The following is a 72089-nucleotide window of genomic DNA, read 5'->3' as shown; positions in this document are numbered from 1 at the left end:
TAAATTCTCAGTGTTGTCTTAGATTCTTGCTGTGCTACCAGGCTCCATCCAGCTCACATCTCCCCTGTGGAAATAGCTCGTTTCTGATGTGTTGCACTGTATGGCCCCATAGTTTTAATTACTTTGCTATGAGTTTTGTTTCCTTCACCGTTTCTTTTTTATCCCTTGGGAAATCTACGTTCATGTCCAACATCTGTCACTTACCTAATTCTCAGAAAAAAAGGCTGATGCCATTACAGTTCCCAGACATGTGTCAAGCTGTCAGTCAGAGTGTCCATGTCTCTTTGCCACACTTTATTTTTCTTTCAATGGGAGTGGTCTGTTCTACATCCCGCCACAGGTAGTGGGGTCAATCCCTTGCCTACACCTAGCACGGCTGCAGCTCATCCACTTCTTTCCCAGGAGTGTGCTGTCAGGGCAATTCCAGAGAGAAGGCCTTGGCCCCGACAAGTATGAAGCAGTCTGTGCCTGCAGGCAAGGTGAATGTGAAGCATCCTACCTTGGCTGGTTTGTGTTTATTGCTGATAACAGACCTGGATGAAACTAGGTGGGTGGTAAAGCTTGAATAAAATAAAGGTAGCAAAGTCCATCAGCCACTTCAGTTTTACTTGCAACGGGAAAGAAGCACTTCAAACCCTCATTAAGAAACAGTTTTAAGTGTCTGTGCTTGCTACAGAAGCAGCTCTGTGCGCTGCAAGGTACGCCCATTCAGTTGAGCCAGCTCACTTCCACAAGCTCTTGGAATTCCTTCATGCTTTCTTATTCCTCTTGAGGGAAATACAACTACCTCTTAGATGTCAGCATTTAGACATAATGATGATGTGGATGCCCCCTCCCTGGAAGTGTTCAAGGCCAGGCTGGATGGGGCTTTGATGAGGCAACCTGGTCTAATGGGAGTTGTCCCTGCCCATGGCAGGGAGTTGGAACTAGATGATCTTTAAGGTCCCTTCCAACCTGAACCATTCCATGATCCTATGATTCTGTGATAAATGCTATATAAAAGATGAAGGCATCCCAAGTATATATGATGGGGAAAAGTTAGTCTCTTGCCACCTATGGTGATTAAAAGTTTCACAGTACTTTTTGAAATCATAGGTGTGTTCACTCTCCTTTCCTATCCAAATTTCAAGTTGGACAGCATGCTGACAGCTTTACTTTATATAAAGCTTTCCACAGACTGGCAATTTTTCCCTTCACTTCCCCTTCTCCCAATCTGACCACTTCCAGTACTTGCTCAGTCCCATCCCAAAGGTGGCTGGATGATGGTAACTACTCACATAGAGGTGTAACTTGTTCCTGCAAATGGCAACATGACCTCAATACAAACCATACCTTCTGCCATACTAGCCTGTTGTTCTGTATGTAGCTTCATACATCTTGTCCACCTCTTACAAAACTTCCTATCCCAATGGTTATAAGAACATTTTATTCTGGTTGTTCTCACCGTGTCCCAGATTCAAAAGCAGGGTAGCATACTCACAAATAAAGGAAACGGTCACGTTGTACAGATCAGTGAAGGGTGAGATGAATAAGTGTGCGAGGCTGCAAGGCTGCTTGCCAGGGCTGAGCTGCAAATACCTATTGAGGCAGGGTGAGATGGTTTGGGAGAAAAGAAGTACGTTCTCTTTCACACTCCTGAGACTGATTTTCTTTCTGCCCTCTCCCATGTGGTTTCCTCAGTATGTAGACGTTTGGATGTGAAGTTTATAGTACCGAGTGCCCATCCTACCCCTTAATTATGCCAAGGCCCAAGATAGCTTCTCCTAGCACTTCATAAATGGGGCTCACTTTCTCTAGAACGTTCCAAGGTCTCACCAGCAAGACCTGAAGCTTTTAGACTTCATGACTATTTAAAATTATTCATTGAGGAGGGGATTGTGAAGTGGTTTTTTTTCTCAAATAATGTCACAGTCTGGGAGATGCTGACCCTGTCAAAAGCTAATAATAGTTCTCTAAAGTATGCAAAGGAAACAGAGTTAAAAGAAGAAAATGGCGGTATGTAGACGATACTGGTGCAACAGTATTCATTTCCCTCTATTGTGATAACATGGATACAAAAAAGTCCAGTTTGACAGACATCAGCCATACCATGCTTCCACCACTATCTCCAGTTTTCACGTTTGTGCTTTTGCTTACAGACACTCAGAAATTTCTCAACAGTGGCCTTTTTCCATTGCTTTTTGGCATTTACCATTTTTCCTGCCATTTTTCTGCTGGTACTTTTCCTGTTTTCTCTTGAGGCATTCTGTTATCTACTCACGGTTTCATATTTCCTCCCTGTTCACCCCATGCTTATTTTAGCTGCTTTTTCCTTCCTCTCACTTATTTTTCTATCAACTTCCTGTGTACTCCTATGTCTTCCTTGCTTTCCTCCACACTTTAGCCAGTTGCCTGCTCAGAAACCTCTAATATTTGGACACTGATGTGAATGTGATTCATCAAAAACATCTAGAAACCAAAACAGTATCAGCTTTGTAAACAATGCCCACACCTGATTATGACAACCGCAACATTTGCTACTACTTTCCACCATATTTTTTCCCTACAACAGAAAATCAGTTCCTTGACTCTGTGCAGCACATGGGAAATGAGCATAAGGAAAGAAAAGCCACCGGGAGGGGTGGCAGTGGGTGTATGGACAAATGATGCCAGTTTAAACTGATGATGAAACCAAGGCTCTGCTCAAGGTGACCTCTTTGTGCCTTATCATCATCGGCATATATGTGAGGAGACGGAGCTCAGGCCCAGGACTCCAGGCTCTCAGCTAAAAGCTATGAGTATTCAATACACTATTTCCACTTTTGTCCAGGATCCAGTCAAGGAATTTTTTTGCCTGGAGTTAGAGAAACAAGTTTCCTCTTCCCTAGCAACAGACCCCATCAAATTTAGTGACTTTGCTGTAGGTAGGCTAACAGCAGAATGCATGCATTACTGTCCCCACGGTTTCTGCTTTTCTTTCTCCTCTACCTCTCTGCATTATCTTCTGCCTATTTTTATATTCACTGATTTCATGGCTGTGAATATAAAAAATGTAGAAGGATCAGAATGAAATAGATAGAAGAATGTGGAGTGCAAATAAAGCAAAACAGAACATAAGTAGCTACTCTAACCCTTCATTCTCCCCATTTCATTGGGACTGCAAAAGAGAAACCTCCATTAAATCCCACAGATTTTGCAGATAAATCTATACAGGCTTACTGTTTACCTTTGAAATAGAGTGTACAAAACTTTCTTACGGTGTATGGCTAATAATATTATTCCTGGATACCCTAGTACGGTAACAGAGGAAATATATGTGGTTCATTTTGCACAGCAAGCAACAGTGTACTTTTTATCTTGGCTGTGTCAAATAGGATTTAGCAATTGTCAGCAGTCTGCAGAGCTTCCTGTAAAATTGTATGAAATTTTGTAGAAGGAACATGAAGATATATCAAGATTGTTAAAGTAGCCAAGGCAAAAGGATATTAATGTCTATAAAAAATTATGAGAAACTTCAAGTGTCCCTTCTATTGTGCTTTTTAACCTGTTGCAGCTCTGCACCTTGCAACCACAGAGAAGTAGCTGAAGCAGAGGAAAACAATGGGGAAGTAAGCACAAAATGTGTTCCTTTGGGTCAAAACCGTAGCATTGTCCGTCCATGGCAGATATTTATAATGTAAATATAGCAGATCTAGAATTTTGGATTTCATTTTTTATTTTCTTTTTTGACTGTTTATATTGAAAATCAAGGGTCCAATCCAATCCTGTTCTGCCATCAGCCAGATTCCCAGTGAGTTCAGTGGGGTTTAGGATCCTTATTAAGGTCCTTACAGATGCCCATACAATAACCAGCAACTAAGAATTCACTCAGTAGATCTACTGAAAGTGCCTATAAGATACAACCCATTTCAAAGTGTCAGTATCCTGAAGTTTGGACATGCTATATTCTTACATCCACAGCCTAATCTCTAAAATATCTTTGTAGCTACTATATCCTGTACAGTAGCCTGTATATAGATAATAATAAGATAATAAATAAAGAAAAATAAACAATAATGCTTAAACTGCAGCTGCATCTCAGGAGCTTATGGTATGACACCCAGAGGAGCTTTAGACCACCCAAGATGCCAGCAGTATTGTAGCTCCTTCCAGAAACGAAAGCAAACCAGAATTACGCTCACATATCCTCAGCATTCAGCAATCAACAATCCAAAGCAAGACAAGCCTGAAAAGACAGATCATCCTTAATCCACTGTTTTGTGAACATATATTGCTAGAGACACACAAGAGTTCTTTATCTTGCAGATGGCAGGGGGGTGGGGGTGGGGGAGGGCAGGGAGAAGGCCCATAATTTTCAATCAGTGATCTGTGGAATGTGCATGTATGTGTGGGAATGTACCTGTGTTTCTCAGCAGTCCTGAAATGATAGCACACCCATATACGTTACATATCTCTTTACGCATATATGAAATTTCAAAGGGATATGTACCCATTCAGAAAAAAAGAACGTAAAGGTCTGCACATTGAAGCAGGCTGAACTAAAGGTACTGGCTGACTCTCCGTTAGGGGAAGGGTCATAAGCTGAACAGGAGTTCAAGTGCCATCCAGGATTCACAGCTTTGCAGTGATGCAATTGGTCTGTAATTGGGATTGCAACTGGAAAACTTCAATTCCTGAAAGTTTAGCCCTCCCAGGAAAATTCTGAGTGCAGGGAAGTGCCATTGAGTGAAAGTACGTGTCTTTTTGCTTTCCTGTATCTTGTGGCTTGAACCTAATTCCCTATCAGGAAATAATTTATCCTGCTGTAACCACTAGAAGAGCCATTGCCTTTTGACTCAGCTCAATACTGAGCAAATATAAAGAACAGCCTGTGAAATGATTTCATCTGATTAGGGCTCAACTATGTTGTTACAAATATTCAGAACACCTCTCTGACACAGAACATTCTTTATTTCTTCTGTTGGTACGTGTAAAACTTCAGACTCCAGAGGTAGCCTGTCACATGCACTACATCTAATGAAGAGGGCATAGTTGGTGTGTATTGTTGTAATGAATGGTTTAAAGGCAGAGTCCAAGTGTTCAGTTTTCTGGTCTTTATTTGTTTAAGTTGAACCTTCTGTAGTATTTTAATCTAAATGGCATGTCTTCATGCTATGCAGGTAGGTTGAAAAAGCATTGGCATGTTTTCAGACACAGCACTATGAAATAACCCCTTCTCAGGTGTTATCCAGTGCTTTTAAAAGTAATTCATTCCCTTTCGCAAACGCTTTGATCTGAAGACGCTTCTATACAATTGGATGAATCCTTAGAGAATGTGTTTGATATATAGGCCAAGTCTTTTCTTTGACAGAAATCTAGCTCCAGGGATCATGGGAGTGATATGAACAAGTCTGAAGCTTTTTAAATGTTGATGTGATATTTAGCCAATATTTAAGCAGCTCACAATAAGTTCAGCATAACCAAGAGAAATGTGTTTTTCAAAGGAAAAAACAAACAGCCTGTGTAGAGTATTGCCATATGTCCCCTTTCAGCTGGCACTTGCATGGAACACCAGTGGTTTTTAATGTATAGCATTTCATTTCTTACAAACAGGAGTGATGCAAAGCCACTGAACTATTTTTTTTTAAATGGGGAAAAGGGCTTTCTACCTTTTCCTACCATTCTAGAATAAAATTGGGGGATTAAATTAACTATCAGATTCTAAAGACTTTTTTGAGTTACTAGCTAGAAGACATGTTGATTTTTGTAGGTCAGGATTTCTCTTTGCCACTTCAGACCTTCTGCTGGCCTACTTTACAGTGGCTAATTATTAAACCCAGCAGAATCTTCCTTTCCCTACCTGACTCTGTCTGACATTTTTTCAGTTGTGTGGGTTTTCTTTCAACTTGAGTATTTCTAATGTTCATTATCACACTGCCAGCCATTTGATTTACATTATATTTATAAAGGTTACTATTTTCGAGCTTGTTATTGGTGTCATTGTATGTGAATGAAGCAAGTAATATTAAACAAAATATTAACCAATATAAGTATGCAGAAAGTTTGAATAATGCTAGTATCTAAGCAAATCAAAATGGTAAATTTTTCTGTGGCAGGAAGCTGGAGCTAAACAAATATGAATGATAAATGAGGAACTTTTGGTTTGTTTGGGTTTTTTTTTGTATTCTCCATGGTAAGTGTCTGGAAGAAATTGTCAGGAATGGCGTTCTCATCAAATGAAATTATGTTCCCTGTCAGTTCCATGACTCAGTTTCCTCACTCATTGTCTACTTTCACATTCTACAGGATCTACTAAAGCTTCCTAATTCCTGAGTGTGACCGCACCCAGGCATTTGCTGCTCTCATGACAAGATGCAGCCATAAGGATCAGCCAGTGCGGATTCCTTTGTAGGACAGGTCACAACACTTGCAAAGCATTCAGTCAACTATCCTGACTCTACAAAATTTCTCATGTGGGTAAGAGCCACAGAATCAGAGGTACAAGATGACAAGCGACCATACCAGAAGAGGGGGATATTCTGGAAGGATTCTCAAGCAGAAACCACAGGCAAGGTCCACAGCTTCTCAGGCGCCTTGCTTGCAGCCTGGGACAGAGCCAGGCTCTGCTGCACTGTGCAGAGTGTGCCACTGGACCAAGCAGTGCTGGCCTCACCGTGACCCCAGCCTCACCACATCCCATTACTGAGGACAGCAGCATGGCCTCATAGCTGGGCATTCACCTCAACCCTGGATGGGAGTCCTGCTTGAAGTGCTTGAGAGCTGCCAATAGCTTAGGAGACAGCTGTAGGCCTTCCTTGTTCCATCAGAAGGGCTTCCTATATTAGCTGCTTGGTACCAGAAATAGAAATAAATGTTTATCTTAGACATTAAAATTAGCAGATGCTGAGTTCGTTGGATCATAAATAGAGCAAAACCCAGAAAGATGCACTGTGCATTGTGAACCAGATTTCCTCTCAGATTACATCTTCTTTGCAAAGGTTTTTAAGGTCATCTCTATCTGGGGCACTGGGTAATTCAATTAGAAGATTCACTTTGACCCGAGACCTCACTTATCTTTTGGAAGCAGCGCAATGAATCACAGCTTTATGAGTCACAGTACAAGGCAGTTGCTCTGCCTTACACCTTGCTCATTGATCAGACTGACAAAAGCACATCTGTCCCCAAGATCTGGAGTTGGTCTTTGCTCCCCTGGCACTCTGGCTCCAAGGGTGTGAGCAAGAGCCAAGCAACTGAAACAGAAATAACACCAAGTAGGAAAAAAGTAATTTCCGTGCCATTGGAAATGCATGTCCAGAGAGCAACCATGTGTAGCCTGAAATTGTGTTTGTGAATAAATATTTCAGTTACTGTTCTTAGTCCGAGTTTATTGCTGGCAGTAGCCCTGTGCTGAACAGTAGTGTCATTGAAGCTGAGCTTAGTATTCAAGCTCAGTTGAAAAATGACAGCAATGCATGTTTTCTGCCAATTTTAATACAAGCTTAGCTGTTGAGCGTGGCATTCTCTACACACACTGCATTTTGGGGGTGGAGGGATTGTTTTGCAAAGTAAGTCAGACAAGTGGGATTAGCCAGCAAGGCATCTCTATCAGTAAACACATTTTCTCTTACAGGGACTCCCCAAGGGACAATCCACTTCAATTTATGGGTTTCTGAATTGCTGCAACTCCATTGTTTCACCATGGCCAGGACTACTGGCTTTGAGGGTAGCACAGAATTCAACATGCATTTAGACAATTACAGGGCTATCCAATAAATAAGATCCTGAATAAAGTCAAATGACTGAAAAAGATGGGAGAACTATATAGACTAGGATTGGAAAGAGGCAAATCAAAAGAACTATTATAGACATTGATAAGCTCATGAATACCATTAAGAGATTTGGGATTAGGCTGTTTTCTTTTTCAATATCTGAAGAAAGCACTTTTAAGTTAATGAGTCTTGCACCATAGGAACTTATGTATGCAAAAAAGTTACATATATTTAAGAAGCAAGTAAACAAAATCATGGCAAAGAAAGCCATCACGTGTCACAGCACTCTCCAAACTAGCGGGCTGCAACAAGGCCTTTTACCATCTCATACCAACATACTCCTCATGCCAGTCCCTCTGCTGCCTTCTCCTAGTCTCTCCTCATCCTGGGCATGTGTTCTCTCTCTTCTCTCTGCTTCTGCCTTGTCTCTTCCTTGGCTGCCCAACCCCTTAACAGAACCAGCCACAGCTGCACCTGGTCTACATCAGCCGACCCACCGCCCCTGAAGCCAGCCCACAGCTGTATGTTATCGATGTTAATTAACCCAGCTTCATTCCTCTATAATCACGGGCTATTGGATAAAAAACCACTCCATTGATTCTGAAAATCCACAGATTGATGGATATTAGGATCATATGAACAAATATTATGTGTGCATCCTCTCTTCATGTACTTTTTGGGTAGCTAACCAATACAGGCCCCTGTTGTGGAACATCTTAATAAATTGTGCTAACATGGAAGAAATGGCAGTATTTTTTGTGCTGTCAGTGGGAACTATACACCCAAATGTCTTAAAACCATCACCCAAGTAAGAATTTTCAAAAGATGCTGTATCTCTGTCATGTACAACACATTTTTGTATAAATGAGTCTGTCTGCTAAGAAGGAAACAGGTCTAGACTAAGAATGACCTTGTGAATCTTAGAAATAATGTGACTTCAAGGGAATACTTACATTCAAATGGCACACTCTGCTTTGTCAATTTGTGTAATGCTTGAAAATTGATATGTCACTTTGTCTAGATAAAGTGGCTAAGTGCGGATAATGGATTAATCAGATTATTGGGCTGTAATGAAAAGGGTCCCAGGAGAGCACAGATGCACAGAGATGCATGCAAGATTTGGAACTACCCAGAAATAACTGAAAACAATTTTAGTTTTGACATGCAGATCATTATTTGACTTTTTAACGTAGTGATCCACCATATGGTTTACAGTGGAGTTTTTGAGGGATAATCACTATTGTTTGGTTATTTTCTTGAATGTCAGGGAAGGTACCTAACATCTCCCAATATCATTCAGTTTATAAATATTTCAGCCTTCCTGGATTAGCACCTTAGCTTTACTTGTGACAGGTTTTCAGTAATTCAGACACTGTATCCTGCAGATGAAATGACAGAAGTAATTCAAAAGCATTTTCCAATGCTGTTTCCTAGTTTACTGGTTTTAATTTATGATCTGTGGACTATTTCTAAGAGATTCACAAACAGCAACAGAAAAACAAGCCAGTTGTCAGCAGGCTTAAATTCCCTCTAAATGATCTGCGTGTTCATGAGCTGCACTGGAAAAGACCAGAGAGATCTGCAATCTAAAAGCTCGAATACGGTCAGTTTGTGCCATCCCAGATAGAACTTTTCAAACACTCAGTTTTCTCTAAAAGCTGCCCCTGTTTTATAAAAGGGACCAAGGGAGTGATTTAACAATTAGTTAAATACTACTGTAACTGCAGTGAAGCAGGAAAGGGTACACTGTTTTTTTTGTTAAACGTTGCTCAATATAGGCGACTGCATATGGAAATTGATGCTTTCCCAATGTTTTAGCTGTTAACGTGTAAAACAGCACCAACATTCATAACATAACATCTGGATGAGGAACTTCCATGATCTCTCATTTCTTTCTTTCAGTTTAGAACTCATGAGGTTTTTTTTATTCACACTAACTCAAAATATCATAACAAAGAGAAGGAAGAAAATAGGAATCCCACATAATATGAAAGAACATTTTTCATACCTTTGGACAAACCAAATGTACACGGGGCCAAATACTAAGCAGTGTTAAATGTGAGGGCAGGTAGAATAATAATATTAATTTCTAAAAAAAATAAATTATTTATATGCAGAGAAATTTCCATGTTAGTCATATTAGTTACTCACAGTGAATAATTCATCCAACTCTATTACATAATTTTAAATCATGGAAACCTCTATGCCAGGCTGCCCAGATATCTCTTCTTAGACCCTGATGGCTCTAAACTAATGTGATCACCTGCAATACTAGTTCTGAAGATTTAAGCTTTTAAAATTCTGACCTTATTTAAGAACAGAATAGGCCAGACTGAAATCAGGAACTGCATGTATATAAATCAGGCTCTTTCCACAGAGGTGAAATAACCTGAATTCCCAGGGAATTGAACTGTCATATGTTCTTCATTTTTAAATGTGGGTCTTCATTCGCGTCACCAGCACTGCTAGATCATAGTATGGACATACTTGGTCATTCTGTTCGGTTGTGCGCAGCTGAAAGATCAACCTTTCCTTGTTTCTTCAGGGCATCACCCTATCTATTCTCTTCTACCTGAGCAAAATTACCCTGATAAAAGTATTTAATACTCTGTCTGGAAGACTAAGGGGCACCTTGTTAGGTTGCTGAATTTAGTGTAGGCGGCCTCAGCAGCACTTGTGATGTGTGGCAACTGGTAGGATCGGGTTGGGGGCAGGGGGGGGGGGGTTGTGTCAGGAGACCAAGAATTACAACATTACATTTAAAAATAGAGCTAAGCCATTAGATTAGTAGAGTTTCTGTTTGCTGGCAAAGGATTCTTTTCAAACTTACTCAGCTTTTTGTGTCAGATGCTGAGTGTCTCTGGTCATAATCTCAAATTCCTGTTTATTTTCAGTGAGTCAGCTTTCTTCTCCTCCCCCCCCCCCCCCAAAAAAAAAAAAAAACAAAAAAAAACCCAAGTAATTTCACAGGACTCAGTTTCCCTGGACATTGTACTTCTCACAAGCAACACGGCATAAGTTGCTTCTTGCCTTCCTCAGTGCTGAGGTCATGAAAACCACTCTGACCACTCGTTTCTCTGCTGTTGCCTTCACACTGAACAACCTTTAGAGAATAACTGACTATTAATGGGTAACTTCACTAATATAAAAAGTGCAAAAGCCATTCTTATTTGTCTTGCAGAAGAATTCAGTGTGATGGAAATCAGGAAGTTAAACAGTACATGGAAACACAGGCATTTTTCAAAGGCTGGCTGGCACAACTCATTGAAGTAAGCTCTATGTGACTGTGAAGCCGCTGGGATTGTATTTTCTCCTATGCTCCTCTATCAGTCTAAGCATTTTGTATTCTGTATTTTGTGGGTGCGAACAGCCTTTTCTCTCTTTTGACAATGAACAGAGTCCCAGCTTGATTTTGTATGAGGAAACCTCCCCGGGGACTTTCCAAACCCTCAGAAGATGGGGCTATTGTTCACTGGGACATGACAATACCAGCCCAGTGGAATACACAACTGTGAGCCACAGGGCACTGCTGTTCATGTGTTGTAAACTCCTCCAGTGGAGTCTTCCAGTGCACAGGGGAAAAAAAATCTTTTTTCAAAGAGGCTTAAGATTTTGGAGCTTATGTACTTACTTAAACATAGGGTCCAAGAACTCAAACATTGCTAAAAATGTTATGTGAAGTGGTCCTGTCTCATGCTGTACCAGCTGTGTGATGAGGCTTAGCACTGCACTGAAGTACGAGGCGTTCAAGTCGTGCTAGGTAGACCATTGCTAATGAGTTAAATAGTGCTGTGGGATGTGCCTAGGCAGTGGCAGTCAATGCTGTTAGACCATTAGAACCATCCTCAACAAAGTTTTGGTCCAAAACAACAAATAGACTCCCAAAATTTCCTAGACATGGTAATTTCCAGTTACAGCCATTACATTTGGGAAGGCAAGTAGGGTTAATAGGCTGTGGGGTCTCCTAAGAGGATTGGCCTCTGTGCCAGAAAAAGATCTCTGTTATGTTTAATTTACTGGCATAGATGTAATCACCAAATTGAGCTCTTACCTCAATGATTTCTGTAACTGTGATTTTATGATTACAATAGCTGGTACCTAAAAATGATACTATGGCCCTTAAATCTGCTCCAGAGGTCGCACAGCACAGCAGGTTAGAACCCATCACTGTAATGCCTTGCTGTCTGCAAGTCTCCTGACTTACTACTGTGTTAAATCCAAAGTTTCCATCTTCCTTTTGAGGTTGACACAGATTATGTGAGACCTTCTCTCTCCACTAGTACCTTCCAGTGGAACACCAGAACTGCTAAGTGCACAGGTGGGACTTGGGAGCCCTAGCACACAGCTTTCTGGGCAGCTAACGCAGGAAAATGGAACTTGCCCTTGGAAAAAAATAGAAGCACTGACAAGCTCTTGTGCTTTTGGAATGAAATTTAAAACTTTTTCCTGGATGGGAAGAGAGAACAAATGCAGTCAACAGCAGCTCAATCGAAAGAAGCCAATAGGATTTTTGTCATTGGTATTTCTGTAAACAGACTGCATACGTGAAAAGAACCACTCATAAAAATTGGTTGGATGGTTGCTTTTTTTTTTTTTTTAAGTATTGCTCTTTAGATAAAGTTGTAGCAAACACTCTTTTAACAACCTGACTTATGTCAGAATATAGCAAAGGGATGCAAGTTTCAGAAAAAGTGAACAGCATATAGGGCAACCATTCACCTAAATCAACAAGGGCCCTATAACTGTTTTAAAAAATGGAAAAAGACTACTTTACTCCTTGTGCACTTTGAGAGTGCCTTGTTATTTAAGCACTCGGGCAATGAGCTTTCCTCGATTTCCACACTTGTTTTTTCCCCCTGTGTTTCCCTTCCATTCTTTAATCCTACATCACACCACAGAAAAATAAAATGGAAAACTAGAGGTGCCCGTGGAACAAGGGAAAACAGAACACCATGCGTGTAGAGGATGGACAGAATATGCAGCAATGGATTCAGCTGTAATTCAAGTGCAGTTTGTAGCCTTGTCTTTCCAGACTGCCCAGCAAGAGGCCACATTGCCCAACTTGTCGTGTTTAAATGAAAGAGAAACCCATGACTATTGCAATCAGGAAATGTTGACATAACGGAGTTAGTAAGAAAACCTGAATGTTAGTCATTCTCCATGTCAGACACATTGCAGGCAAGGTCACACAAGCTCTATTCACCTCAATACCACTGCTTTTTTGTCTTGACAGGGTCTCTCACAATGAGGAAAAATGCTTTTTTTGTCAGTGCACAAAATGAAAATAGCATTTTCCACAAACACATTGAAAAGAAACATCTTGAGCCTGTAGCACGGTTGTATCCTGTGAACAGAGAATAGGTTCATTGCAAGGAAGGAGGCATTGCAGAGAACTGCCAGAAGGACAGATTCAGGTATGTGTGGGTATCTTCCTCCCCCAGTTGCCATCATTATTACAATTTTAATGCCCATGAAGAGACATTAATCCTGTATTCAAGAATTCTCTCTTAATCTGGACAATGAACTATGTATAAGACTACATCAAGACTACACCACACTTGGAAAATCTCATTACTAGAAGTAGCAGTGGCTGGATACATGGGCTGTTGAACCAGTAAAACTTATTTAAAGGGGGTTACTGTTCTAGGCAAGGGCTCTGTGGCATGAACCAAGGAGGAGAAAGTTAGCTGTGTAATTTGAGCAGGCTGAACAAGGCAAGGAGAGGGATGGAAAAAGACGTAGGCAGGTATGGGACCTCGCACAGCTGTGGTGGTACGGGTGGGTTCTTCCCCCTGTGGTGGGAAAGGAGGGGGTGGGTGCCACTGCTGGCCACGGGACCACCTGCCAGCGGTGTGCTGGGGCGGCTTGTTTGAGAGGCAGAGAGAGCGCGAGCTGCAAAGGCACACAGCTGAGCTCCTGCACACGGACTGCTGCTAACTCCCTTGCAGGGACCTCGGCTTTCACACCAGTTTTTATTCTCACTCTTATGTTCCCCTATGAGCAGCAATTCACTTTCCATGACCTCCCGGTTTCCCAAGACCAGAATATGGCTGAAATCCATTGCTTTATTCAAAACAAAGAACTCCAAAATCCTTTTAAAAACATGAATATATAAATCTTTGTGTCAGTTCAGTGAAGATGAAGGTTATTGCTCAGAGTCAAGAAACTTGGGACAAATAGAAGATAAGGCATAGGTGTTTACTTAGCCATTGGTTTTTGATACCTTCTCTTTTAGATCCTGAATTCAAATTTCAAATTCCAAAGCTAAAGGTCACATTCAAAATATTTTCAAGTTATTAGTAAAATTAAGGCTCTTACATCTGCTATAACCCTGCAAATATATAACTCCTCTGCTTTGAATGTGTACATCAAAAATACAGTTCTTGCTGTCACCATCGTAATCCAAGTATTTCAGGGTGTTGGATCATTTATCTGTCTAATTGAGCTGCAAACAGGTTTCTGCTGGGACGGTATTATCATCTAATGACTCTAAAAAACACAAGCCTACTGAATTACTGAGTCTAATTTAAATTCCACTCAGAGAAAAGGCAGAAAATTTACTACAATTCTGTTCTTGCTCAAAATAATTTTTTTATTGTTAATTTGTGATTTAAAATGTAAAGAAATTTCCCAAACCTGATTTTATTTATTTTGCTGGCATATCATGCTTATTAAGATGATGCATTTTTTTTATCCTGGGAAAGGCTCACATTTTTTTCCTTCTTAGGCTGAAATCTAAAGCTTCCTTCCCCTGTTATTTCCCCTATTGCAATAATTTACATTGTTTTCACCCTAACAGTTTAACTATTACAACTCAAAATAGCAGTGTTGAAAGATAAGTGTTAATTTTTAAAAGGAATCTGCTTGGTTTTATTTGTATTTTGTCTCATTTCATTTGACAAGTGCCTTTATTTCCAGACTGAGAGTCTCAGGACAGGCATACAGCACCCATCATATGGGGCTTAATATTAGCAATATAGCAATATTGAGAACAAGTCATGAGGGAGTCTCACAACACTTTCGTCTGAAAAAAAAAGAAACCACAAAATACAAGCAAAAAACTCAACGGTTCAATGGTCTAAAAAATTAAATTAAGTTCATTCATTATGGAGAGGGCATATGTCCCAAAGATTCTGGCCTCTTTACCAATTACTCTAGTAATTTCCAGTGATATGGACACCTGTTCTCTGGATACACAGTTCTGACTACCATCCTTATTTCACTGAGGGCACTAAACAGCAGCCAGATGGCTGCTTATTATAAGCTTTTTAGGAATTTGAACCCTAAATGAGAAACAAAGTGTGCTTTTCTCAGTTTTGCAAAAGCATGAGCTGTATACATACTGTGAAAATGCAGAGTAAAACAGCTATAATTTTTTCCTCCAGTGTCATAGACACCTCCTTGCATTACTCTTTAAGGTAAGAAAAGTTCATTCAGGAACAAATGCCAGCGTTATTTCCTTTTGAAGAGGAACATTGATTTCTTCTGTTTAGAAATGGGGAAGCACCTAAAGCACCTCCACACTGAGCAGCAGGAAAACTGCTGTGCTCTCAGAGCGTGGCACTGTAAGGACCACACTCACTGGGCACAGGCAACTAGCTGCAGCTGGTTCCTTGACTCTTCCAATAAAATTATTATTTAACAAAAGCCTAAAGAAGTATAAGGCCACTCTTCCTGCTCTGCTCTTTCCCTGCAACCCTTCAACTCCCATCCCAAATCAAAGCCTCACTAGACTATGATTTCTCATCTGTGATGACACAGACTGAGCACACTAGAGCCAACATTTAAAATCTAAGGTATCTTCAGTTAGTGTCCAAAATGTCTAGCAGAATACTTATATAATAGACTAATACAAAACGTTAAAGAGCATACTGTAGCTCTTTTGTTATTTCAGGAGAACCTCAGGCACCAGCTTGTCTGTTGGAGCAAGGTGCAAGACAGGCAAGATCATCCCACTGCCCCAGAAGTCCATGTATTCAGGCAGGCAGTACCTGCCATCCCTGGAGACAGACACTGGAGATTTTTTGGGATGGAGAAAGCAGGGGCCAAGAAGGAAAGACTCCATGTGCTGTGCCCAGGAGGGTGTGCTCAGGCACCAGGATAGGCCAGCCCATTCATTTTTGCTTCCCCAAAGAGATGAGGTGGGTAGGTTCTCTCTGCTTTGCTGATGGCATTAACTTTACTTCATTCTTTCACAGGGCATTTCTGCTTGACTCAATCCTTGAGTTCAGAAATTTTCAGGTGAAGTCTATTTAAGGATATCGATGTCTTTTGGTTACAATACCTAATCCAGAAAGATTTTCAGGCTTAATTTGAAGACTTCCAAATAACCAAAAGCACGGTGATATTCCTGAGTCTGTTTTTGCAATAGTTAAGCTGTGCACTCAGAAATGTTTCCTGTTATTTCTAAATTTATTCACAGTCAACATCAACGTTCACTCTGCTTTTTTTTGTTACTTGTCTTACCTATTAACCTTCCATAGGCCATCACCAAACTAGATCTTGATCACTCTTCTGTAAAGCAAAATAATTGCAGCTTATTAGTCTTCTCAGAAGAGGGAGAGGTTTGATTTCCTCAAACATTTCCCCCTTAACAAAACCACCCTGTTTTAGGTTCTTTTTCTACTTCAACTACTTTTCCAAACATGGACATCAGCACTTGAAAAATCTGCTCCGTTTTACTGCCAGTACTACTTGCAGTGCAGTACTGAGATAATACTTCTTCTGTAAGCCATGGAGCCAAGGATTATCCTCTCTGATCTAAAGCATCAGACTGCAGATCAGGCTGGACTTGTTTTCTGTGTCATCTTGTAGAGGAATTATAGAGGATGGTATGAAAAAAATTATTTGTGAAAAGGTTGTGATGATTGTTAAAATCATAAGGTATGAAATGTTAAGAAAAAAAAGGGGGGGATTGTAGAGGAATGAAGCTGGGTTAATTAACATCGATAACATACAGCTGTGGGCTGGCTTCAGGGGCGGTGGGTCGGCTGATGTAGACCAGGTGCAGCTGTGGCTGGTTCTGTTAAGGGGTTGGGCAGCCAAGGAAGAGACAAGGCAGAAGCAGAGAGAAGAGAGAGAACACATGCCCAGGATGAGGAGAGACTAGGAGAAGGCAGCAGAGGGACTGGCATGAGGAGTATGTTGGTATGAGATGGTAAAAGACCTTGTTGCAGCCCGCTAGTTTGGAGAGTGTTGCGACAATCTGTGGTCGTTGTGCGTTCCTGTTCAGTGTCACTGCTTTCTAGCAGGAGGCAAACTCCAGTTTGACTTAGTCTTTTCTGTCAGGTACAGCTGTGTGTAAACATTGTTGGAGGTTTTTCAGAAGTCCAGTCTCCTGCTACAACTGAATCGCAACAAAGAAAAAAAGAGGATGAAAACAAAAAGAAAAAAAACAATAACCAAGAGTATCATGTGGAATGAGAGAGGAAGAAAAAACTGTTGCAGGGTGGTAACAGTATTTGTCTCTGACAATCACAGAATGTGTTTTGAAACACAATTCCTCATTCTTCAGTTATCTATAAAATATCATTTTACTACGTTGCTTCTGTGTAGCTGTTTTACGTGTTTCAGTCTTTCAATACACGCAACACTGAAAAAATCTTTGAACTCTGAATTGCTCTTCTTCCTTCCTAGCCAGGTTTTCTAAGGGAGCAACCCCTCTGAGACTATGCCTGTCTTTCTCTCAACTCCAATTCCAGTGCAACAGTCAACTTTAGCCAACTTTGAAAAAGGTGCAAAGTTCTCCAAGACACTAAGTTCTTACAAGTTCATCAAAAACTGGCAGCCAGAAAGAGGAAAGAGGCCCCATTTAGTATCTAATGGTGAGTGGAAGACAGACCCAACCCAACATTTTCTCTATTTGAAGAGGCAGCAGCCATCTGGCCACTGTGTAGGCACGTTTTGGCTGGTTTGTCAAGACACATGTAGCTCCAAATTGGCCACAGGATGCACTGAAGTTTTCTGTGTAAGGTGTGTGGTAAGGTGAACCTGAGGAAGGGCAGGACTCTAGCACCTATGAAACAGACATCCAAGGGAAGCTAGACTTCATTCATCTTGCTGCTCCTCATCTTCTAATGATTCCTGTTAAAGAAATGAACGCCTTGTTCATACAAGGACAAGGAAAGGAATACCACTGGTAACTTCTGGGCTCAGTGCCAGATCATCAGTGATTTTGGTTAGGTGTTTTACAACAACAAGCCATGACACTGGGAAATTCCGTGAGACCCCACAAAATTCAATGAAGAGATGACAGCATTATACTAATACACCTTCTGTACATGTCCCAATGCATAGCCATCACCTCACACCATCCTTACCGTACGTAGAAGATGTCAAACATGACATGTAGACTGTAAGAATTATTTGAGCTGATAAAATTTTATACTTCCTATTAAACATCGTTCTCATTTATACTTGATGAAGGGTCTTTCTTTGTGCTTAGCAGATTGTCCCTAACCAATTTGTCGCTTAGACACATGCAGCTGCTTGTATCACTTCCAGATGAATACAGAACCAAGTTTTGAAATGTTCTGACCTGAGAAACCTGATGGCAAATCACAAGTGATTTGGAAGTTGAACATGCACCCTTATATTATTACTCCTACACTCTCAAAAGCAGCATTTAATAGAAGTTACTTTGGCAGCAACTTTGGGCAGTGTCCTGTGAAGGCTGTCTTCTGCATTTTTAAAAACAAGTCAAAACACCTTCTTGTGAAGTGGTTCCAAAACAGCATGGGTTGTAAGAAAGAGTGTGCTTTTATGTTGTACACATCTGAGAAAGCCTCTGCCATAGCAGATTCACATCTGCTGCCAGCTGGGCTCTTTTATTGGATGTTAGAATAACAGCAGAAGCCGGAGCAACAGGGAAACCACTTGTCAAGACAGAGCAGCCATAGATAAAATATAACTCATCAAAACCTGTAAAGTAAGCGTTGCTGCAAAAGCAATGGGAAAGTGTGTCTGTTGGGTAACTGCTCTGTGACAGTAAAATGTCAGAAAATTTGCTTTGCCTGAGACTAGAGAAAGATATGATATGACTTCTGTGGGACAGTTTATCTGAGAACTGAAACAAGAAAATACAAAGTTGTAAAACAATAGGAAAAAAACCTTGTCATTACCATCTAAGGGCAGCTCTCTGGAGAAGGAAATTTATGCAGTGCCTTTGTCCCAGAGGCTTTGAATGCTTAGACAACAACACGCTGGGAATCAGTGGCTTTATGTAAAAAATATTAAAAATAAAAATTTCAAGCTGGTGAGTTAGACACACAAACTCATCCACACAGTACAAAGTAGTATTAGATATCTGAAATACGTTTTCACAGTAGCTAGTGAAATGCACCTGGAGCTGCTGAGCCAGCCAGCAGGAAGGACAATGAAAGGGATGCTGGTTCCCAGCTGCAGGCTGCAGGACAGGGCCAGTCCCCACTCCGCACAGTCTCCCAGCACTCCTTGGTCAGTGACTCAGGTAACAGCTAAACCAGCTCAGCTGTTTTCCCCAGAAAGCCGGAAGGTTCCCCTGTAGATCAACATCTTTTTTCCCCTGCTCTTTGCACACAGCAGTGGAAAGGGCAGAGCAGTTACCTGATTTGCTGTGGTGTTGACCCTAGTTCTCTGGAGAGCACCCCAAATGATGGTTTAGTCTCTCTGTCCTTGTTCATTTGGTATTTTTGCAAAGAGTACCTACCACTCACAGCTGTGGGCTCCCTTCTGGGAGTGGAGGGGGACACCTTTCTCAGAAAGGAAGAGTTTAAACCTGGATTTCCCCGGTATTATATGAATTCCCCCATCGCCATCCCTACCTGCCACCACCCACTTTTTCTCAGAGCATGCGGGGTCTGCAAACACAGTGGCAAGGAAACATGTATTTTAGTTTATTAACGCAGCCAAGGTGTTAGCTAGACCCAGATGATTTATTACCCTGAACTGCCAGCCCGGGGCACCCTACTCCATCACTGAGGAGAGTGTAAATCCAAGGCAAGCCCAAAGAATGCCCAGTCTGACTTCGGTATCTCCTAGTCAAAGCAGGCACTGCCAGGACTCTTAGCTACTGGAAGTGTTGAAGGTTTCACACATGCTGTTGTATGTCATCAACTAAGCAGGAGCGGTGATACCCAGGTCCTTGTTGTGATTTACCTTGGAGTGTAAGAGATCACTAGATAATTCTTCCTTTTTATCAGTGGCTATGGCCAACAAACCAGATTTACATGCGGAGCAACATCCTGGTGCCAAGTGTTTGCTCCCATTACACACCCTGTGATGGATCCCTCTGAGCTAGATTTGGAGGAGCAAATTGGCACAGAGAAGTCACTTCCAGTCTTCAGGCTACAGTTCCACTGTAAAACTGTCTGCATTTCCAACACTGTATTATTTTCAAAGGATGTAGGAGTCCTATGTGCCTGCCCCACAAGCAAGAAAGGCCATGCTGTTCCCTGTGCCTGAGGAACCTTCGAAGGCAGATTGCAGAGACTTTGAGTCAGGCATCTCCTCTCTGAATCACATGCTTGTGTGGAAGCTATTAGTCATTTGTGTCATCCATTCTACCACTGGACAAAAATTTGAGCTCAATGGACTACTTTGTAAATATAAATATATCCTAATAGGAAAACAACTCCCGTTCCTCTGTGGAAACTGTAAACACGAAAATAAAATACCTTCTTGAGATACTTGCTAGATCCACCTTTGGTATTTCTTAAGCATGTGCTGTCAGTGTAACCAGTTGGATGATTTCCCCATACAGCATTAACACAATTCCAGCTACAGCTGCTCTTCGCTTGCTAGATCGTAGTCTCAGTGGGCTCTGCACAACCAACCAGCGCCATCATTTTTGCTGTCTTTCATTTATGATATCAATAGCTAAGAAAGAAAAAAGGTCCATGTCTCACATTATCAGAAAAAGTGTGAAGAAGGTAAGGCAAAATATATTTTGCTCTTTATTTTAAACTATTCTACAGTTAACCATATGTAGCAGGGTTGGTTTATTTATCCCAAAGCAATAAAAGTTGGAGAAGCTGCCAAGCAGCCACACTGTTCCTTGAAATACACTTAACAGGTCCAAGAGCTCTGGAGTTACAAAGACTTTCAGCCATTTGAAGTACTAGAAACTTGCTGTTCCAAAATCTGGGTACTGCAATGGCTTCTCATTGAACTTCCCCATAAACTAAAGAAACACATGTTGGTGACCTGGGACCAGTGAGCATTAAACCATGTAACAGTCCCATAACAGAGACAATTAAATCTCCTAGGCAGTCAGACTTGTTTGAAGAAAATTACAACATCCACAACTGACAACAACATGAACTGTCTCTGAGGTAATGAGCAAAGCTGCGTTCAGGTATGTACATCCACCCTATATAGATTGTAGCTCTAATGCCCAGGAGGTGATGCGCTGTTTACAGCTGAACTATCATATTTCTCCTGGCAGAGGCTCGGATTTATGTGTATGTTTATATATTATGGTTCTGGGTTTGTGTTTCTTTAAAAGGAAAGTTTTGGTGTGGGTTTTTTTTTTTTTTAAAAAAGGAAGTTAAAACTAAAACAGAATGTGGGTACATCTGGGTTTCTTATCAAAGTACTGCCCTCTGCTCACACCTGCCAGACTGAGAATTTCCCAGCAGGGTGGAAGTGGGGAATTCATCAAACCAGAGCAGAGTTCCACTACTGAACAGCCCCCGAGTGCAATTCCTTCTTCTGCAGCTGTACTCATCAAGATGCACGAGATGACCTCTCCCTGATGGCTGAAGCGCTGCAGAGAGGCCGGGCAGAGCGGAGGCTCTTGCCCTCTGTCTTTGGAACAGCCCGGCATGACATGAAATCAGCTGCCGAATGACCAAGGTCTGCCAGGCACAGTCCATGCTGCGGCTGAGCTGGGTGTTGGGGAAACGAGCACCTGCTTCCCAAGCTGTGGCATCACTGTGGCCAGTGAAATGAAATGGGATTAATGTGTCTTGATGTGTGACTTGTGGGTTCAGATTAGAGTGGTCCAGAACACCGACCAGTGGCAACCAACTGTTACCACCCCACTGGCTCCTGAGCAGCACGCACAGTACTGGGCTTCTGAGGGCAGGTCCCACACCCGAACCAAGGACTGCCAAAGAGACATCTCAGAATCCCAGAAATTAGCAAACAGGAAAGACTAAATGAACCTACGACCTGCAATTGGGGGGGAAGGAAAATGGGCAGCTTGTCTCACAGAGGGTTATACTGCAGCATTCCTGGCAGCATATAGGACCTGGGATGGACAATACAGATTGACGAAGTTCTGATGCTTGGTACCATCCTATACCAATGCTCAATCTGCTCAGTCTTCACTTATCCCCAACAAATTTATGAGACTGATGACTGTGATGCCATACAAAGGCTTTGCAGCTAAAGCTTCAGTCTGCGAACAACTTCATGTTTAAGTAGTGTACCAGCATGTACAAAGCATTACAACAAAAATAACCAAGCAGCAAGACTGGAAATGAGGAAACAATCAAGTAAAGCAAGCAGAGGCTCCCTGCAAACAGACGTGAAACTATGCATTTCACCAGTTGCAATGAAAGAACATCTTGTTCTGGGACTACATTTGGGATATGCAGGCTCTGGCAGGAATTACTTACCTTAAAATGAGGGAAGATAAATTAATAGTTTCCATCCAATATGCCAGGACAATTATTTTCAGCTCATTTAAAAATGTCCAGAGAATGTACTTCAACATAACATCACAAGGACTGACTTGAAAAAAATGGCGCAGTAGGACGGAGGGCTGTAGCTCAGGACACATAAGCAGATTCACTACTGAACTTCGCCTTGCAGGTAGTAATAGGCTACTACAGCAAATTTGTAGCTGGCACTTACTAGCATTTTAATAAAAGGAAAGACATAAAAGATTTATGACCATTTCTGTCCTACTTTCTTTTCCTCCCAAACCAGTGTTTTCTGAGTTGTAGGAGGGCTTCAGGAAGAGGACCTGACCCCAAGAGTGACTGCTGCTGCTGCTGACACAGATTTCTGCACTCAGGATGCTGAGCCATCACACTGGGGAAGATGCTCCCCCAGCCCATCAGCACTTCTGACATCTCAAGAAAAACGTTCCTTATCTTAAGTTACAGGAACAACTACAAACCAACTACATTCTGATTAACAAAACCTCAAAAATCAGGTCAAACAATGCATTTGGTGTGCGGCTGGAGAGAGTGTATATTTTTGGTCAAGATGAAAATCAAAGACACATCAGTACTAATGTATTAACATTTAAAAAATTAGTATTTTATTTCTAAGCATGTACAGTTAAAAAACAGGAAAAGTTACTGAAATAAACCCAGTCCTGTCTGAGCAAGTGCAGAGCAGTGCATTTATTTTGCTGTTACGTTCATGCAAGTGCCCAACACAGCCAGGCAGATGCATGATGTCTCTCCTATTCCAACCATATGTGTTATGTCAGAGGCACAACACTGGGTACAGCACAGCAATCTCAGCACAAGTCCAATTCAAAAAATAAATGTCAGAAACTTGGAAGAACACTGGTACTGTCAGTGGGAACTTGTGCTTCTGCACCAACTGCAGTACTTTACAGGTCTTTAAGAAAACACAAAAACATAAGTGTGTGGGTTATAAACAAAACCATTTATTGATTCTGTGTATGTTCTCAAGGCACTTTCATGCTGCCATTTAGAAGTCCATTTGGTAAGAAAAGGCATCCTTCATAAACCCCATCTTCCCTAAATAAAACACACAACTTCAAGGTTAAGTGAAACAACCAAAAAATACAAAACAGATCCTGAGTACAAACTATGTATAAACAAAAAGAATGCATAAATAAAAAATGTTTTTCTTGGGCATTTTCTAGATTGATTGTGACTTAGGAAACCCAGGATGAGATTCATCCCAGCAAGTTTCTACCATCTCAAAGGTGGACTTTTAGCTAAGCCACTGACCTCAGCTCATCCAGAGGTGACTCCTCTCACCTATATTAAGTATCTCTGTAGGACCAAGATGAACTGTCCTCTGCCAGAAACTATTCTGTATTGTCCACAGGGAAAGCATACACAAACGCAACCAGATTTATTTTGTTTTGACTGGGGATGCAGGGCAGGTAATCAGGAGATTAAAGCAAAATCCATACATAGTTATCAGTTACAATATTACCTCTGTATTTTATATGAAACCTGGTAATCACTGACACATATACTTACATCCATATAAAGTTCTCATTAAAAACATTCCATAATATGGCAGGCATTTCTTATGTTTGTTATCACTAGGGAGAAAACTGAATGCTGGCACATTTCACTGATGAATTAGGCATCTGGGCTGTTTTTATATATATATATATATTAAAAAAAATACCAAACCTAAAAACCCACAAACCCAAAACACCAAAAAAACCCCCTCAATGCTTTACAAATTCAGCCCAATGCTCAAAATACAATTCCATAATGCCTGACCTACTGGAAATGGACATCTATTGTCAGCCACAAGCATTTTGGAAACAGAGAGCAAGAGTTCAGCCCATTATGCTGAAGCCAAAACAGCCAGCACAAATTCTACCACACTTCTACATTTTTCATGTATGATTTCTTCATCAGACCATGCAAATGCAGAAACTCAGGAAAGCCCATTCAATCGTGGAGTTATAATTGCATTGCTGTTTTTATGACTCAGTCGCTCCTGTGTCTCATTTTTCACCATTGCCAGCACTACAGTAGCCCTGTGTTCCATCACCACTGCACACAGAGCACCACAACTTTGGGCACATCTGTCTTTGCAATACATTTGCAAACACATTTCACTTCCATATTTCTGTTCAGCCTGTCACAGGTCCACAGCATGGATTTTGTCACTGGACTCCAGCAGATTTCAGCACTGCAATATTTTGGTACCAAATTGGAGGCATAATGCTTCACCTCCCAGTAAGTACTGGAGAACGATGCCTCTTTTGCTGTTGAGAGGAAGGTCTCAGTGGTAGGGAATTGCAAGACAGGATCCTTTAAGTGTCAGGAAACTGCTGGAATTATAATTCTTTACTCCTTGGATGAGACCTTGGAGGAAGTGTAAAGGGACCAGGTTCCTGCTACAGGCTAGAAGGCATTGGAGGCAGGCGGTAGCTGACAGCTGGGATCTGGAGGAAGCTGCTGTCTCCTTGGTGTTAGTAGAAGAGGTCTCAGGAAATGGCAAGAGACATAGAGCTGCACCTCCACAAAGGATGCCGGGGTGTCCCTGCAATGGCTGGCTGCACCACCTCTCTGGCTAAGAGTTTCTAAAAACAATGCAGATCTGTACCAGTCCACCTGGGACACCTGAACATCCCAGCCTTTTACACTGACTGCACTGCTTGGAATTCAAACCTGCTCATGATGGCATCAGGGAAAAATGGAAACGACAGAGAAATAAAAACTGTGTATCAGGGTTCAAATACATTTTACTTTGAGCATATAAAGGGTTCAAATCTCTAGTCTCTAGTGATCACCAGCTTGACTAGCTGAAGATGTGACTTGCATATTTTCCACTGACACAGACTGCTCTCCTTGAAGTGTACTCTGAAAAATGCATTGCCTCAAAACGCACCACAATCACAGCTGACCATGGCAGAGGTCACAAAGATGAGAAAGACTTCCTCCACTGCTCCTGCGTTTAGTTCCCAGAACACAGCAGTAAACAGAGACTTAGTGTGGCCCTCCTCACTAGTGAAAATTTCCCATCATTGAAATATATAAATGACAGGAACACAGACAGTCATCATCAATAACAACAAAAAAAAAAAATCCAAAACAAAGTAGTGTGAAATGAATAGCACCAAGGATGTTGAGGCCATACATCCATTCTATAAAAGTAAAAAATGCAGTACCTAGGCTCAAACAAAAAACATATTTCAGTGTTAACTGAGTGCAGTGCTGAGACTGCATCCTTACACTGACCATGGTGTTTTTACAGAGAAGCTAACTGGAATCTGTAACAATACAAAAGTACAAAAAAAGATGAGAAGTTCAGTGGTTAGTAAGAGACTGGTTAAGATCACTGCACTTGAAGTTAGTTCATTCTATGAAGTCAATAGCTGTTGTCCTCAGTGGAAGAAAGACTGGACCTTAACCAGAGACTGCTCATCACTATTGAGCTTGGTTTTCCAAAAGTACAAAAATGCATACCCTTTGCAAGGAAATTATTGCACAATTTACCACCAGAGTAAAATTAGAGTAGGTAGTACTTGTCATAGCGTGTAAGGTACATGTGTTCAGTACTCTGGGAGATGAAGGGCAAGTCGTGAAACTTCAGAAGCAGTTTGTCAGTAGCTCCACAACACACAGCAGTATGCAGCAGAATGCTTGATTCTACTGCCATCTCCTTGAACATCCCAAGTCCAGAGAGTTGTGTTTGGTCTGCTGAAGGCAGAATTTAGCCCTTTGTCAGGAGCAGGAAATTTTGAAATACACTTCCAGACATAACCTAAGCCTAAAGATAATTCAGCAGACAGGCTAACTGGCAGAATTACAGTTTTTGCCACGTGGATTAGAGGTCATGGATGTATTTTATCTGCAGACGTTAAAGGCTAGAGTTCAGTATCAAATGAGGAAAAAGATAAACAAAAGAACAAATGTCTTGCACCAACAGTATTTTACCAGAATCATTTTATACTGTCATTGCTGTACTATTGTTGCTGAGCTGAACTGTAGACTTCCAGCTCAGCCACTTGGATGAACACCTGACAAAATAATCACAGCTTTGTTTCTTTAGTACCAGCCTCCAAACAGCCTTCGGGTCAAAATGACATTATTGACACTAGCACCTTGGCAATTACTTTATAGAAACAGTTGAAAGTTCTTCACATAGAAGGGGTGGTTCAGGAAAAAATATAAGACCTTTACAGAAAACTTTGTTCTTCAAAAAAAGTGATTATATTAAAAACATATAATCCATGACAGAACATTCTGTTTTACCCATCATGGGAAATAAAAAGTACTGCATACACAGGGCACACTCAAAATCTATGGGGTCAAATCCTGCATGGAACTAAGTGGGAGTTTTGCTTAAGTACCAAATGGAAATCCTTTTTTATGGCCACCATAATCAGCAAGATTTTTATTATGTCACAATTTATTTGTATTAATCTATCAAACAGTGTATCATTTGACCTATAATAAATAAGTGTAATAAAAAACAAATCATATGGCAACAATGTATACTCTCTTCGCCATATTACATCAATTAGCGTGACCAAAATTCGCCATAACTACACCCAGTATTGATTGTGCTTCAGAGTTGGGTTTGTTTTTCGACAATACTGGATCATCTCAGGATCAAGGTTTAACCAGCCGTTTTGCAGAGACCATTCTGCAGTTGGAGAAACCACTGCAGAAAGCAGCTGTTCGTGTCTTACTGACACGAACGCTGAGGCTGTACTTTGTTCAGCCCCCTTCAGTAGAGGAGTCACTGTAACGCTAGGTACAGTCAAGCTCTGTTCCAGGCATTGATCTGGACTACCGAGAGCTGCATCTGCTTGGCTTTTGACAAGTGGTTTTGTCGTCTTCTTCTGGCACATTAGCAGAATGCACACAGAAGTAACAGCAACAGTGAGTAGCACAGACACCAGGACCAAGGGAATAATGACGTACCAAGGCTTGCTGCTCTCACCTGCCTGCTCTCTGGGACTCCTGGCATTAACCTGGGTTGTGGTCTTAGTCCCCACAGATCCACTTGTTCCCATTGCCAGACTTAGCAATGGACCTTCCCCATGTAGATTTCCCCAGTGATTCTGCCCTGACCCCATGGTTGGTTCTGTCTTCTGTGGTGCTACTGTGAGCTCTTCATTCTGAGAGAAGCCTGGTGCCTCGTCCTTTGAGGTAGTGTGAATCTTTAAAGTGGTTGTGCTCATTAGGAAAGGCACTTCGGTTGTAAAATCTTGCACAAGTAAACGACCGTGTGGCACAATAGAATACCGAAAATGTCCAACAGCAGGCTGCACAGCATCTGCCCTGAGTATAAAAGTGAATGAGTCATTTAACACATCAGTGCCTGTCATATTTGTATCTATGTCTAGAAGCACAACACCACTGTCAATGTCAGCCTGGGTGAATGTCTGAGTGTCTTCGAACACTGCATCACTCACAAACCTTTTCTTTACAATCCTTCCATGAGAAGGGGGCACTAACACTTCAAATCTAGGATTACTATTTGTCAAATTAGCTAGCTCAGAAGCATCCAGGTCACTGCTTCTGAATTTATAAGCTGCTTGATTTGAAATCTGCATGTCAGGTACAACTCGTATTAAAGGCTTCACTGTGATGTTCAGCACTTGCCCTGTTAGATTACCTTCTGCAGTGAAAAGCATAAACTCCAGTACTTCTTTGGACGCAGCGAGATTTGTCAGGTGGTAAGACAGCCTTCCTGAGTACAAATCTGCCTGCTCAAATTTAGTAACCTGTTCATTTCCAATCATCAGGTGCCCATATTTGAGTGGCTGAGTTATTTCATACATGATATTAGTGCTTTTTCCATTTGTGACAGCTGAAAGCTGAACATTAGTAATAGTGACAGATGTCTGGCCCTGCAGAAGTGCAACATCGGTAAGGTTGACCAGGACAAGAGCAACTGGTATGACTTCAAGACTGAATAGTTTGTATAAAGGGCGATGTTTACCATCACTCACGCTGAAATAAAACACCCCAGAAGATGAACTTCCATCCTGTACAAACCAAACTTTACCACTGTCAACATCAGCTTGTGTGAAATCCTTTATAGAGACAGTGAGATTGCTTTTCATTGCTAAATAACCATTATTTGGGTTGCTAACAATGGTGTATTTGAGCTCGGCTGGGGCATTATCTAGGTCTTCAACTTTCAGACTCTCTGACCCCAGCACTGACACATCTCCCTGCAGGACTTTCAAGTGCAGCCCTTTAGTCTTCAGTTCTGGAGCTTGGTCATTCACTGGAACAACAGTGATATTAAACATCTCCTCTAAAACTTCGCTATGGGGCTTTGTTGCAGGCTTGCTCTTCAGGTTTAACCAAACAGCAAAAGTGAAATTGTCATAACGCGACTCAGAATCATCATGTACGTACACGATTCCAAATTTGTTCAGCATGTACTGGGAGAATTTAGGGTTTTCTTCGGTGACATTTCTTTCTCCAACAAAAATCATGCCATGTTGGGGTAAAGATACAACTTGATACCAAACTTCATACATGGAGCGCTGTATCTCAGGTAGCTTAATCAATAGATTTGAAGCATCTAAATTTGTTTTGTTGATTAACACTCTATCTCCTTCCTGGACTATGGCACCTAGCAGAAAGGAAAAGGGAATCTTAGAAATCAACTATAGATGCACTGTTTCAGAAATTAGAAATCAAACACTGATGCTCAGAAAAGTTTTTCCTTCATGGTATCCTAGATTTCCACATGTCATGGCTAAAAATATATTACCACTGTTTTTAAAATAAAGTCATATATGAGACAAGACTTTCTACTAACACATACATTCAAATTAAAGAAATATCAGTATCTTATAGCTTCTGACATTGTTTTCATCTACCGTTACAGCAAAATGAAGAATACTCACTACAGCCGTAGGAAGGGTCAAACACAGGTAGCTCATCTCATTTTTAAAGATGTAGTGATGCAGTTTTCCAAGCTGCTATCTACACTATACACTGTGACAGAAGTATTCTCATCATATGTTACACTGAAGAGAAAGTAGCCTTTGTTTTTTCACATTTGTTCACTGGAATCTTGACAGATCAGAAACAATTTGGAGACCAAACAGTACAGCATCTTTACCTGTATTTGCCAGAAGACGACTGTTCCCACCATGCCGGGTAATTTCATATGAAATGACAATATGGAACACCTGGAGGTCCAGAGCTGACGGTGGAGAGGAGACAGTAAATGTAAAGAAATCTTCTGTAGTCCAATCAGCTGTCTCGGCATGTAAGTGCTCATACATGACCACACCTTCATCCACCTGTTTCAGGTAAAGAAAAGCCACAAGTATAACAAGACAATAATTTTAAACACAGAAGTATGGGGATAGAAGAAAAAAAAATATCTTAAGAACATTGTTCAAGAGAGGCCTTTGTTCCTTAGTCCATGCACAGTATATAGAATCATAGAATCATTCGGGTTGGAAAAGACCTTTAAGATCATCAAGTCAGACCATTAACCTAACACTGCCAAGTCCAACACTAAACCATGGCCCTAAGCACCACATTTACACGTCTTTTAAATACCTCCAGGGATGGTGACTCAGCCACTTCCCTGGGCAGCCTGTTCCAGTGCTTGACCGCCCTTTTGGTAAAGAATTTTTTCCTAATATCCAATCTAAACCTCCCCTGGTGCAACTTGAGGCCATCTGCTCTCATTCTATCACTTTTCATTATAAGGATACCAGTGGGCCTCACTGTCCTGAAAAAGCATATGAAAGCCTGAAGGCTTGACAAGGACTTTGATGCAGGTATTTCATGTTGAATGTCAACAGATACTTGGTAAGAGACTACAGAAATCAGAAAGAGGTGCAATGACCATTGAAATATACTCCCATTTACAACCAAATTGCTGATGGAGTTCCTTAGTGGAAAATTTCTACCACCTCACAGCAAGAAAGGGATTCCTACGAGACAGGAGGGAACCTGGCTTGTCCTATACCTGCCTTTACTGACCTTGCAGGTCATCATACTCAAGAGAATCCTATCAGTCCCACCATGAGAATGTAAACTTCAAAGTACTGCAAAATACTGCAGTAAATCATCAGAAAAACACATGCTTATACAATATACAACCATTTATCTCTTTAGGCTCCAAAGCAAAAGGCAGTTTTCAGACTGAGATTCTCATCAGTTGAAACAGCCAAACTTTTAAGATCAATACATTGATCATAATACATTGAAAATGCAACAGGATTTCTAATAACTGCAAGTCAAGAGGACTTGAATCTCATCCAGTAAATTTGGTGTCTGGTCTGCCTGTCAGTGCCTTCAGTGGCCTGGAGAGAAGACAGCTATATCTATTAAATCCTTGGCAAGGTCCCAGGCAACTACTTACCTGGCTTGCATGTGTTTGTTTTTAATTGCCAGAGAGATCCCTGTCTGAGATGGTGCTAGTTCTAAGTTTACTGTTTGTAACTTACTCTACAGAATATGCAAACACCCTGGAGGAACTCATTAGCACACATTCCTATCACATATACTTGGAAGCGTGAAAAAAAGAAAACAAAAAAGCCCCTGCTTCTATCACAGATGAATCATTTTAGCAGTATAGAATCTGAGCTGAGACTACAGAGTGTTAATCCTGAAATTACTGCAAGAGCCCCTATTGAGATCAACAGGGAAACAGGGCTTTCAGGGTCGGTTTTCTCAGCAGCCTCAAAACCATTGCATCTTATTATATAAAACATTCAGACTGATGTTGTAAAATCCCATATGCACATCTCCAGGTTTATGCCTTCCCTATATTGATTTAATTCTTAACGGCTATTGTAGGACAAAACAAACAAAACTGATATTAAAAGGATATGTTGGTTCAAGATAACTTTCCAAAGCATGCCTCTAGGACCTCAGTTTGGAGTAAGAAAATTTTTGTAACAAGAACAGGCACAATATGCACCCTTATATTCAATGGCATTTAGTATCAATCTTAATAGGGTTATTTCTTTTTTTTCAATTGCAAACCCATGCTAATATCTGGGCTGAGAAGACAATGGAATTGGTGAGGATTTCTTTGTTTACCTCTGTAATTACTTCAACTATAATGAAGAAGCTGTGGCTTGCTGCAAGATGAGAATACTTCTAAAATACTATAGAAAGTACTGGCAGAGAAAAAAATATAATGTCAAAAACTACTGGGTTATTCAAGTGTGTTTAATATGCAACTAATTTTCTTGTATTGGCTGAACAACAATTGTCCATGAAAAAAAAAATTTCTTGGAATGAAAGCAATAGTGATTTCAATTCTTTTTTTTTTTTTTCCTTTTTTTCTTTAGCAACAAAGCAATAAACCACAGGGAATAGGGAAGAGTTCAGAACCATACCAAAACTGCCAACTGCTTTTATAAGCTAGCTGCACAGTACTTTACAGAAGTGAAATTTCAAGTTCCATAACACAGAATGAAATCAATGAAAACCCATAGAACTAAACTAATGCAAAATATTTTCAATTAAAATCAGGTTTACAATCTTCTTAATAACAAACAGAAATTTAATATCTTATTTTCCACTATATGAGGAATATACAGTGTTTACAATATCAACGCCATTTTCTCACTGATACTTAACTTCACATGGCTACAACAGGCTAGACCATGAAAGTTTCTTTAGTATCTCTTTTCTCTCCATTATACCTCATTCTCTACCATAATAAATAGCAAGCTGGTTAGAATACTTTAATTCTACCTGCAGTAAGTCACTTAGCTCTATTGTTTGAAGTGAAAATGGCCAATACAAATGCTTCTGACAGAGAAGAAAGGCATACATGTTATTACAGCTCAAATTCTTACACAATTTACAAAGTTCAAAGGAAAGTTAGCTATACATTAGTAAGAACTGAAGCTATAGAGAATACGCAGCATGTTCTGACATGGCACTGTCTGATAAACGAATGTAAAGATCATATCCGTAGCAAAAAGAGTAACACTTCAAAACCTTAGCTGAAAGATTTTCTGTCTGACATGCTTAACTGTTTCATCTAATGCTCATAAAAATCACATATTTTAGAAACAGAAGGGAACAGTATCATTAAACAGTTCATCTCCTTCATAATGCAAGGCAAAACACAGCAACTATTGCAACAAAACCAATAACATAATAGGATTAGAACACAGTTTTATGATTATATATTCTGTGTTCATCTTGATTTATAAAGTTCAAGTGAAGATTCACCCCACCACAGTCCTTGGTCAGGTTTTTTCAAAATCTGAGGACAACTAATAAAAATGTCAACCTTTTTTCCAGGTTTTATTGGTCAAGTTTTTATTTTTGGTCAATAAACTTTCTCATTCCTTCATACACTAAATCAAACTGCCACTTTTAAAATCTGTAAGCATATATCAAGACCAAATTATCTCTTAACTTTTCCTCCAGCCAAGTCAAAAGATTGAGCTCCTTTTATCTCCCCGGCTTAGATTTTCTGAGAATAACTTAGTGCATGCAGCGCACACAGTTGTGTTCAGATTCTGCATACAGACGTAAGTAATTTCTTTTCAGATGCAAAAGAATGTTTTCCATCAAGTTACATGAGCTGCCATGTTTTAGTCATTCAAGTATGAGACCCTGTATCACAGTTAAGATTCTTTAAACACTTAATATCGCAGCCAGTCAAGTCAATAAAAGTCCTCTTGGGGACACCCATGAGGGCTGCGTACAGCTGAAATGCGTCTGATACTTGGACTTTTCATAGAGCAAAAGGCTACTCCTGCCAAAAACTAATGGCTTCCAACCTTGGACTGCTGGTTAATGGCACCAGAACAGCTCTTCTTGAAAAATACTGTTACAAGCAGAACAGTGGAAATTGCCAAGGCCCTGTAGTATCCAAGTAGAGGGGAACAAAAGCTCCTCTTGCATTCATTACTAGATGCCAGATAATTAGTGACATGCACTGATGGATCACATATGCCTGCTTACTTAACAGATATAAATGGATCCAACGAAGAACAAGCAACTGAGATGCCCTTTGAAATAACAATCTACCCCTGAACTATTTATTATAAAGTAAATGCTTACCATAGACTGCGTAAAACTGAGGATTTCCTGAGTAGTATTATCAGAATTTACTCTGATCAGCCTTCCAAGTTTTGGGGAAGTTACAATCATAAAAGTTATAGTTCTGTTTCCTGCATTGGTCACATCATTGGTTACAGCTTTCAGATCGTGTCGTGAAATAGGTTTCCTGAAACCTAAAAAATGTCAATTGTAATAACATATATTTGCAACAGCAATTTTTCCCAAAAGCTATGTTTTGTACGCACAATCCACCCTCTCATCTAGGTATTCTACTTAGCATTTTAAAAACATTTTACATGATCAGCAGATTTACCTCTTTTTCTGGTTATCTTCCAGTTACAACTCTTCTACAGCTTTTTCAATCAAAAAGCCCATCAGTAGAATGCACATTTGTTTTACAAATTTTAAAAATGCAGCTCTCTTCAGGACACGTAATCCCTAAATACTAGCTTTTGCAAAAACAACCCAAGGTAAGGAATAGAGCATGTATAAAGAGCCCTGCTCCTATATTACATGTCTAGAACTGAATTCAGACTCCAGCTGAAGTCACCATTGTTAATGATTTTGGTAATCCCAGCTGCCCACAGAAGGCAGGGTGACTTGGCAGAAAGAAGCCTTAACACAGCAAAGTTTCTAGTGAACACACAAACTAAAATCAATTATTACCAGAAGCTTGAACCACACTTTATTGATATGAAAGATGATTTTCATTAAATGAAATTAAAAAATAAATACTGGTTTAAACAAACTAGGAGGAGCATCACACAGCAGAAATAACGGCCTGAACTGAAATAATGTATTATTAAGATGGACAGGGACTAAGGGGTAACAAAATCCTTTTAATACATAGCACCACACCACCAGTAATGTCTGGCTTAAATATTGTAAAGATTTATAAAGACCCTTCTGGCATTTAGTCAAACCAAAACTATTTTTGACATAGCTGTGACAAAATCAAACCTAGTAATTTCCTAAAAGAAAAAAGAGTTTTTACTTGGCTTCTTCTTGATGCACTGTTTCATGGTACACACTCAGTAACCTAAATCTCACGATTAATGATACTCTTGGAGGAGCACTAGATTCATATAATCCTATTCCCCATCCCCACTTCTACCTCATGTTTAAAATTTTCCTTCTTTCTTGAGCAACAAGCTTTTACAGGTTGCAATACATAACTTCAGATACTAGCTGTATATATCCCTGAAGTCTGAATTATCAATACATATTCAATAAAGCATAATGTTTACACAGGAATTAACACAAAATAAATGTTCGTGCTATAATATTCAGAAGAAAAGTATGGTAAGGAAACTGAAAAATGGGGATGTTCTGCAAAGCCATTAGTAATGCCAGGATTCGGCCTGTTCACATGTAGTTGTGCCCTGGTTCAAACCCTATCTACTTTGAAACAAAGTTATAATGAAGAGAACTTCTGGCTCTGCCTGCTTTCCCCTGCCTCTCTGTCCATACTGCTCTGAAGAGTGAAGCAGTTCCTCAGGTCTAGTAAAATTCTCCCATACTCTGTCTAATTCAAGAAGTCTCCCTTCTCTTCCTCTCTCTTCCCTTTTTTGTGTGACAAAGAGGGAAGCATGACCTTGTGTTGCGTGTACAGCAGATGTGGTCAGGAACATAGAACTGAAAGCAACAGCTAATCAGACCACGTGTATCTGCAAACTCAGTTATTTCTCAATAATCTCTTACTTATGCAAATCAGGTCTCATTGCTATAACAGAGTAAGATGGAGTAACTGTCAAATATGATCACACTGTAGCAATGGAAGTTACCACTCCAGTTTTTCATAAGTGTACCAGATTACCACACCACCACCATCACAGTGCAGGGACATGGGGGCCACAAAGTCCCTGTCTATTCCTAGTAGACTTGATCTCACAGCACAGGCTGAAATACAGTCTTGGGCCACAGACAGTAAAGTCACTCATGCTTTCCTGTAAAATGGGATCTTTCCCCAAACATAACCTCCTCCTTCACCCACTTTTGTCCTGAGACATCAGAACCTTTTCCAGCACTCACAGTTGTTCTGCTCTGGCCCAGCACCTCAACAGGGAGAAGAAGAAGGTTATTTGCCAGCCACAGACTAGGTGAAGGAAAGGGAAGGGAAGCGCGCACACTGTCTGCTTGCTCCCACAGGCAGGAACAGAGCTGTTGCAAAACCAACCCCACCCAAACACAGGAGAAAGAGGCAGAGATAGGGGAGGAAGACACACAAGGATGGGTGCTGTAAAGTGTGTCCAAGCTTATCCATACAAGTAAAACGCAACAGCATAAGGCCATCAGTGGTATGTAATAATTATGGTGTTAATTTTTACTGTCTACATTTAAGATTTGGAAAGTGCTTTGGCATGAGTATTCTGCCTATCACTGTTAAACAGTTATGAATCATCTCATCTATGGACTGCTTAGACAGCTCTGCCTCCAAAAACCTAGAAGGCAGGCTGCCTCTTCTTCTCAAAGAGCTACTCGGGTCATTCATTCTTTGAGTAACTGCTTCCCTGAAGACAGCAAATTTCCACATGGTAGGTATCTAGCATGTGTAAGAAAAAACTCATATATCTTGTAGTCAATTTACTTAGCACATTGAATAAAACAAGCTTCTGTTGAACAAAAAAAGTCCATAAATTGTATAAACAAATCTGGTATATCCAACACAGAAGAAAACAGCAGTATATGCTCTTATAAAATTGCAGAACAATATGCTTAAGAGAACAGTTTACACCCAGTCATGAAGAAATACCAAATTCTTCAAGATACATTCAATTTTTACTTCTCTAAAGAGAAGATTGTTCAAGTTGTCTCAAAATTAACTTTTCCTCCAGTGCTATAAAATATAACAGGACACTGGCTATTGTTTTTATGTGTATTAACCATTTGGCACCATCATTGTTGTAATAGTAATTTCATGATAAGCAAGTACGGCTGAAACCCATACAGCTCCAGAACATCTTTTAAAAGCATCATAAAGAGAATGGGTGAAAAAGCTGGTATTCTAACACCAAAAAGGAATTTTGCCAACCCAAAGTAAGCAAGAATTCAATAAAAACTCTAGGCTTAGATGAATACAGATTGCAGTGCTGAAAGAAATACTGTATTTTGCAAACTAGAGAACAGATTGACAGTCTGGAGACTTTGCCCTCCATGGAAGTACCAGGCACACTCTTCTTACAATTATCTCTGTCTTAAGATAGAACTCCTGTAAACCCCTGTGCCTGAGGCAACCTTACACACCAAAATCCCAGATTAATAAACTCTGTAAGTGGATTTATGTGAATCCCATTTATATTGACTGAAGTAGAAGATCATGCCACTGCAATCTCATTTTTTGTTGCCTGTGTTTAAGTGGCTTTTGTTGCAAGCCTTTGTTTATGCTGCTTATATTCAGGAAGTTTAAGAAGCTAAAGTCTTCTCCTTCTGTATCAAATTAATAAATTAAGGTACAATGTAATACCTATAAAGCTTTACCAATTCTCATTCTCTCTCTGGCTGTACAGATCATGTTTAGACCAAAAAGAAGGTAGCACAAACAGAAGTGTGATGCAAGACATGGCTGAGAGAAGACTAATCTTAATTTCATCTTTAATCCTATAATTAATGTTAGATTACTAACTCAATGAGGAATTACTCTTGCCAATGCAAAGCAGTAAACGGCTCTGGTGAGACTCTTAACACATCAGCTCCTACAGGACTGGGATTTCATTAAGAAGATACTCAGCTGCTGATCCAACTAGTTTGAAACACACAAATACAAACCAAAGCTTTCAGTTCTTCTGATTCATCAGTGAGTCTGTCCTGCTCTCTGTAACTCAGCTCAAACAATAAGAAAGCAAACTAGCAATCTGGCAAACTTACGTGTGCTATTCAGAATCCCATGGACACAAGCTTCACTTTTGCTTTTACCAGGCAAAATCACAACCAGCTAAGACACCTCTAAATACATTAATATAGAGTTTTAAACAAATCTGAATGGGGAATGTTCAGAGTCTAGGCAGACACTGTTATCGTCACACTGCGCTTATTTATTTCACTGCCAATTTCCATGACTCCAAGCATATGCATATATCAAAAAATTAAAGACTACAAAACAATAAAGCCATATGTTGTTTGAGAAAACATAACTGTTCTTTTGAAAATCAAGACAGAGAGATGTTCCTAGGTACAGTTTTCTTTACTTTAGCCAACTAGCTATCTGACAAATAACTATATATTATGTAATTCTTCCAAGTAGACAAAGTCACAATAACCTTTAAAAACAGACCTGGAAAGACTCCAAGGCCTTTGTTCACTTCAAGGCTAATGACAAGCATCTGAGCTGTGATGCTGAAAGTCTGTCGAGGTGCAGAGTTCAAACCGTCTGTTACCTGGAAGTTGAAGCTTCCAGACATCGCTCCTGTAGAAAATAAAAATGTAAATTTATTCTTGTCTTATTCCATTTGTCATCCAAAACACACAAACATACAATGGACCCCTTTTTCTCCTGGCTACAGTGAAATATATCCAAAGACATCCTGAAGCAATTTTTGGTCAGTACCTCTTACCTTAATTAGAATTAAATAAAGTAATAATGCAGAGAACACCTTCCCAAGGAAAAACTACTGGCTGTTGTTCACACTCAAGGCCAGACATCCCTTAGATGTAAATCAGCAGAGTGCACATTCTTTCTTCACTGACCCTGGTAGAGCCGAAAACCAAGTTAAACTTGGGGAGACAACAACACCCAGATTTCCTATTCCTTTTCCACCTTAGGAGTGACCCTAAGGAGCACTTAAGCAGTCATATTTTGGCAAAGAAGGAATCTGGTGAGAAAAACAAGTAGAATGTTCTTTCATTTTCATTTACGTTTGAAAGATTGAATCAACTCTCAGGTTGTTTCCTTCACCTCTTCACTCTGCTTCAGCTTTGCTGAACAGCGTTATGTTGTCACAGCTTAAACTATTTCAGAGGTTATGTGTACTTGCACATTTTTTTCTTTAATCTTAGGATCTGCGTGTACTTTGGCATGAGCGATAGCAAAATACCTCCACAAGTCTGAGTGGATTGCTGTAAAAATCCACCTCTCGGTACTGACTTACTGCTTTAAGTAGAGGCTCCCCAGCTTAATTAGGTAAAAAGAGAGAATGAGAAATGGAAACATTAACTGTTGCAAACAGTTATCACTGCTCTTCTACTTGCTTTGCCCAATTTAGCAATGAGAATTGCTACATGAATATATATCCTGAAAGTGAGAGGGATTCCATGTACTTTCATATAAAGACCAGCACTCCTTGCCTCATTAGAAATTAACATATCAGAGGAATCGAACGTGGGTTGAGATTAAAGTTAAATCCCCTAGGCAACGCTCTTATATCCAGCCTGGCACCGAGGCAGCTCTAGAAGATCAGGTCATATTGTTTTTATTTTAAAAGCTTCTATTCTCTGATGGAAGATGCACAAGTAGTTGCACATGTAAAAAGGCATTGAGGAGTCTACTATTTACCTCAGGTTGGGGAAAAAAAAAAAAAAAAAAAGGCTTACTTAGCCTTACTTCGGTTTTTTGGCTAATGCAGGGCAACTGCCCAACTGATACAGACATTTTGTCATTGGCAGAGTCAGGAACAGGATTAAATCCTGAAGTGCTGCTTGGGTGGAGCACATATTATTTTGTCACAAATAAATTCTAAAGGCATACCTGATCAGAGGTGATAAAAAGGACCCAGAAAGAGGATTGCAAACACTGCACTGAAAAGACCCTGAGGCTTCAGAACCAACAAGAGTTCAATTCAGTACCCCTCGAAGGAAAACACTGGCAGGATTTAAGGGCAAGCCTCATACTGTGAAAGTGGGATGGGAGCACCCTGGAGTGAAGCAAGGGTGGAAAAGAGAAGGAATTCTCACATGGAAGGAGGAGTACAGAAAAGGGAATGTATATCCTGTTTCTGCATTTATGCTGGTGACAGTACAGTTGGGGACTACAGAGGAAACAAACACAAAATTTAAGGGGAAAACAGGAGAACAAAGACAGAAATTTGTAACTCACAGCACAGAATAAGCAGCACAATGTAAGACTGAACAAAGATGAAGAGAAATGAGGTCTAATGTTAGAGGCATAAAAGCCAAGTACCGTAGTACTTTCTTTGGCGATACAAAGGACCCCAAGGATGGGGAGTCACTGCTATGTACAGATGTAAAAGATCTGTGGTGCCACAAGGAGCAGCCAGGATATGGAAGGGCTGCCTCCGCCAAGAAGATGCTGCCTTGGGAAAGGGCTAGAGTGAGTAGGAAGGGTAGACACCAAGCTGTGGAGAACATGAAGTGGGGTTACTTCCCAGGAGGAGCCGAAGAAGCTAGCACACACTAGAAAACTCAAGATGATGGTCAGAACAGCTGAAGATAAAAAGGGGTAAAAAGCTGGATGAAAGCAATCAGATAAGGAAAGGCCCCAGGACAAGGCTGGAAGCAAAAAATGGAAGTAACAACTACATTCTAGCAACAGTCCAAGATGAAGGAGGAAAGAAAACCACAGACTGAGAAAGGAAAAGAAGCAACATGTCCAAACTACTTCCTAAACACTAGAGGCCATGAGGCTGAGCAGATGGCTGAGCCAGAGCAGCTGCAAGAGCTGACACATGACCTGAGCAATTCTACTTTTCAGATTTACTATACAACCCACACTCCCACTCACTGGAAAATGAAAATTGCTATTCTTTTTACTTGTATTAAGATTCACTTCCTAAGACTACAGATGTGCATGTGCCCTTTCTGGAACCCAAGACTGGATTAATTTCATTACATTGAGACTACCACCGTCCTACCACCATAAGGGGTTTTAGTCAAAGTCTCTCTCGGAACAATTTAAATGGCTTGGCTCACTTTTGCCATGCTCTTGACCTTTTATTTCCTGACTAAATTATTTGAGCAGGATACTTGCAGCTCACCAGCAGCTGCTTGTAAAGCAATCTCAGCAACGCATATGCACTCTGCAAGACAGTGCATTGGAAGACAGAGCACTTTAACCTGCACCAAGCCTCATAAAGACACAGCACAGATCTGGAATGACTGCTGCACCCAAGGGAGCACTAGAAATAATTCCAGCCTGCCTCGGGGCTGGCAAGAAAGTGCTGTGGAGGCAGCAAGGTAAAAAGTAGGATTGCAAACCTGGACTTCAGGAGACCTAACTTTGGCCTCTTCAAGGACCTGCTTAGAGAAATCCTATGGGTTAGGGCCCTAGAAGGTAGGGGGGTCCAAAACAGCTGTGTAATATTCAAGCATCACTTCCTCCAAGCCCAAGATCAGTGCATCTCTATGAATAAGAAATCATGCAAAGGGGCGGGAGGCCTGCATGGATGAGCAAGGAGTTCTGGCAAAGAAGGAAGTTTATGGGATGTGGAAAAATGGACAGGCCATTTGGGAGGAATATAGGGATGTGGACAGAACATACAGGGAGGTGACAAGGAAGGATAAGGTCCATTTGGAATTAAATCTGGTGAGGGAGGTCAAGGACAACAAGAAGGGTTTCTTCAAGTACCTCAGCAGGAAAAGCATGACTGGGGAAAATGTTGGCCTGCTGCTCAATGAGGTGGGAGCACCGGTGATGAAGGACACAGAGAAGGTGGAGTTACTGAATGCCTTCTTTGCTTCAGTCTCCACTGCCAAGGCCAGCCCTCAGGAATCCCAGACCCTGGCGGCAAGAGAGGAAATCTGGGAAAAGGAAGACATTCCCTTAGTCAAGAAGGATCATGTTAGAGATCACTTAAGAAAATTTAACACCCACAAATCCATGGGCCCCGATGGGATTCACTCTGGAGTGCTGAGGGAGTTGGTAGATGTTATTGCTAAGCCACTCTCCATCATCTTTGAAAGGTCATGGAGGAAGGAGACATGTCTGAGGACTAGAGGAAAAATGTCACTCCAGTCTTCAAAAAGGGCAAGGAGGACCTGGGAAACTACAGGCTGGCCAGCCTCACCTCCATCCCTGGAAAGGTGATGGAACAGGTCATCCTGGAGGTCATATCAAAGCATGTGGAGGAAAAGAAGGTTATCAGGAACAGCCAGCATGGATTCACCAAGGGGAAATCATGCCTGACCAACCTGATAGCCATCTAAGATGGAATGACTGGCTGGGTGGATGAGGGGAGAGCAGCGAATGAAAGAAAGAGACCTCAGCAAGGCTTTTGGCACTGTCTCCCATAACACCCTCACAGGTAAGCTCAGGAAGTGTGGGCTGGATGGGTGGACAGTGAGGTGGATGGAGAACTGGCTGGATGGCAGAGCTCATAGAGTTGTGATCAGCAGCACAGAGTCCGCTGGAGGCCTGTAGCTCATGGTGTTCCCCAGGGGTCAGTGCTGGGTCCAGTCCTGGTCAACTTACTCATCAGTGACCTGGGTGAAGGGACTGAGTGTCCCCTCAGCAGGTTTGCTGATGATACAGAGCTGGGAGCAGGGGCTGATACCCCAGCAGGCTGCGCTGCCATTCAGCGAGACCTGGACAGGCTGGAGAGTTGGGTGGGGAGGAACCTGATGAAGTTCAGCAGAGGCAAGTGTAGGGTCCTGCACCTGGGGAGGAACAACCCCACACACCAGCAGAGGCTGGGGCCGACCTGCTGGAAGGCAGCTCTGCGGAGAAGGGCCTGGGAGTGCTGGAGCACAGCAAGGTGCCCATGAGCCAGCAGTGTGTCCTGTGGCCAAGGCGGCCAGTGGGATCCTGGGGGGCATTAGGGGAACGTGGCCAGCAGGTCGAGGGAGGTGATCCTCCCCTCTGCTCTGCCCTGGTGAAGCGCATCTGGCGTGCTGTGTCCAGTGCTGGGCTCCGTGCTTCATGGGAGACAGGAAACTACTGCAGAGGGTCCCGTGAAGGGCTGTGAAGATGGTGAGGGGGCTGGAGCATCTCCCTTCTGAGGAAAGGCTGAGGGACCTGGGCCTGCTTAGCCTGGAGAAGACTGAGAGGGGATCTTATCAATGTCTACAAGTATCTTAAGGACAAGCGTCAACAGACAGGGGCCAGGCTCTTTTCAGTAGTTCCCAGAGACAGGACAAGGGACAACAGGCACAACCTGAAACACACGACGTTCCTTTTGAACATGAGGAAGAATTTTTTTTACTTTAAGGGTGACACAGCACTTGAACACGTTTCCCAGAAGGTCTCTGGAGACACTCAAAACCTGCCTGGACATGGCTCTTTGCAACCTGCTCTAGCAGGGGGGTTAGACTAGATGACCTCCACAGGCCACTTCCAACCCTGACCATTCTGTGGTTCTGGGATTCTGTACTTCTTCCATATCCTTCTCCAAAAGGGGTTTGTTCCTTCTTTACCACCTACTTTCCTCTTTCAGTTGAGGTAACACAGTAACAGACCTGGAGCAAGAGGAAAGAAGCCATCGCCCTGTAAAAGCCCCAACTCTTGCTCTGGCTGGAACGCCACCGGGATGTTCATTCCTGTGGCTTCCCCGCTCTGCCACTCAAGGGTGCATGAAGCTGCCCTGATTTCTTTTTTGTTCCCTACACATTCTCTCTGCAGCAGCAGCACAAATAACCCGACCTCTAACTCTGACTGCTGGCAGAAAAAAGTCAGTGTTTAAAAGCCAAATTCCTACACAGCCTGAAAGACAGGTTGACATCACCCAGATGAACCATAACTTCATTTCCCTGAGCTGCGCAGGAATAGAACTACATTGTGGTAGGTATCTGAGACACTGTTGGTCCATGAATTGCTCTGCACTGTAGCAAGAAGAAAGGTTTCAGGAGTTTCTCAATGACAATAGTAAAAAAAAAAAAAAAGGGTTTCACATCTCTGAAAGCCACAGCAACATTCCCCTACCGCAAACCTGCTTTCAGAAAGAAGACTGTGACTAACTGAACCACTAATACACCAAGGTTTCTTGGTGAGCAAGCATTTAAGCAGTCATTAGGCCCTTTCCTGTTTAGTTTGTGAGATCATGCATCACATAACTGGTACTCTGAGATTTTTGTGACATTACAAAGAGATCTTCAAAGGATTACAAACACAAATATACTGAACAGGAGAAATATTTTGGTAACAGAGGTGGTATTTTTGAAACCACATACCATTGTGCACAAATACCAGCTGCCCTTCAATTATATGAGCCTGGGTAAAACTAAGGATGCTCTTGTTTGGAGAAGATTTCAGAGCCAAGTGCCCATTGCTAGGTGGAGTGATGGAATATATCAGTTCTGATGGTGAGGAGTCCTTGTCTTCTGCACAGAGGTCATCAATAGTTATTTCCGTGACTGAACCCACCCAGACCTAGAAAAGCAAAGATAATAAAAAAATAGTAATAAAGAAAATGCATACAAAAGAAAACAGGGGTGAAAAAAAACTCAAAGAAAAAGAAAGAAGAAAGATTTGTGCTGTGCAACACTAGCAGCTATGACAGGTTTCATTACTGTCCATCCAAATCTCTGATCACGTACTGGAATAGTTAATGTTGGAAAATGGTTTTCAAAAACAAGGCCATGAAATAATACAAGCAAACACACCCTACAACAGTTTGAATTTTAGATAGCCGAACAAGTGCTCTATTTGTCAGGCACTATCCAAACTCTTACAAACACAACCAGATTGTATTATGATAACTGAGTCAAGGAGCTCCTTTCCAACACATACACATGAATATTAGTGTCATGTACTTCACAGCAGGCAAGGCATTCAACATGTTCTACTTTCACCAGCAGAAAAGAAAAAAGAAAAACAGCCTAGGTACAGCGCACTCTCCAATACAAATGAAATGTTTCTTGTAGCTGCATTGTTTCCTTCTAACAACACGCACTAAAGGCCCTTTCTTAGTGCTCCGAACAACCCACAGAGGTACTCAGTCCAGTGGGAGATGGAAGGAATCAACACCTCCAACAGTTGCGTACCACTTTGCAAGGTCATGCTTCCAGATAAAATAGTTAACTAGTTTTTAGAAAGACAGTATAAAAGTCAATACTTAATTCCAGTCAATCTTAATTATTTCATTATTTTTTTTAGCTTAAGATATGCACAAGCTGCAAGATCCTTCTTTCAAGCACAAAGGACTGCTGTCTGAAACTCATCCATGACTTTCTGGATAATTTCTTGTTTGGAAATTATAAGCAACAGCCCATTTTACTCTCCATCTTTGCTATACTTATTTGGAATTACAAACAAAAGTATAAGACTAACAAAGAACAATACATATTTATCTCAACAAGAAATGAGCATTCAATACATCAATACCAATTCTTTCCATGCAGAGTTTGTATTAAAGCGTACTATCTTAAGAATCTGAGCCTTTAAAAACCTCAGTTTGAGCTTCAAAAAACTGCATTGTCCCTTCCTGTCTTGCTATGGTCTTAGTACACTTAACCAGTATCTGGTAGTAACATCACACCAAATGGCTGAAGAGGAAACACGATCCCTGACAAAGGGTATTTTACCTCTGCCAGAACCAAAAAACAGCAACCACAGATGTTTCCCTACATATCAATTTTGCTTTTTAATAAAAACCATGGAAGAAAACCTATTAAAGCCACTGAGATTTTTGCCATGATACTTCAACAAAGGAAAGATTTAGACTACATTGTGTCCCAAAATAGGTGCCATGAAATAAGAGATACTAAAATGAAATTATATGTGTTTTCTAATTAGAAAAAAAAAAGCTTGAAAAAAAGTTGTGTTCCATTTTATAATAGAAAATATCTTGTAACCAGGAAGTAGCTATTTCCTGCCTTGAAATACATATTTCTCTGTAATGTAATTACTACTACTGATGTTTGATAAAAGATGCCACCTATAAACAAAAAGGATAATAACTAATAGTAAAGGCTGCCTTATTGAGCAGCACCAAATAACCACATCAGTGTCACTGTTTTTGTATGGAGACCCTTTAACTCAGTAGCACTTGATTCAAATCATTCTACAAAAAAAGTTCACATACAGAATATGCAAAAACATAAGAAAGGATTTTGCAAACATGTGTTTACAAATGATTCATTGAGTTTCAATTTTTTTCCTCTTACTAAAGGAAGAGCTGAGCTTTTTTTTCTGTAAGGCCAGTGTTTATTTCTATTGTTCCAGCACACTAACACACAATGCTTTTTAAAGTACTGCACATGACCTGCAACATGATCCTTGAGGAATGAAAGGAGATCCAAGAGCTGAAGAAGGGCTGTAGGGAAGCTGACACCCAGAATACTGCAAATACTGCGCAAGTGTCTTATTTTCCACGTCTGGGATCAAGTCCTCCTTGAAGGGCATCATGAAAACTGTATCTGAACTTCCAGAACATAGCATTACACTAATTCTGCATGTGCCTAACACATTCCACAGGCATAGTCCCAAAAAAGGTTCATGACCCTCCCCAGTAAGAACTAATTCATTCTGCTCTACTTACAGCATCCAGCTTATCATACCTCCTTGCATGCTACATATCCTACCAGAAACTTTATATTCATGGGCATTTTAATACTCTGGTGAGTGATTTAAAGAAATCAAACAAAATAAATACAACAAAACAACAGTGTTTGAATTTGTTTTTTAAGTAAGTCTAATTCTAGGAAAACACAGCCCTCTTGTGGCAACAGGAGGATACGGTCATTTCACAGCATCATGACCCATAAACGTATTTAAACATATACATAAACACAGCAAATAATGCCAGGGTAATGATCTTCTTAAGAATATCCTATTTCCCTTCTCCATTCCCACTCCATTAAAAAAAAATAAAAATGGAACCTGCGGAAATTTTAGGAAATTGTACCTAGAATGCTGTGCAGTTTCTAAATAAAAATACCCCTCATGCATTTACTGTTCTAATGGAAAGACTTTAAATTAAATGCAGGGATTACCAGCATACACTACAGAAGTTCTCAGGATAGTACAACTTTCTGTATCTCATAAGTTATGTTAATGTGAATACTTCAGCATGTCACAAAATCACAAGGCAGGAGGACACCCAACAAATCCCTAAAAACATCATTTACTTTCACTCCCTAGAGAAAAGTCAGTAATAATTCCTAACATTTTTGGTTGTTTGTCCTTCTGAAACTCCCTGTGGTGTTCATAACCTTCACAACAACAGACAAGGTTGTTTGAAGAAGGGATGTTATGGATGCCTCAGAAGTGAGGAAGCTAGAGTTGAAGGACCCATTCAGCATGTGTGCAGATGCCCAACAGTTTCTTGCATTTGGCCAGAAGCCCTGTGACAAAGGCCAAGATTAACTTTCATACATCCACATCAACATCACTGGCCACATAAGGCAGCTTTTCACATAAGATATTTCTCAACAGCAGATGCCATATACTAACCTATTTTTTGATTGTTCAGCAGTTCTTTCTAATCCTTTAGATTGAGATCTGCAAAATTTCTGAGGTGCTAAACTTCAGTCAAATCATCCTACTGGACCTCAGTTTTCAGAGTACTGGTCCCTTGTTTTATACTTATGTACGTTTTGAACATTTCCAACTTCTCAAAAGACATGAAAGAGCTACTGTCTTCCTAAAAGCAACACACAACAACTCAACATTCACCACTACAATGTCCTTAAGGAGCACAGACTGCTTGGCTAGAATATGGAGCCAGCGAGTATCACCCTAAACAGGAATGCCTGCCTCATCTCAATATTTAGCAGGACTAAGAAAACCCATTTTACCCCACCTACTTGGGATGTGCAAGTTCGCTTGGAAGAAGGATCACCTCAGTGTGTCCCTGCCAGGATGTATCTTCCAGCTTCATTTTAGTCTGTACATGAATCCGACATATGTCTACTTATTAGTACCCACTCATGACAAAAACTAAGGTTATTTCTCAGCAATAGCTTACACATGACCAGCAAAACCACAGGCCCAAAGGCAGCATACTGGTTCTGGGTAGCATGCAAAATGCCTCCCCAGAAGAGAGGACCAAGGTTAGCTCTGTCTAGGTTAAGCTCTGTTATCATTGTTCTTGGGAAGCCCAGGCTTACAGATACTTTTAGAAAAATCCATATGCTGCAGTGCAGTGCACTGCAGTTGTGTTAACAGACTGCAGTTCAATGCCACTAATGCACTAGAAGAGAGACACAGAAAAATCCAACTGGACATACGCCCCTCTTGTCTGTGACTGGACAAACATTACAGTGTGCTGTGCTGACGTCTGTAGAATACCGCTGTAATTACTTTAACCAGGGAAGGTTTTACTCTTGTGAATTTGAAATGCTTGTGAAGTATGTGCTTCTGCCAGCAGTCTCTGCACAAGCCAGGGTGTCTTTTGTTGCAGGCATCTGCAGACTGTCACAGACTATCTGCTGTCACTGCAAAGCCACGCGATACTACTACTATCACTGTTTTAAAATTAATGTCCTTTCTCATGTGAAGAGGCTAAATACACAACAAAAGGTTATGATTATCTTTACAGCAATCTATTCTTCCTCTGCAACACACAACTATGTAAAATTACATGCATGTTTTGGGTGCCACCAATTTGTAAACTGGACCATACGGCACTAGGGATGGTGTAGTATCAAAATACCCTGCTTAGCTTCTTTCAAACCCCTTCCTAAATATCTTCTCTGTCTTGATGCCTCTCAGCTGGTTTACAGTGATCACAGGTTCATCAGCTGACCCATATCCATTTCATTCTGCTTTTCAGTCACCTAATTTATTTTTACTCATCAGATCTCATACTGGAAGCCTTTACACACAGGGGCTTTTTGGTTTACATGGGTACAGTGTTCACAATAAATTGGTTCTGGTTACTATGATTATAACACAAACAAATAACAAGCCTATAAATAAATAAGCAAATAAATAAACAAACAAATCTGAAACAGCACTGAAACTGAAGTGATAGTAGTGACTTTTTTCAAAAATCAAAAGATTAAGAAGCCAGCTATGTCTGTTAAGAGCAAAAGGTAGCATCCATTAATGATTTTAAAATTTTCTTCAGAAATTTGGTGGCAGAGGGGGAGTTAAGACACAATTAGCATGTTCTTTTTTTAGCTCCTAGTATCACACGGTAATAGTTTCAGTGTCTGTACTAATACTTTGATGACCTCTAACACTCTAAGTTTTCACAGACTGCATCGTATTACTCTTATCAGAAACTTCTAAAGAAGGGAACATTCCTGGTTTGTATCAGAAATACCCAACGCATAGTGAATTCCCTAATGAAGTGCTAGTGAAAATGCTGCTCACTCCTCTTGCTCCATCCCACTGGGGATCCAGAGAGAAGCACGCAGCAGAATGCCCCTCCACAGGTCTGACCCTTTGGTACACTTAAAGGCAAGAGGCACAGGGTCTGAAGCCTGTCCAAAGACAACAGTGAGATGTTTGCACTCTCATTATCACTACTCCTGGTACTTTTCTAAGCTACACCATTCGTTAAGAGCCCTCAAGATGCCCTAGCAAACAACACTAACACACAACGATCCAGGTGCAAGCCATCCCACCCCACAAGACCTGTCAGTCCAAGAGACTTCACGTATCTTTAAGATTAAAATAAAGCTCAGTCAGCCTTCTAGATGAACTTTACATCACAACAGCAGAAAGTGTTCTTCATGATGACTAGAATCTCCCTAAATATACATTACCCTACCCCTTCCCTTCATTAACACTAATTTACTTAAACCCCAGGACCACCATTTGTTACATTGACTGCCCCACCAGAATCAAACCTAATGCTCTGTTAATGAAGGTACATTAACTGGTATCAGGTTAGAAATAATTTCAACATCACATGATTGACAAACATACCCGAAGAATTCTGTTAACTTTTATAACAGGAGCTTCATCATTTACGGCAGTAACTGTTACAAATACAGTTCGGGGCAAGCTTTGTTTCCACAATTCCGTGTTATTTACCATCACAGTAAAATTGTCCATCAGTTCCTCGCTGCCATCATGAACATAGTAAATTAATTCTTGCCCCACCTGAAAAATGTAACAACCGGAAAAATTAAAGAGGCTAAAAGAAAATGCCACAATGAAAGAAGAAAAATATTCAAGTCTTGTCATGCCTCTCTGTATTTATTGCCTCAACTTTTTATGACTTCTAAGACTTTATTCATGCTCATATCTGATCTGTACCTCTATATTTGTTGTTCTGTTCACAACAGCAAAATTTACAGCTCATCTGCCCATTCCTCTAGCCAGAATATCTTAATTTTGCCATTCTCAGCATTCCCCCTTCATCCTGAAGCACAATGTTTCCTGGAATCTATAAACTGAATACAGTTTTAGTAGATGGTGACTTACAGTTTTGTTGTTAGAGCTAAAAGACTGAAAAGTAGTTTATCATGCATATACTGCTTCTCTGTGAGCAAAGACATGACTGAAGAAAAATATTTTTTTTCCATTTTCCTCCTTGTTCAATCTACACATTATTTCCTCTGGTCTTTTCGAAATGTACTCACAGTCTGTCTGTTTTAGGTTTCCAGAACACCAACAACTCTGCCTAAGTGTGAGTGACCCCATCAGTCTACTGTGATTATAGCACACTAGTCTGTGTGAACACTGGTACACAAGGAAGTGATGTGGTTCACCACAACAAGGCACCCTCCCTCCCCACCCTAAATGACAAGGTAGCAACTGCACAAAGATCTTCAGTACAAGGCCAGAATAAAGCTCAGACTCATGCATCCCACCACTTCCTACCAAACCACCTCATAGCTTTTAGCAATACAAAGAATTAATCACGACTACAGCAAAGCAGATCTAAATGCATTACCTGTTTTCTGGTAAATGTGGTTAACTTTATTCCAGGAACATGAGAGTTTTCAATATACCCATGTTTTGGCTGCTCAATTAAAATAAATTCACAGCTGAGTCCTGCAAAGTGTCTACTAGAAATTTTAAGGTAGTCTTCCACCAGGGCTTTTGAGCCCCCTTCAAGTACCGTGAAGTTCTGTACTTCTAGTGGAATCATTCTGGGGATGATGTCTACAGAGATCTCAATTCCACTCACTGTTTGGACACTATTGGTCACATCCAGAGAAAAACGGTCATCGAGTTGGTCAGAAACTGTCTGCACATACTGAACTTTTCCCTCATCAACATCTTGCTGTGTGAAGCTCAAAACCGGCCTTTGGTCAGCACTGAGATAATTTTCTTCTGAGGAAAACTTCCGAATGTATCCATGTGCTGGAAGCTGTCTTACTGTGAACACAATCTCAGATGAAGAACTGTTTTCATGAACAACCTTAAATTTAAAAACATACCCCAAAATTATTTAAACAGACATGGGAGAAATTCTATAACTCTCTTCTGAATTTTTCACTTTTAACCCTGAGCTTGTCTACCTAATTAATTGGCATTCTTATCTGGGTTACATAGTTCCTAATACAGGCTCCTTTAAGTAGACATGTGTTAAATAAACATGGCATGGCAGTGTTTTGTAACCCCAATTAAGTTTTTTAAATTTTGAATAGGAACAAACGGCAGAGTTAACTAGTGGCTAAGAACTGCAGACCCCTGCCTGCAAGAAGGATTTGGCCAGCACAGTGGTGTGCTGCCAGAGCCCTCTCGCGGCAGTTACTGCAAGGCTACACACAAACCATGGAGGGGGAAGCATTACCCAAAGAGAAACGACCACAGGTTTGTGAGTCTATGTTTTTAAACTTTTGCATGCAATCCCCAGACAGTGTTAACTGGGCTAGTTCCAAACTGAATGAAACAAAACCCTTTTTTCCTTGGCATTTCCCACTAGCTCAAGTAAGAACAATACACGAAGTACCAACAATTGTCACAACTAAAATAAATATACAAGTGCAGCGTGCCCAAATCTTAACTTTTTCAAGCACCAATATGTAACAGAGTCAAAGACTATGGGCAGCTTTTTCCTTTAATATAACCAGTTTTCCTTCTTAGAAATGGAACCTTGCTAGTGTCAGCCTCCAGAATTACGCATCCAGAATGCAGTCATGTTACTGCAAACCAAAAGGAGATAAAGAAGTCAGAGACTAAATACACTGCAACAGCTGAGAAAGTGGTGAAGAAAACTCGCTACGAGACTAGAGAAATGCACACTATTGGTCTATGCACTTTATTAACACACAGTTAACTTACTTGCAGTTTTCCTTTACTGATTTTCACTGGTTTTCCTTCTTCAACCAAAAGATTGTTTTTGTTCACAATCCTTGGTGGCAACTGGTGACTTTCCAGATATATGCGAACATGCACTCCAGCATCCAGATGGACATCTCTAGCATGGATTGTAAAGTTAAATGTGTCAATACGGTTGCTGCTGCCATCATGCCTGTAAGTCACATACCCCTTTATCAGATCAAGCTGAGTAAAAGAATCCACCAATAGATTATTTACATATATTCTTCCATATTTTGGGAAAGAGACAATCTCATATGTAAGCTCATGATCATTTCTTATGTCTTCATTTGTAACAGCACTTAGGTTAGCTGTTGTTACAGTTTCCTCTTTCCCTTTCTGAACCAGCAAGCCTGTATTATTTGCCAGCCTAACATAAGGATCAGTGGCGCTAACTTCCAGAAGTGAAGAGGTATAGTGCTTGCCGTCTGTCACAAAGAGCACAAAACGCCCAAAATCTGCACCACGGTGTATGAACAGGACTTGCTTCTGCTCCAGGTCCACTTGTTTGAATTGGTAGAGTCTGTGCAAAGTATCATTTGTTAACACCAAGTCCCCATTGGAGATGCCACGTCTAGTATATAGCAACTGTCCATCATCAAAATCAGAATCAGGATCATGATAGCAAAGATCTGCCAAAGTTAATAATCGCTGCCCATTTCTTACTACATTAAATATCTTATCAATTACACGTACTGGTTTCTCATCATTCTTCAGGTGGACAGAAATGTTGAATTTAATTTCTACTGAGAAAGGTTCTACTTCTGGATCAAAGTTTGCCCACTGTCCTGACTCTTCACTGGAAGCTCTTAAAAGAAATTCATCAAACGCTGTCTCAGAGTCATCGTGCACATACATAAGGCGGTTATCCGTTATATCTTTGCTAGTGAAAGTGGTGACATTGTCATTACTTTCAAATGAGCCTAAAAATTTACTGAGCTTTAATTTCCCATGCTTAGGAAACTGTGTAACTTTATATTGGAAAGTTCTATTATCCGGTGTTTGCACAAACAATTTTGTGCTTGTTATTAACTCTCCTTCACCTTCAGCAACAGTCAGGCCACTGTTGGTCAAAATAATGTTTCTGAAATCTGATTTGATATAGACGTCAAAGTCATATAAATTTGATTCCAGGTACTTTGTAGAAATGAGGAATCTAAATGAATCACAGTTGTCTTCATGGTATTTGCTGATCAATTCATATGCTACTTTTTCATCAGTAATATCTTTCTGGCTAAAGACTGAATCTTTTTTCAAAGGCTGGTCATTAAGCAGTATCTGTCCATTCTTTGGTAGGGACTGCAATTTAAAATTAAGCTCATCTTCAGGTATTTCTAGATCCACAATCACAGCAAAAAGATTATCTGAATTCAAGGTGGTTTTTTTTGATTTTTCAACTTCCAGAGGAGCATGTTTCAATAAACTGTACCTTAACCATTTCACTTTGATTGGGAACGTGTGCTCTTCACTGATTCTGTTCCCTATGTTGACTTTGAATTTAAATTGATCAGTTACGTTTTCCATCTGAATTTCTTTAAAAGTGCTACAGTATCTCACACGGCTGCGCTGAACAGAGCGTTGAGAAAAAGAGTTGACTTGTTTCCATTCCCCGCTGGAATGCTGTCTTTGGACTTCCCCAAACTGTGGTGGCTCTGTGATGTCATACCGTATCTCCAGCTCCTGGAGGTTGGCATTTGTTTCAACTGCGAGATGCCTAGGTGTGATCAGAGCTGTAACACCCTGGAGTAGCTTTACCCCTGAGTTGTTGACAACTCTGTAATCCAAAGGAACTGCCATGACACGTAACACAACAGTGTTGCTCACCTTCTCCCCATCACTCACCCTCAGAACAATCCTTGAGTTCTTGACACCTGTGTGGACAAAGAAAACATTGCCTTCTCTTAAATTCTCGTTAGAAAAAGTAGTAATAGGTTTTCCAGGATGCTTTGAATTTTCTAAAAATCCTGCATCTGCATTCAGATTTCCAAGCACTGAAAGACTAAGATCCATAGGATCTGTATCCCTATCTAGAACTTTTATCAGATCACTAGTCAAACGTTTTTTGGAGTTCTCTAAGAGAAGCAGCAAGTTTCCCTCAGGAAGTGTGATCTCAGGTGCATCATTTACTGGAGTGACAGTAATGCTGAACACATGATGCTCATTTCCTTGCAAATATGGAGGCACAATCTTCTCACTAGTGGTAGAAATGGAGAAATTAAAATAATCGTAAGTGTCCTCAGAGCCATCATGGACATAAAGAATCTTCCCTTGCCACAAATCATTCATAGTAAACATATTTACCTCCTGCGCTGGTTCAACATCTAGCTTTAAGTCTCCATGAGAGGGTCGTTCCTTTATTTCAAATAGAATTTGTGATTGATGAATCCCTAATTTCTGAAAGTCTAAGTTGACTTTTATATGTTTAGATTCAAGTGAAGCTTGTCCACCCTCTAGCACAATCAAGTTACTTAGAACTAAAAGGGGACTTTTGTCTTCCTTGCCCAGAGAGACAGAGCTTTCAGGGGAAATGGCAAATGTTGGGGCGGCTTTCACAGTAGGGTTCTTTACAGCCATGTCTGAAGAAAGATTTTTATTAAAGGTACTTTCTGTTTCACATCCAGCTGAAATGTCCTTTGTTACCAGAACATTCTTCAGTGATTTCTTTTCTGAATTGGTTTTCAGGTCTCTTAAGCAACCTTTGAAGGATCCTCCTCTGGCATACTTTCCAGACACTGAGATTAGCTCTAACTTAATCAACTCTAATCGTGTGCTGTCATCTACACCACCTACAAAAAGAGACCCCTTCAGAAGCGGCAGCTTACTGTGGGGAGGCAATGATTTTTTCACAGTTTCTTCATCCAATGTCAGCTGCAAATACTCTGCAGTAAATTTCAGTTTGATGTAGTGCCAATGACTATCATTGACTGACCTACGAGAGGAAAGCTGGGTTCTACTTTTATGTTTTCCAACACAGGCTTTAATTAATCCGTCTTCAATTTCCATTGCAATGAAATCTCCCGCTTGCCCAGGATGGTAAAGCAGCAAGCCACGTGCAGCTGAGGTTTGCAATGTAAACTCCAAGATTCCCTCGTCGTCAACATTCCATGATGGGAAAGAAACATAGGATCTGGAACTGAAGAAACTAATGGGTTCATCTTCATCTGCGAAGAATTCATCACTGCATCCCACTGAAACTTCATGGAGATTTTTAAAGCCAGGAGAAGGTCTCAGAGGCATCAGAATGTCCAGCTGATTGAACAACATGTCATCAATACACCCTCGGAAACCGGGTAGTGCTCCAACAAGGTAGGGAACTTCAAGTTTACTAGTACCACCTATGTAGAATCCATAATCTATATTTAATTCATAGAGAATTCCAGGCATTTTTGCACTCGTTCTATCATGTTTATCAGTTACTAATGTGACATTATCATGTTCATGATGTAGTTCAACCAGGTGCCAAGCTAAATCATTCAGCTGAGATCTTTGCTGAGAATGCAGTACTCGTTCCCCCATGCCAAAGTTAATTCTCAACTGCAAGAGAAGAGAATTTTACCTATCAAAATCCAAAGTGGTATTTTTCACAATCATATATTAAAATATAGTTAATACATTACTTTTCATATTAAGCACACAATTTACAAATTATAATTGAAAAAATAAAATCCCACTAAAATTTTGTGTAGGCTTACTTGGCATCACAAGTATGACTTGAATAATTACAAAAGGGCGAATGGGCTCCTCAGCAGTCCAACTAGGACTCCTGAGAACCCAAGTGACAATGATCTTTCAAGAACTTACCCTGCAGAAAAACTATTATTTGGATCCAAACATTTTCTATGATGCTAACTAACACTATCACATCAGAAATTCTGCCTTTCCTGAACATCATGCATTGAACACAATGATCCAATTTGATCTTAACACAACGATCTTGATTTCAGTGGAAATGAGGAAGACGCAGGAAACTACAGGCTGGTCAGTCTCATCTCAGAATCCTTAGATCCTCCTGAAAACTATGCTAAGGCACATGGAAAATAAGGAGGTCACTGGTGACATCCAGCATGGCTTCACTAAGGGCAAGTCAAGCCTGACAAATTCAATGGCCTTCTATGATGGGATTACAGCGCTGGTGGATGAGGGAAGAGCAACTGACAACATACTTGGACTTGTACAAAGCTTTTAACAGTGTCCTGCACAACATCCTTGTCTCTGAACTGGAGAGACGTGGATTTCCTAGGTGCACCACTCAGTGGATAAGGGTGGTGAATAATGTGGATGGTCGTACTCAAAGGGTTGTGGTCAACGGTTTGATGTCCAAGGGGAGATCAATGAGGAGTGGCATTGCTCAGGGATCAGTGCTGGGACCAGCACTGCTTAACACCTTTGTCAGCAACATGGCCAGTGGGACTGAGTGCACCCTCAGCAAGTTTGCTGACAACACCAAGCTGTGTGGTGCCATCGACACGCTGGAAGGAAGGGATGCCATCCACAGGGGCCTTGGCAGGCTGGAGAGGTGGGCCCATGTGAACCTCATGAAGTTCAAGAAGGCCAAGTGCAAGGTCCTGCACCTGAGACAGGGCAACCCCAAGAAAAATCACAGGCTGGGTGGAGAATGGATTGAGACCTGTCCTGAGGAGAAGGGCTTGGAGGTGCTGGTGGACAAAAACCTCAACATGACCCAGCAACATGCGCTCACAGCCCAGAAAGCCAACCATGTCCTGGTCTGCATCAAAAGAAGTGGGGCCAGCAGGTCAAGGGAGCTGATTGTCCCCTCTATGCTGCCCTCTTGAGACCCTGCCTGGAGTACCATGTTCAGCTCTGGGGTCCTTCAGACAGTAATAAGGACATGGACCAGTTGAAGCAAGTCCAGAGGAAGGCCACAAAAACGATCAGAGGGCTGGGCACCTCTCCTATAAAGACAGGCTGAGACAGCTGGGGGTGTTCAGCCTGGAGAAGAGAAGGCTCCAGGGAGACCTTATAGCGGCCTTCCAGTACCCAACAGGGGCCTACAAGAAAGCTGGAGAGGGACTTTGTACAAGGGCATGGAGTGACAGGACAAGGGGGAATGGCTTTAAATTGAAAGAGGGCAGATTTACATTAGATATAAGGAAGAAATTGTTTACTGTGAGGGTGGTGAGACACTGGCACAGGTTGCCCAGAGCAGCTGTGGATGCCCCATCCCTGGCAGTGTTCAAGGCCAGGCTGGATGGGGCTTGGAGCAACCTGGTCTAGTGGAAGGTGTCCCTGCCCATGGCCGGGAGGTTGGAACTAGATGATCTTTAAGGTCCCTTCCAACCCAAACCACTCTATGATTCTATGATCTAGAGATCTCAAAGGCTCTTAAAGGCCACTTTTAATAACTATGAGAGTAAGAAATAAATACAATATTTTGAATTTATCAATTATGTGATTTTTCAAATTTTTTAAAACAAACTTTGAGAATTGTTATAGATAACAGCTTAAAGAAAAATACTAAACAATACAGGCTACACATATGTTTTTAGCTATAGTCATAAACCACACCTGAACATTTCCTGCACGTAGCTCCATTAAACAATAATCCTTCTTCCCAGCTGCAAGAAAAAGCAGTCCATGTGCCTTGCTTGTTCGAAACCGCAACTGTAAGGATGTCTGAGAGGATGCTTCTGTCATGCTCAACTCCACAAAGCTATCACCATAAAATGATACTGAAAGAAAGGAAAATAAACAGGAGATTTAGTCACACAAAAAAAATCTCTTTTTCTTACCTACAGCCAAATAAATAAAAAACCCTTACATTAACTCTCCATATACTTAATTATGTATGAATGAAAATAGATCTCAGATACCAAATTCACCAGTCCAAGCAACTGGATAAAAGCACAATGGCCATGCTCGTATGGACAAGCCATGAATATAGCCCAGTATCCTACCTCCAACAGTGATGACAGAGAATCAGAAGAACAATGCAATCATATTTAATACTTCCCTTCAAAAATTCTTCCAATTATTTGTTTCAGGTGTTTTCCTGAGCTTGTCATAGTTGGTGTATTTTGCAGCTGCCAAAGGATTTACCTCTGAAGTACTCCTCTAGTTTCTCTTTGGAAAGAAACATCTTCATCTACAACATGCTTTTACATCTCCATCACAGACATCCTCTGTCATCTCTAATGAGAAGACCCACAGGTCTCCTGCCATCTGTGATTTTTTTCCTATATTCATCCATCTCTTTTCCAGGCTGAAGTGCCCTCTTGTTTCCTGTATGCAACCTCCAACTAACCCTGCTGCCCTGTTGGCCAGTCACTCAGTTTGGTACACACCTCCTTCACTCCCTTCTCCCCTCTGCCTTGAAGTTTCTGCCTTGAAGAACAGTAAGACTAGCAAACTTTCTCATTTGACTACTCACTGCCTTTAATATCCCCATTATTACTACACTGAACAGCCCAGATCCCAAGACCAAATCTTCAAAAACTCCTACCAGAAAAAAAAAAATCATTTACCCCCTTCTCCTATCTTTTAATCCATTACTTAATATACAATGACCTGCACTCCTATCCAATGGCTGCTCAAAAGCCTTTGATGACGAATTTTACCAAAAGCCTTTTTGGGAATCTAAATCATAGCCACCTTACCCACCCCCATCAAGAAAACACCAAGAGGTTTGTACAGCAGAACTTATCTTTAAATAAATCTATAAATTTGAATGGTATGGATGTCAGGTTTACAGTCCCCTGCTCATTCTCGTTTTACACCGGCATAAAATTTGCTGCCCTCCAGGATTCCATGCACCCAGGAATTTTACAGCATGACATTAGTTATTACCCTTAGCAAGTAAGCAATTTCATCCCTGAGGTTTTTTTAGGTCAACCCCTCTCATTCCCCCCAGAAAAAAGGAATTTCAGTTTGGGAATCTTCCCAATTAGCAGTGAACACCATTTCATTTAGCTTCTCTGCAGCAGTCATGCCCTTTCTGAGTGCTGCTTTTATACTGATAACTTAATCAACTGGCTGCACAGACCCTCTGCAGGGTTTTTGTTCTTGATGTATTTAAGAAGGATTTAGTAAAAGCTTTGATTCCTTCAGCTAGCTGATCTTTGACCTGTTTTTTTTTTTTTTCCAGCCCTGTCTATTTCCACATTACATCTGCCAGGGTTTCTGATCTTTCAGTTTTTCTGGACACAACTCTTTAAGGATGCCACCAGTTAAGTATTTATTTTGCAGATTTTAGCTTCATTCTGAGACAACTTTCTTATTTCAACACAGTTTTTAAAATTAAGCATAACCGCAGAGGACTTCCGAGGTTTAATTGTTCCAGTGTCTACATCAGCTGTCCCTCTGCTGAATCTAACACACTCTGATGACTCTTACAAAGTGTGGTTTTAACTCAGACTCTTAAACTGGATTCTGCACATTACAGAGTACCAAATCAAAGGTCTCATTAACTAGCTGTTTCATGAAACAATCATTAATAGTATCTAAAAATTTGATGTAGTATACATAAAAATTCTTTCCCAGGAATAAGATTTCAGCAAACCCCACAGCCAAAAGCTATCTAATAGTGTGTTATATAAAGTCCCCAGAGAAACATAGGGAAGACTTTAGATTACTGAAGTACACATATTTCTTGCAAAGGAAGGGTCACCACTGCACATAGAAAAACTAGTTCCAAGTTGAACAAAAAGGAGTTCTTCCCCACCAATTTACTTCTAGCATAAAATAAGTTTCATCAAGTAGCTCTAAAATACCTTACAGTTCTTCCATTAAAATCTATACAGTAAGAGAACCAATGCCACTTGTTGTATATAGAAATTTTATTACTGTGGGGTTAATAAAGTCCTGCCTTTTAAAGCAAGTATTGGAATAACAGAACTAGAGACAAACGCCCAGTCTCAGTGAGGATGGATTTTTACTAATAGGCCAGAACACAGGTTAAATGTTTTTAATTTTTATGTTACAGTAAATTCATATTATGGCAGTGGATAGGACTGTTACTGTTCTATCTACCATACAGATGGACTACAGGAGATTGTCCCTACCCTATAGAGCTTTGGACCCAATAACACAGGTAAGGGAGAGGAGTCTCCTGACCTCCATCTCAGCAAATGAGGCACAGAGATGCCAGGAAGCATAACCTAACTGTCTGAAATAACCTGTCTTCATCAAAAGATTACTTCATTTCCTTCAGTCACTGTAGTAACATCAGAACTTCAGTATGTTATAGGTACAAGAAGGTTTCACCTCAAGAAGACAGACCCTTCTCCTCACCCTACTGAGACTTCAAGAAACAGTTACATTCATTTTGCTACGTTACATCCTAGCACCCCTACGGAACTGACAAGTAAGAGACTTCATTATAACTTTGAAACTTGAAAACCACTTTTAAAGATACCATATTTTCATTAGACTCAAATATGTGGGGAAAAAACACTGGATTTTTGGGGAAGCAACTGAGCAGAAAGATAAATTTATCCATGGATTGTTAAGAGCAACTTAGAATAACTAGAAACACAGTTGCAGAGTCAATATTTTGCAGTGTGCCACTGGGAAACAGTTTGGTGTTTATACTATACATGAATTTCCTGAAAAAGAAAAAAGAAACTTGACTTAAAGCTTCTGCCTTCCACACAACACTTCAGCGTCAGAATCCATCACTGAAGGTGCAGCAGGAAGATCAACATCAGCCTAGGCACTGACCCAGCACTAAATAAGATCTTGTGCCAAGACCACCTACAGTGCTTTGGTGTGATTTCTGCTTCAGTACCCAGCAAACCAAGCAGCATGTTATTATAGTATAGGAATCAAGTTCCTCTAGAACAGACTCTTTGAGAATTATTTCTGACTGAAACTGTATTATGAAGTGACCTCAAAATGAATCTGGTGCCACAGCTTTTGAAAAGGGGACATTTTACCATGGACCATCTGATGTTAATTACACCATTATGGAACGTATGTGGAGCTCAACCAACAGTACCCGTCTTGAAGCTCCCTTGCTACTGGAACAGGTGAATTCAGCCTATCATACAGGGAACGGTTCCTTTGGAGTGCCTGGGCAGATAACCTATTCCATAACAGCTCCGTGTCTCAAAGGGAAAAGATGGGTAGAAGCAGCTGAGAAGAGTCAGCTATAACATCCTTTCATGGACATGGATACATACACACAAAGGCTCAAAGAAATAGAGGCATAAGCACTTGGGATGCTGATTTAAAGATCCATTCAACCTGAGTTACTGGTTAATTTGTGATCCTCATCTGTCTTAGCCCTTAGAGCCAACCCTCAACTCTGACTAGAAATACCACGCTGCGGTTATAAATCCCTTCCATTATTTCCATCATAACAGACAGCATTTCTATGGGAAGTGTAAGTTCTGAAAGATTTGTTTCAAGTAATTTTACTGAAGATTGCTAATCAGATCTGTCCACAACATCCCTCTTAGAAGTAACTACAATAAACCAGGCCAGGCACAGCAAAAGCCTTCATAATCACAGAGCAAAAAGTTCTTCACTTGTCATCTAGTGGTGGCATTAGGCTTCCATTTTATCCTTTTGTTCAGCTTTCATTCGCTAGCATTAAAAAGCTCATCAAATTCAACCAACACACTCAAAATAATTTTTCTACTGACTTCTGTACTCACCAAAGTGCAAAGCGATAAAAACCTTGTCTCTTCTCTGTTGCCAAAACTAACAACCCCAGAAATCTACCTACAAGAAACCAACCTCAGACTCACCACAGTTATCATGAGCTACGCACATTCATCCGAAAACAAAACACTAAACAGCTAACTGAAATAATTATTTTTTTTCCTTTTTCACATTTTTTCTGTCAGTATTTCTCACTTCAGACTCGATTATGAATCTTCTCAGCAATGCACAGGGATCATAAGTAAGAACAGTGACCCCAGGATCACAATTCCATACTCATTTCATAACTGGAAGCAGTTCAATGCAGACTTCAAGTCTGCTCAACTTCTTTTGGTCTCCACTGTGGACAGGAAACAGCCAAAGGTCCCCATATATCAATCCTTCCCTTATTTGGATCCTTTCTACACCTTTTTTTCCAAAGGAAGTAATATGGAAAGGCTTTCCCTACTGTACCTGAATCAGTAACCCAGAAAGATTTTCATACTTACGTAATCCATACAGGTTTTTACATTCAAGCCAGGTGAAAAAAAGAAAGAGAGAGATTTTAGCAGGTCACTTCCCTGCCCCTAATATCCACCCTTTTATATGAAAAAATGGAAATATTAATCTGATCTTCAAACAAAAAAGAAAAATTACATAGTTCCCATGTAAGAGAGTATTTGGACAATGGTTTCATCTTCAAAATGTTCAGAATGTACCGGTGTCTGGGCCCTTTAAAGATAATGCTTTGGCCAGAAGCCTATAGCGTAAGGAAAAACAACGCAGATAACACTTAAAAGTGTATTTGGACATCCTGAATCCTTCTGATGTAGACAAAAGCATTTTTTTACTATTAATACATAAAATATTGGCCTTCTGGTTTCAATACTACAATAAATGTCATAATTAGGCCACAAATTTACTGCTGCTCAGACAAACTGTTCCCATGTAGTGTGCTAATTTGCTGCGAAAACAATAATATATGACTTGTTTTACAGGACAGGGAGGGTAGAGGCAGGGGAGTCATGCAATCTATTACACTACTTAGTCATTAAAGGTAAAATCACAAAAGTAAAGGATTACGTCTAACATAGCCCATGTATGCAGGTCAGGATCCTCTTCAAACTCCAGAACTGCCATGCCAGGAGAGGTTTTTTTGCTTTTTTGCTGTTCAATGGAAAGACGATGACTGTAGTCATGTAGTGGCTTCACTAATAATCCGTACCAGTGAGGTCTACAGGCTGGCTGTATAAAAATGAATTAAAAAGAAGGGGGGACGGGGATCACATTCACCAGTTTTGAACCTGTTATCTCACCATCTACTGCTGTCCTACGGTGTATTGGCATCTAAGAGCCCCAAACACCAAGAAGGGCCTGATCGGCTAAAGGTTGAAGCACACCCCTCCCAAGGTACTCCATTCATACAATGTCCCTTCAAGAAAATAAAGGTACTTATCTTTCTATGTGAAAAATGCAAAGTCAAATTAAAGGTTAATTCATCCATCTTAACAGCATACTCAAAGTGCAACAAGTGCATAAACCATCAGGTGTGACTGGTGAGGTCCTGGCTGCATCACCTCTAGTGTATCTAGAAGCAACATCTGTTTCAGGTATCTGAATTAATAAGCTTCCCATAGTTCAGCTGAGATATGCACCCTAAAGATTTTGTCCCCTGCAGCTCTTTCGCAAAAGTATAACAGGAACAGAAATCAGCTGGCACAGGTAGCTCAGATTAATATTAATCTGCCAAACAGTGGTTTTCTGTCTGTTGAAAAATTCAGGTATTTTTTTGACTCTGCTATTTTAGATGTTCAAGTAGAAGCCCTGGCTAAAAGTGCAGTCCGCTTCTCCTTGTGGTTAGTGAAAAAGGTGTGACATCTCCTTTAGGAGAGCAGAGCTTTTTCACACTAATATTAGACTGTAGGCACATTCTCTGAGAGCTCACTTCAAGGCTGTAGAGAAACCGAAGTAGTATAACTTTGTCTTTCCTCTCAACCTTTGTCCCTCCCTTCTCAAAACAGCACAGCAGTTTTTCATACTGATACATTTCTTTTATGCTACCACCACTTTTAGGGTGCTCCAGTGAGAGGTGGAAGGGTTGTGCAATCTAGAGGTGAAGGCAGGTTTCCATATAGTAAAAATACCTTCAGGCTATATGAAAGTACAGCTTGAAGCCTCATTAAGAGTCCTCATGCACTAAATGCTAGGCAAACAATGAGAGATACCCTGAATCCTAAATAGCACCTGTTGTAACTAAGATAAAATAAGCAGGTTCCAATGGATGAAGATGCAGGTCCTAACTGTTCCCCTTAACCACAGGAAAAACAAGTACACAACCTCCAACATAAATATAATAGGAAGGGTCTCCCTTGGTATAGAATTTGAGTGATGGAAACAAGTGTTCAGAGCCTGTTAATACCAAATATAAATAAGCTGTTGTGATATTAATAACTTTGATAAGCCTTGTTTACTCTGATTGTACAGCACAACTGGAGACAGACTAAAAAGAGAGAGAACCTTAGTGAAAGAGTACCAAATTCCAGGTACCAAATGTAACAAGCTTTTATCAGTACTCCGCCAGAAAAAAAGAATACATTTACAATTACCGCATGGACTCACATTCTGCACTACAAACACGCTTAGAGCTGTCCCACAGAAACAGACCATTTCTCTAGCTCCTTCCAGCTAACAGAGCTTTGCACCCAGATCCAAGACTTCAATCACTGCACCACCAAAAGAGCTGTCAGTCCTCTGCAAAGTGAATTCCCTAGTTACACAAATACTGACTCTGCTCCTACAAAAGTTTGTAGTTTTAGCATGTTTCAGTTCTGTACTGAGGAACTTTGCTGGAACCATTTATCAGAACAAATGAGCTGAAGTGATTCACATGCTGCAAGCGTTTGTTCCAACAGTTTGTGATTTGCACATTTATTTCCCTATCCAGTTGTATTTCCTTCTTTCACCTTGAATCTGCCAGTAATGTTTCAAATCATTGTAATTATAGCAGAATCCTAAATTTAGAGTAAATAGAAATATTTTGGAGAAACAGATACTGGGTTCTAGCACTTGAATACAATTACTTTAAGAGGGAATAATTTATACTAAAGCTTCTAAAAAAAAGCCTTATCCAAGTGGTATGAAAAAGATGCTATGAAGATAGGATAAAAAGAATTCATCATATGAAGCTGTCCTAACGGAAAAATAATTCTTTCAGGCAAAATACCTTACATGGGAACATTTTGTTGGAACTTTGGAAAGGTCTGTGTATACTTCATAGCACATCTGTGATAAAAATCACTGTCTTTTAAAATATAATGCAAATAGTAAAATAAATTGCCATGGGTTTCATGGAGTCATCTGGAACTGCATATTCTAGAAATCAAGATGATCAGTTCTGGCAATTCAAAGCTCAAACTAGCAGTCAGAAAATAAAATTTCACAGCAATTACTTTCCTAAAAGTAATTTCATATTTGCTTTTTTGTTTCTGAACAGCAGTGAAGAATCACATTGCTAGCTCATTTTTCCCAAGTTTCTCATTGAAACCTCACCTCCTGTTAGAAAATCTTACAGTCTGGGTGACTGTCCGTTAAGACTAGTTAGTACTTCAAAGTCCATTAAGTCTAGAACTTCATGAGCATGACGAAATGAAGACTACCCTCACACAGTGGATCTCAATGCCTCTCACTGTTGTAGGGGGAGGAAAAAGTGAACGTCCTTTCAGTCTGACTCAGCAGCAATTAATATTGTCACCTGGGGGAAATAAACCTACAGAAAATATATCCTCATAAACAAAAATGCACTCACAGCTTCTTAATTTTCTCTTACAGCTAGATGGAATCGTATTTTGAATGTTCCTTTTTTAACTCAGTACTTACTGCATCACAGATATGATCAGATTCAATTGGTGAGGCTGAAAAGCACTACCGGTTACCACAAACTACCTTAGGTAATACGGTTTGCTTACAGATCTTACACTCTCCAAAACACAGTGCTGATACCTCACAAAACAGGACTTTGATTAATGAAGCTTTGCTACAAGGACAAAAGGTGGAAATAATGTAGCGAAATGACAGACAGAAAATAAAGAACCAAAATAACCTACTTCATGACGAAAAAACTACTTTCATCTTCGTTCTCTATCTAAAGCCAGTAGCAGATGATGTTAACAGCACATAAGGGGCACAGGAAAAGATGGAAGTCGAAAAGGGAGCTGCCAGACTCACTAGCCCCTTAAGGGTAATGTAACCATTATTCAAAAGTGAATTCTCAGGGCTGATTCACACTTTCTCAGTGTAGGACCTACAGTGAGATTTTGTGGATAAATCAAACACTATGAGTTTGTATGCCTCTTACACTCACCTAAAATGTACACAGTAAGGAACATCCTTGTGTTGCATCTACAAACACTTCACATACCAGTCAAGATGATGTTTAAAGGTCCCTTCCACCCAAAACTGTCTATGATTTTGTGATTTCCAGATAAAAGATAAGTCTTGTAGTCAAGTGAACAGAGCTGACATGAAGTTCTGGTTCTACCATAGAATCACACTCAGGAAAACCACTTAACAACTAATTTCAATTCATTGCCTATAAGAAGCTGTTAGTTTGGGGGGGGGGGGGGGGGGGGGGGGGGAGGCGGGTGTCCCCTTCCAGCCTTCAACTGATTTGCTATTTCACTCAAGACTTTTTGGGAGCACGGCCTCTCTGTCTCTGGGTACAGCCATAGTTATAGCAGGAGCTGGAGTAAGATGGGAGAGCTGGAATTAACAAGCTCACCTGGTAGACACCAGCTCAGCCTGAGCATTCTGCATGGACGCGCCTAGGTTAGAACACGCAAGAGCAGGTTGCACTGCAGATACCCCTACCTTGCAGTTTGCAAATGTACCCACTGGCTCTGGCTTTGCCTTGCACTGCATGCCATGCTGGGGATGAAGGATGCTACTGCAATGGCGAGGCATAAAGTAGTATGTCAGCTTCACAATTTCAAAATCAACAACAAAACCCTTTGTCATAACATTTAAGACAATGCTACTATTACCAGAAAAATTCCAGTGACAATCAGATCTCCCTGTCGTCATTGACAGCCCTGACACATCTCTATAAGCAATAAAAAAATCCACCTGTACACAGACTTTTTTGTTCACAAAACCAGTGAGAACATCACTTAGAGCACCACACATTGAAATTATCTCACAAAAAGACAAGAGAAGCAGACCTCACTTGTAATATCTAAAATTAATTCTGCAAGAAAAACTACCAATTCAGCCTTCATTAACCTCTGAAGAACTGAAAATTATTTTTTAAAGTTACAATGAAATATTAGGAGTTAATTTCTAACTAGTCTTCTCATCTAGTGAAAACAGCCACCATACAATCATAGAAACTGACAAGACACTTGACATCTCTAATGAAAGGGAGTTACAGCAACTGGTTCATGTCACATGGGATTGCAAAGAGTAAGAAAAAGAATTTCTGCTGGTCCGTTATTTTAAAAAGGTGTTTAAATAATAAACTTGATTACCAGTATTTGATGCTGTAATTATAATTTACCTGAAGATACATCACAAGAAGAAGCAAAAGACATTTCCAGCTGAAGCTTTGGCTGTCCTAATGGTTGTGGTGACCACCCAAGACCTACACCTTAGCGTGCATCACCCCCAGTGAGAGCTGCAGGCCCCTGGTATGTCTGGATAGCCAGATATAAGACTGCTAAATTTGGATGCCAAAAAACATATCTGCAGTTGCTGGCTGACACCTAACATCAGGGTGGCTAGCTCACACCCACACCAAAGCAAGGGAAGGAATCAGGGAATATTCTTGCACGTGCCTTAGCACTTTCCTTGTGACATACCACAGTTACGACTGTGAAAAGAAAAAAAGGGTTTTCACCCACGTTGCTTGGGTTTTGTTTGTTTATTATAAAGTGTAGCTACGTCAAGCCCCAGCATCTCCACGGCAGGCGGGGAAACGGGCATCCACACAGGCTCAAACGCAACTGGCAGGCTCGGCCACCACTTCGCAGGGAGGGGACACCCACGCCGCCACCGGGACGCCTGCTGTCCCAGCCCCTTGCCGGGCCGCTTCCAGCGGCCCCCGCCGAGAGCGGCGAGGCTCAGCCCCCCGCGCAGCCCGCCCCCGTCCGGCTCCGCGGCTCCCGCCACACGGCCGGGGGCTGCGGCCGCTGCTGGGCCTCACCCGCCGGGGCCGCCGGCCCCAGGACCGGGCCCACGGTGCTGCCCGCCGGGCCTCCCTCCGCCGGGCCGGGGCAGCGGGGCACCCCCCGGGCGGGCCGCTCCCGTTCGCGGCGCCACCGGTGCACAGCCCGCGGCGGGAGGCCCTGCCCGGTCCGGCCCCGGGGCGCCTCCCCGCACCGCGCCGGGGGCTGCCGGTCCGCCAGTTCCTGCCACCCCTCCCCCCGCCCGGCGCAGGTGCCTTCCGGTGCCCGGCCCGCCGGTCAGCGGCGCCCCCCGCCATGGCGGCGCCCCGCGGGCAGCCCTACCTGTGAGGGCCGGCCGGCTGGCGGCCAGCAGCAGCGCCGGCAGCAGCAAGGCGGCGGGGACGCCGGCCCCCCGCCCACCCGCCATGCCGCTGCGGCGGCGGGGCCGGAGCCACGGCCCGACCGGGCACGCACCGCCGGCCCTGAGGAGCGGCGGGAGAGCGTCACCGCCCGGCCCGCTGGCGGCCCGGCGCTCCCTGCCCGCCGCCCGGAGACGGCCTCTTCCCTCCCCGTCACAGCGCAGCTGCTCCCGCGGCCCGCCCCCCGCGCCAGGAGCACCGGCCCGGGACGCGGGACGGGGCTGGGCGCCTTCCCCAGGCACAGGGGCCGCTGCGGGAGCCGCCGCCCAGCCCTGCCCGGCGGGTTCCCGCGGCAGCGCGCAAGGCGCGGGGGCCCGCGGGGCGCCACCTCGCACAGCGGCGGGCGCGTCCGCCATGAGCCGTGCGGGGCGGCCGGGCCAGGCCGCTCGGGGTTTGGTTGCTCACATTTTGCAGACCTCTGAGGAGGGAGGGTCTCGGGCGCCCCTCGGCCGCTTGCCCTGGGAGCAGGCCCGGCTCCCCTCTCGGCTGTTGTTTCCACAGGGGAGCTGCCCAGGTGTCGCCTACAGCTGTTGTCAGTCATTCGCCCGCTGTGCCACCTCTGGGCGGCCTGAATGTCGGCTGGAGGGGGCTGCTCCGAGGTACCCCGAAAGCCTTCCTGCCCCTTTCGCGGCTGGAGCAGCTCCAGCCCTCGTAATCTTTGCATAGTGTGTGTAAGGAAATACATCATACTTCTCTATGGAAGAAACGTGTAGCAGGTAGACAAAGCATCAGGAGCAAAATCTCAGAGAATTATAACCAGTACAGGGACCTAAATTAGACAAGGCTCTGTATTTCACACCTCACTGTTGGTGTCCTGTGGTCAAAAGCACCAAGTCTGACTTCAGAAAATGTTTTAAAGAGCACACTTGAACCATTTGTGTATAACCCACTTTCTGTACTTAGTTCAAATATGCAGACATGCCTCCAGTCACATACATCATCCGTGCCAGGAACAGCCTTGCAGGCATAAAATTTTCTCTGATGTTATCAGCTGGCAGGGTGCACTGCAATGTGTCTCAACAGGTTGGGTTTTTGTTGGGTTTTTTTTTGAAGTTGTTACTCCCTTACACATAGGACTGGAATTTCTGACATGAAATCTGACACTAAGCAAGCAGAGCAAACAGCCGAGGTAATAATCCAACACTGCAGAATGAAGAAAAATTAATCTCTTTTCTGGGTCAGCCGTCTGGTTCTTCTCTTCCTTTGAGGTTTGCAGTCATCATTTAGTCCAGATTTTCCTCAGCAATATTTGGCAAGCTTTGCTGTCTTTATATTTTTAGAATAATGTACATGGTGGGAAGGGGGATCTGTGCCAAGAGGGAAATCACGGGGAGTGATCTTCACCCAGATATCACTTAACAGCTTTATTAAATATTTCATAGGCAGAGGCCTAATAAACTTAGGCAGAGGCCTAATAACTTCATTCTCTTCAGGCTGGCACTCGAAGAAGATTTGTGAAAACCTGAAGAAGGAGTTGTAAAAAAGCAGCAGTCTAGGATGTGAACAAGAAGGACAAAAAAGGCTTTTCACGTGGAATAACAATAGATGACATGACTGAGGCTGGAAAAGCAGACCTCCAGGTGTATGGCAGCAAAACTGTGCTGCAGCGGGGAAGCCTGGGGAAAAATTCATGTGTTGCTCAGGGATGACTTAACCTATCCACACCTAGGAGTACTGGGCTTCCCTAACCCTGTGCAGAGTTTTGCCATGGATGTCCCCCAGGAGAGACATCATCTTGTGCATCACTTGCACCATAGGCCTTGGGAAGTAATATTCAAAACCACCTCAGGAAAAAAATGCTGCAGCAAGGTGCTTGGATGAGAGGCGGGAGGTAGGTAAATGGGAGTATCCCATACTTATGAGGTGTTTGGGGGCTAAATGCAGAGACAGTGGGAAAGGGAGTGCTAGAGCCACAGTATCACGTGCAAGCTTGGTGCAGCCACGTGCAGGACACCATGCAAGCAAGGTGCGCTTCTGCACTGGATAGGGTCCCCAGCTGGAGGTCTGAGTTTAGAGAAGGGGGAAACTAATGAGTAATGTGGTTGGAGGTACCACACTGGATAGTAAGCTACCAAACTGTTGTGAAAAAGAAAAATACCTTTTCAAAAAATACTTCGTGATTCATGGCATAAGATGAAATTTGGGAATATGATGCCTTTATTTTAGGGTATGTGAAACTTAAAATCTATTCCACATTGTAGCTACACCAGTACAGTCACAAAAAATTAATCAGTCGGTTAATATGTTGTATGTAACCTTAATGAGTAATTCAGCATTCACTGAACTAATTATCTTGGTTTCAGCTGGGAAAGAGTTAATTTTTTTCTTAGTAGCTAGTACTGTGCTGTGTTCTGGATTTGGGTGAGAACAATGCTGATAACACACTGATGGTTTTAGTTGTTGCTGGGTAAGGTAACATTTATACTAAGTCAAGGACTTTTCAGTTTCTCAGGCCCTGCCAGGGAGAGGGCTGGAGGGGCACGGGACACTGGGACGGGATGGTGTTCCATACCATATGACGTCATGCTGAGTATATAAACTGGAATAAGAAGAAGGAAGGGAGGGACATTTGCCATTATGGCGTTTGTCTTCCTGAGTAACCGTTACACGTGATGGAGCCTGGCTTTCCTGGGGATGGCCAAACACCTACCTGCCCATGGGAAGTGGTGAATGAATTCCTTGCTTTGCTTTGCTCGCATGTGCAGCTTTTGCTTTACCCATTAAATTGTTCTTATCTCAACCCTTGAGTTTTACATTCCTTTCCGATTCCCTTCCCCACCCTTCTGGGTGAAGGAGAGTGAACAAGTGGCTGTGTGGTACTTGGTTGCCAGCCAGGGTTAAACCACAACACAGATATATTCCTTTAACAAAGTAATCTTCTTTTTAGTATGCTCATTTCAAAATTACCTCTCAACCAAAGAAAAGCTATCCACTCTGACAGAGCTGGGCTTATTCAGTCTGGAGAAGAGACGGCTCAGGGGGATCTCATCAGTGTCTTTGAAGAGGTGATGGGAGCATGTGAAGAAGGGGGAGCAGGACTTCTTAGAGGTATCCAGTGAAAGAACAAAAGCTAATGGGCAGAAACTGAAATACAGGAAATTTCATTTAAAATCAGATGAGGGAAGAGCAACTGACAACATACTTGGACTTGTACAAAGCTTTTAACAGTGTCCTGCACAACATCCTTGTCTCTGAACTGGAGAGACGTGGATTTCCTGGGTGCACCACTCAGTGGATAAGGGTGGTGAATAATGTGGATGGTCGTACTCAAAGGGTTGTGGTCAACGGTTTGATGTCCAAGGGGAGATCAATGAGGAGTGGCATTGCTCAGGGATCAGTGCTGGGACCAGCACTGCTTAACACCTTTGTCAGCAACATGGCCAGTGGGACTGAGTGCACCCTCAGCAAGTTTGCTGACAACACCAAGCTGTGTGGTGCCATCGGCACGCTGGAGGGAAGGGATGCCATCCACAGGGGCCTTGGCAGGCTGGAGAGGTGGGCCCATGCGAACCTCATGAAGTTCAAGAAGGCCAAGTGCAAGGTCCTGCACCTGAGACAGGGCAACCCCAAGAAAAATCACAGGCTGGGTGGAGAATAAATAAATAAACAATAAATCCTGGTCATGTGGTCAGAAAGGCAGAAATCCAGGATGTAAAATGTCCTGGTTTGTGTTCTTTCTTCCTCCTCTGTAGGATTCTTTCTGTATGTCATCTGCATATCCAGTAGCTGACCTCAGCGCTAAGTACATGTGTGCAAATGTGAAAAATCATTCAACTAGTTGAGAGATTCTTTCCTGTTAACAATGGGGTTCTGCTTGTTTGCATCTGACAGCCTATCAGTCTATTAGTTAAAGCAGAATGCATGACATTACTGACCACTATAATGCACTACACATCAGTTTCTTTTTATTGGATTTGCTTGAAGAAATGTTAAACTGAGAAGAAAGGACTTTCATGTGGTACTGGAAGCCACGTAGAGATTAGTTTCTATTCAATTTTCAACCAAATTTGCAATTGCTGCTACAGCCGAGACTTGCTTAGGATTCCCATAGGCTTTCAACCAATTTATAACAACAAAAAACCTCTCCACATGTTTTGAAACAACTTCTGTCAGACTTCTTTGGTTTTGGTTAAATTATACTGAAATTACTGTTGTGGATAAGAGACAAACACTCAGAAGACATTCCTGGATAATTCTGATGGTGAAGATCGAACGATGGCTGCAAGCAGTTGGGTGCCATCCTGCACTAATAATGTAAATATCTCCAGCTAAATAGAAGAAAAGAATAGTCTTTAGATAAAGCAGTAGTAACCCAACATTTATTGCATTAAAATGACATTTTAATTTGACATCTTAATTTTAATTTAACAGTATATCAGATGGTGAATATTCAACTTGGATTTCGGGGGCGGGGGGGGGGGGGGGGGGGGGGGGGAGCAGGGAGCACTGGACCA

At 41.5% G+C, this 72089-nt stretch overlaps 1 protein-coding gene across 1 annotated transcript; it reads right to left on the bottom strand.

Annotated features, from left to right (window-relative positions):
• Positions 1 to 22997: 22997 nt before the first annotated feature.
• LOC119141662 (chondroitin sulfate proteoglycan 4-like) lies at positions 22998 to 67753 on the bottom strand. Its single transcript, XM_037374167.1, has 10 exons — positions 67559 to 67753; positions 56985 to 57148; positions 51423 to 54992; positions 50086 to 50556; positions 49113 to 49289; positions 43466 to 43664; positions 37683 to 37814; positions 33413 to 33585; positions 29481 to 29664; positions 22998 to 28985 (listed from the first exon to the last, which is right to left on the bottom strand). Exons 1-10 carry the CDS (start codon positions 67641 to 67643, stop codon positions 26935 to 26937), a joined length of 7206 nt encoding a protein of 2401 aa, XP_037230064.1. The 5' UTR covers positions 67644 to 67753; the 3' UTR covers positions 22998 to 26934.
• Between the last annotated feature and the right edge of the window lie 4336 nt (positions 67754 to 72089).

Source organism: Falco rusticolus, chromosome Z, assembly GCF_015220075.1.
Source record: "Falco rusticolus isolate bFalRus1 chromosome Z, bFalRus1.pri, whole genome shotgun sequence".
Taxonomy (NCBI): domain Eukaryota; kingdom Metazoa; phylum Chordata; class Aves; order Falconiformes; family Falconidae; genus Falco; species Falco rusticolus.
The sequence above is the reverse complement of the archived record's forward strand: the minus strand, read 5'-3'. Positions and strand labels throughout refer to the sequence as shown.

Coding starts and splice junctions, on each gene's coding strand:
- LOC119141662 (XM_037374167.1), bottom strand. CDS start 67,643: ATGGCGGGTGGGCGGGGGGCCGGCGTCCCCGCCGCCTTGCTGCTGCCG. Junction 33,586..37,682: donor AGGCCTTGGAGTCTTTCCAG/GTCTGTTTTTAA, acceptor GACATTTTTTAG/GTTTCAGGAAACCTATTTCA. Junction 28,986..29,480: donor TCGTCTTCTGGCAAATACAG/GTAAAGATGCTG, acceptor CCTTTCTGCTAG/GTGCCATAGTCCAGGAAGGA.